The sequence below is a fragment of the Lissotriton vulgaris genome, chromosome 6 (assembly GCF_964263255.1).
Source record: "Lissotriton vulgaris chromosome 6, aLisVul1.2, whole genome shotgun sequence".
NCBI classification, from domain to species: Eukaryota; Metazoa; Chordata; class Amphibia; order Caudata; family Salamandridae; genus Lissotriton; species Lissotriton vulgaris.
Window position 1 is genome coordinate 457,861,335 of NC_141694.1, and position 72,089 is coordinate 457,933,423.

A 72,089-nucleotide genomic window follows, 5' to 3' on the forward strand; every position below is an offset into this window, starting at 1 on the left:
GGGATAGTGAGTGGTGCATGTGCCTAGTCTTTCTGTGGGTTGCCTTGAACTAAAACATCATGGAGGGGCTGGATGGCTTGGGATTGTGCTGATTTTTCTGTGATTTTCGTTTTTTTGGCCTGTTGTGGACAGGCCATGTGGTTGGGGGCCATTTTGAGAGCTGCTACAGGCCCTGGCCATGTGCTGTGATGGAGGGGGCCATTTTGAATGCAGGCAGTGTTCTCAGGCCTGCACCCATTTTACCTAGCTTTCATTTATTATGCCCAGGGGTAGTGAGTGGTGCATGGGCCTAGTCTTTCTGTGGGTTGTCTTGAATTTAAACATCATGGAGGGGCTGGATGGCATGGTATTGTGCTGATTTTTCTGTGATTTTCGTTGTTTTGGCCTGTTGTGGACAGGCCATGTGGTTGGGGGCCATTTTGAGTGCTGCTACAGGCCCTGGCCATGTGCTGTGATGGAGGGGGCCATTTTGAATGCAGGCAGTGTTCTCAGGCCTGCACCCATTTTGCCTAGCTTTCATCCATTATGCCCAGGGGTAGTGAGTGGTGCATGGGCCTAGTCTTTCTGTGGGTTGTCTTGAATTTAAACATCATGGAGGGGCTGGATGGCATGGGATTGTGCTGATTTTTCTGTGATTTTTGTTTTTTGGGCCTGTTGTGGACAGGCCATGTGGTTGGGGGTCATTTTGAGTGCTGCTACAGGCCCTGGCCATGTGCTGTGATGGAGGGGGCCATTTTGAATGCAGGCAGTGTTCTCAGGCCTGCACCCATTTTGCCTAGCTTTCATCCATTATGCCCAGGGGTAGTGAGTGGTGCATGTGCCTAGTCTTTCTGTGGAGTGTCTCGAATTTTAAACATCATGGAGGGGCTGGATGGCTTGGGATTGTGCTGATTTTTCTGCGATTTTTGTTTTTTTGGGCTGTTGTGGCCTTTTCACCAGGGGGTAGTGAGTGGTGCATGTGCCTAGACTTTCTGTGGGTTGTCTTGAATTTAAACATCATGGAGGTGCTGGATGGCTTGGGATTGTGCTGATTTTTCTGTGATTTTCGTTTTTTTGGCCTGTTGTTGTGGCCTTTTCACCAGGGGTAGTGACTAGTGAGTGTTGCATGTGCCTAGTCTTTCTGTGGGGTGTCTTGAATTTAAGCATCATGGAGGGCATGGGATTGTGCTGATTTTTCTGTTTTATTTCGATTTTTTTGGGGTGTATAACTGAACTGATGTTCCTCTGTCTTCCATTGCCTTTAGGTGCACAAGACTCAAGAGAACCACCAGTGCCAGGAAGAAGTCCTGCAGCGGTGTGTGTGTGCAGCATAACGTCACGCGACGTCACGTCTGGCCTCAGACAACTCTACAATTTGTGCAACTGCGGCCTGCTGTCTGACCTGCTCTGAAGAAGATGGCCCCAAAAAAAGGTTTCCGTAGCTCCTCTAGCAAGAAAGATGCTAGTAAGGAGCAGAAGAAGCAAGTTACCAAGGAGGCTGGTGTGCCGGCCGCCGCATTTTTTGGGAGCAAAAAAAAAAAGTACGCCTGCAGCAGCAGCAGGATCTGCTGGGGACCAAGCTGGGAGCAGCACCCCCGCTCTATTGGGTTCAGTGCCTCCACCACCACGCCAACTTAAGTCAAAGCCCTTGAGTGCTTCAGAGGCAGTCAGTGTACTTCTCCAATCACCATCGACCAGTGATGTTGGCTCATCGCAAGAAAGTAGCAGCAATGTCCCTGAATCAACACAGGTTGTTGTAACTCATCTGACAAGTGTTGAACAACCACAGCCGCAACAACAACACCATGTGCAAATACAAGCCCAAGTACATGTGGAAGGAGAGGCAGCGCAAGGAGATGCGCAAGCAGAGGTGCATGGAGGGTCACAAGTGCCCACAATAGTTGTTCCTCCCGAAGTAGGGGCACATCAGGAAATTGACAATCAAACCGAGGTATCATCTGAGGAAGCCACTCCTCCTGATGATCATTCATTGTCTTCCACATCCCTAGCAAGGAAAAGATCAAGGGGGTGTCTACATCTTCTTCAAACCCACCTCCTTCTGATGATCTTAATCTGGATGAAGATTGGGAACCATCATCACGGCAGTCTGAGAGTGAGGCACACCATGATCTGACAAAGATACCTAAGCGTAAAAGGAAGGTCGTCAAAAAACTCATAGCTATGGAGTGTGATGAGGCTCAACAAGAAGTGACGGATACTGCTGCTGATGAAGCCTCTCACTATGACGACGAGCCAGTCATCATAAAGGTCACTGCAGCTCCAGCGGGCATGCAGCAAAGAGACATTTTGACCCTATCCCGAGAAGCTGCTGAGCGTGATGATGATGTCGACGAGGAGGCAATGGAAACACAACAATCATTGGATTTGGAGTTAACTAGTACACCAACACCTACCGCTTCCATATTTCTTCCTCGCAAGAAGGGACCTCCATCCACCTCGACCTCAATTAGTGGTGGTGAAAGTGCAAAACGTACTGAAGTTCGGCAATCCTCATCCTCCACTTCATCTGGCATTAGCAGCAGGACCACCACCTCCAGTATCGGCTCCTCCTCCGGCCCCCAAAGACATTTCAAATCTCCAGTTTGGGACTTCTTTAGTGTTTGCCCAAAAAAGGAAAACGTAGCCATTTGTAGCATTTGTAAGCTTTGAGTTAGTCGTGGTAAGTTTGGTACCAACTATGGTACCGGAGGCCAGAGAGGTCATCTTAGGAGAGCGCACACTGTCCAATGGTTTGTGCACCTAGAGGCGATCAAGGAAGCCCGAATTGCACGTAATGAAAACGTTGATTTTTCATCTGCTGATGACGAGGAGGAAGAAGACGATTCAAACACTTCACTTACACCCAGCACCCCTGTCAGCAGCACACCCCATGTGAGCCACACTAAGAGTGTGGGAGAGAGTGAGACACCAATGTGAAAAAGTTCATCAGCGAGCGTAACTGGGTCAAAGAAATCATCATCATCCCGTAAATCCTTGGTCCAGGGCAACATTAAAAAGATGTTGTTTACAGAAGCGCAATATGAACGCAACCACCCACTGACGCGTCTGTATAACACTAAGCTGGCTAAAATGCTAGCTCTGGACCTTCTCCCTTTTTCTTTTGTAGAAGGGGTTGGTTTTCTAGAATTAGTGGCAGCGCTGTGCCCTAAATGGAAGGTTCCTAGCCGGCTCTATTTTGCCCGAGTTCTGGTTCCAGCACTACATGAAGATGTTCTGGAGGTGATTGGGGCAGCTTTGCAGAAGAGTGCTGTTCACACTATACATCTGACAACAGACATGTGGACCAGTGGCGCAGGCGCTGATTACATGTGCATCACTGCACACTGGGTCTCTTTTTCAGGGGTTAAAGCAAAGCTAAATGCAGGTGTTGACCCGGACATTGTTTTTAAAGCTGCTCGGAAACATGCAACACTAGCCATGTTTGGTTTAGAGAAACGTCACACAGCACAAAACATTTTGGATGAGTTTAACACAAAGGTCCTTGACTGGCTGTCCCCAAAAAAACACCAGGTTGGTTATGTTTCCATGGACAATGGCGCCAATATAGTTAAGGCCATGCAGCTGGGTGACTATTTCAGAGTGCCGTGTTTGGCGCACTGTATAAACCTGGTTGTCAAAAAATTCTTGAGTGATAAAGACAGTGCAGCGTACAGAGTAGTGGACACCTGCCGAAAAATGTGCAACCATTTCAGCCATTCTTTTAAGGCCCGGAAGCATCTGAGGAGCCTGCTATATGAACGTCAAATGCCAGTGAAAGCACTCATCCAGGAGGTGGTAACACGTTGGAACTCAACCTTCTACATGCTTGAGCGTCTGTATGAGCAGTATACGGTACTCGATCACTATTTCTTAACACAGGGTACAGCTCAGAAGGAGGACCTGAGGATGGGTGCGGCGCAATGGAACATAGTTAAAAGCCTGACATGCATGCTTCGTCCTTTTGAGTTCTTCACGCGTGCAGTCAGCAAGGAGGACTGTAATTTGGGAAAAGCTATCCCATTGTTGTACATGCTGGAGCACCAACTGAAGGAGGTGTGTTCTGTGTTTGAAAAAGATGAAGAAAACCAAGAGCCTTTTGTTCTGGCTGAGAAATTATTAGAGCACCTACAAGGTGATGAATGTCTTAAAATGATCCACTCAAACCAGCATTACATTTGTGCTACTATTCTGGATCCACGCTACAAAAAGGCGCTGGCAGGCCAAGCATTCTTTCCTTTTGCTGATGAAGATGTTACAAAGTACAAACAGTGGCTAGCCTCCTCAGCCAAGAGGTTTGAAAGAGAACGGCAGCAAATTGAAGGAAAAGGCAGTACATCAGCATCAGCAGGCCATCCCCAGTCACAACAATCCACTTCTGCACCTGTGGCTGTGGCACAAGTGACCTCTCAGCCGTTAAAGAGACCGGCAACCGGATCATCTGCACCACCAGACACAACAGTAACATTGGAGGCTGAAGAGGATTGGCTAGCTCGGCTTGGGTTTGGTTCTCAAAAGGTCACAGCAACAGCTAAGCAAAGTGGAGGAACCTTGGAGGAGAACCTTGAGTCGATGGTGAAGGACTATCTGAATGACTCAGAGGTCTATGTTAATGCTGACCCATTGGTGTATTGGCATGGGAAAAAAGAATTGTGGCCACAGCTCTCCAACCTGGCTTTAAACTACTTGTCTTGCCCACTCGCAAGCGTGTCTTCTGAACGTGTTTTCAGTGCTGCTGGTGGCATTGTAACTTCCAAACGGAGCCGCCTCTCGCCCAAAAATGTGGAGAGGTTAACAATGATCAAGATGAATCAGCACCTCATACCACCAGATTTCAGAGTACGAGAAAGCGCGCCGGATGAAGAGGAGGTGGCCAGCAACATAGATGAGGGAATTTCTTCTCTGTCAGGTGACACTGAGCTCACCCTGCCTGAATTCGCAGAGTCTGATGACGAAGCCTTATTCTTATTCATGGACCGTGATACCGAGCCCTGAAAATGAGACAACGAATCAATAACTTTCTTTTTCGTCCTTATTCACTTTTATTCCTGTGTGTCTGTCTTTCTTTGTTGTGCACAGTTAATATAATTCAAACTTTAATCACATAATCACAAAAACAGGCCCATCAGCAGAACTGTCTTCACTTGTTTGCTAATTGATTTGAAGGTGCCGCAGTCTGCATTCCTCAGGTTCACAAGTTCAGAAGAACATGCTCCTCTATCCTCCTCCTCCAGACTCCTATTTCCATCAAAGCAGAGGGCTGGTTTACGCCCAATGAAGAAAGACTCAGCACTTGTGGGGGTGTTATTCTACCTCTTTGCAGGTGAGTTGACGGCTCTGGGGCCATTGCTGGGAAGCTCTAATACCGGATAAAAGTGGTTTGGCCCAAATCCGAGGCGGAAATTTTTTGGTGTTTTTGCTGACTTGCTTGCCTTTGAGGTGCTTTTGGAGGGGTTCCGGCTGTTTGTGGGTGAGTTTCGGGGTCTGTGAGCACTGCTGGGACACTCTAATCTTGATTGCATTTGCTTTTCAGGAAATCCGTGGTGGTAAACCGGACCTATGGCCTAGCTACACAGCGCGTTTGGACTGAAGGCCGAGAAATATTGTAAGTATGAGATTTTGCTTTTGGCCTGTTTGGGGGTGTTATGCTTTTTTGGCTGGTGGGTTGGCGGGTCTTGGGGCATTCCTGGGAAGGTCTAATACCGGATAGAAGTGGTTGGGACAAAATCCACGCCGATTTTTTTGGTTGCTATTTCTGACATTTTGCTCAATGTAGCGTTTTCGGGGGCCTGTTTGGGGGCCTTCCTGTTGTTTGTGGGTGGGTTTCGGGGTCTGGGAGCACTGCTGGCTATGGATACTTTACTTTGCAAGAGGTTTGAAGCAAATCCATGGTGGCAGAGGGGAGGTAGGGCCTAGCTGCAGAGCGCGTGCGGAGTGATTTGGGAAATTTGCCAAAAAATGACTAATTCCCCATTTTTGTACTTTTGCTCTTTGGCTGTTTGGGGGTCTTCTACTCGTTTTCTCCTGGGTTGACGGCTCTGGGGCCATTGCTGGGAAGCTCTAATACCGGATAAAAGTTGTTTGGACCAAATCCGAGGCGGAAGTATTTTGGTGTTTTTGCTGATTTGCTTGCCTTTGAGGTGCTCTTTGAGGGGGTTCCGGCTGTTTGTGGGTGAGTTTCGGGGTCTGTGAGCACTGCTGGGACACTCTAATCTTGATTGCATTTGCTTTTCAGGAAATCCGTGGTGGTAAACCGGACTTATGGCCTAGCTACACAGCGCGTTTTGACCGAAGGCCGAGAAATATTGTAAGTATGAGATTTTGCTTTTGGCCTGTTTGGGGGTGTTATGCTTTTTGGCGGGTGGGTTGGCGGGTCTTGGGGCATTCCTGGGAAGGTCTAATACCGGATAGAAGTGGTTGGGACAAAATCCACGCGGAAAAGGCTTTTGGCACTTTTTGTAACTTAGGGTTCATTAGGGTTAGCCCTAGCAGCAGGATTGCATGTGTTTCGGGGTGTTCTAGATTTTTGCAACTGAGTTCTGGGGTCTTAGAGCACTCGTGAGAATGTGTAATTTTGGTTGCAAGTCATTTGAAGAAAATCCATGGTGGGAAAGGGGGGATTTGGCATAGTTAAAGAAAGCCTTTGCCACTATTCTTAACTTAGGGTTCGTTAGGGTTAGCAGTATTTCTATTGCATGTGTTTGGGTGGGGGGGTTTTCGAGTCTTGGAGCGATGCTGGCTATGGATACTTTTGCTTCGTTGCTTGCAAGTGGTTTGAATACAATCCACGGTGGATAAGGGGGTATTTGGGCCTACTTTTACTTTCAAAGTACGTTTTGTCACCACTTTTCTGCTAGGCCTCGTTTTTTGAGATTTGATTGGGGGTCTTCTACATTTTTGCGACTGGCTTTAGTAAGGGTCTGGGTGGGAGCACTGCTGGGAAGATCTAATTTTGTTCTAAAACACAGTTTACAGTACACCTAGCTTGAGGGGAAAGATCCGCTGCATTAATTTGCCCATATTTAGTTATCTTTCAAAAGGTGACTCAGACAGAGTACGCACTTTCAAAAATATTGTACTGTCTACTAGGAAAATCAACGTGTGACTTTTTGCACTCCACAGCCTACATAACTTATATTTATTTATCTGTGGTGTTGTAATATTATATCACTTCCTGTTTTTCGTTGAATAATTACAGGCCGGGTTTCAGTCTGTGCAATGGGGAAAAAAGGATGGAGTCAGGCTTCACCTTAGCGAGCCGCAATTCAGCATCCGCCAGGCAGGCAGTGGACAGGGTGTCTTCTGGTGACCAACATTGATGAACGAAGCGTCAGATGGAATGGAGGAGTGCCGCTAATAAGAGGAATTTTTTTCTGCATGCAACTTACTTACCAATTTCAACAGGACAACTACAACAACATACAGATACAGTATCCATTGTTTCTTTTTATGACTGTGACTGCATTTCTTGGATCTCTCTCTGCTTCTAAATTGATCCCTTAACACATCACTTAGTCCACTCCACTATCACATCTGCACCACACATAGTCATTTGTAAGTGCTCCTACGTAATTCGCAAGTCGCAGCACGCCCCAGCCCGTAGAGGACTGGGATGGCCCCAATGATGAAGCATGTCACCAAGGGGCAACCCTGGTGAGTGAGGGGACACCTAGAAAAAGAGCAATTTCTCCTTTTCTATCTACTATACCTTCCAGACCAACCCCATTGAGTGTTGTGAATGGACTTATAGTGACAAGCAAGGCTCTCAGGTATCTGGCAACAGAGACCTTATGTTGAATATAGTTATCAATATTTCCACACACGCCCTGTACTGTCGCATTCTTTCTTCCACAGTTGTCGAAAGTACTACTTACTTTTCACTGACATGCATGCAGTAGTGCATGCACTTTCAAAGATTGATGGATAGGTTTGTACCCAAAGATTTGTTTATGTTCACAATTGTTTGTCCATGCTGTGCTATTTTTTCTTGTCTCCCAAACCCTTTCCCAAAAACCCCTGTACCCATCCATTTTTCAAACCCTAACCCTCTTCCCCCCAGCTGTGTGGTTTTGATTGATGTGTGACTAAATTACAGCAATAAATCCACACACTTGCTGGGGAGGATAAGGTGATAGCAAGTTGCAACAGGCTGGTGAAGAAATCCGAGGATATATTCTTACTCTGCTTGACAAAGACCCATGGCTAATGTAAAAGAACGTCAACCGAATTAGTACTTATACTTTACCATTTGTTAGGCTACAATGTGGCACTGTTCTAGTGTACGGTCACCTGCTATATTCTCTATTGTACCGTTGTATTGCTCAGGAGGCAAACCAGATTTCATTTTCTTTTTTTTCATAGGCATGCAACTACCACTGTGTCACACCACTAGTACCACCACTATGAGGAAATTTTATCCGCCCAGGATCGCCAACCTTATTCGCTGTTTCCCGTGGAGCCAGCCCTGGGTCTAGCCCTACTTTCAAACACAAATTACAGGTAAGATAAGCGTTTGGTGGGAGGGAGTATAATGGAGTATTAGGAGAGACGAGAGACTGACGGTAGTACTACTAAAGTCCTAAGACTCTTGAATTCACTTCACTTACTCTGTGAGAGGCACTTAGTGTTGAAAACATTTGGGCATTTACACTTAAAGGAAGAAAATGGAACTAAACTTTCAGGAAAACAAAGTTACTGTTAAACCCCCACCCACCAGGCAAGCAGTAAATAACAGGTATGCTCAGATAAAGTTTGAAAAAGTATATTTATATCCCTAACAAAATAATCTCCCGCAAGACCCTCCCTAACCCCAACGGTTGTCCTTTAAAAGTCCCAAACCCAACTCCCGATTCCCACCCCCCAAAAGTCTCTAAAAAAGGGGCAAGGGACACTATGGGTGGATGCTGTTTACTTTTTGGGCCAGGGCATCGTACTCCTGGCGGAGCAAGGCGTGCTCCACGCGGAGCCCCTCCAACACGTTTGTAAAGTGGTGGAGCTCCTGCTGAAGGCGGGACACCCTCAGGGTACTGCGGCGCAGAAGTGCCTTGCAGTTACAATGGCTGTGAGAGGCAGCTGTTGTCCTTGCTGCTCGGCGGTGGCGTTTGGCTTTGGCAGCCTGGCTCAGTCTAGCTGGAGCACTGTGCTGGGTGGCAGCCCGTGGGGGCACGGATGCCGATGCAGACGACGTTGTTGTTGTGGTCGACTGCACACTTTCGTCGTCCTCCAGGGCCACCAGCCGCTGATATTCTGCAACAGTGGCAGCGATCCTCCGTTGCCAGGCCGCTCTAGCCAGCTCCTTCCTCCTTGTTTGTTTGGAAGGAGCATCTATATGAAGAAAGAAAGACATAGTCTGTAACCAATGCTCTTTAAGATTAACTCAATCATTCAGCAGAAATTTGTGTTGCAGTACAACTAGCAACTTGCAAGCGCATTACATAACTATTGAGGCCAGTATCTATCTAACCTTCCACTTCTTCATCCTTGCTCTAACATTAGTGGGAGTTTAAGGAACAAATTCTACGAGCACTATGGACTTCCATTGGAGTCGACTATGAAAGTACACCAGTCTTATTCTTCTTCTTGTCTCTTGTTTAGGAAAATTGGTACTTTATCTTCTGCAAGCCGGCATAATGCCAGCGCAGTGAACTTGCACCCGAGAAAAAGAGACGCACGCCATGATGAGTGACCTAGACTTGCGTTACTGTACCGGTCCAGTACATGCAGGTGGTGAAGCTCTTACTTTTCTATTACGGGTGGCACTGAGAATACTCTGTTACAAGGGCTACTGCTTAATTAATTTAACTTTCACCCTACAGTGCAAATGAGTACTAGAAATGGAAAAATGAAGAAGATAAATAATCTGATTATCTATCACTTCACATGGGATGTTTTTGCTTACATATGGGATGACTTTAGGTACTTTGCTTTTTATTGAGTGACCAGTGATACATCCACACATGAATGACTGAGTACTACTAAACTTATTAAGAGAGGTAGGGAGTGGGCACCGTAATAACCGGATCTATGCTGTGCTTGCAATACAAACTACTGCTACTATTGATGGTAGTATTTGGACAAAATTACAACTTCTTTTCCTTGCCTTTCCTACACTGGAACGGACGTGCGGGTGCTGTGTTACATGCTCTTCAAAGTTACACTTAGTTCATCCACTGACCGTCTACTCTCTCTAGATCATGGGTACTCACAAACTTTCTCTCAGGGGCTAAATTTACAGTGTAGTTTGTGTCCGAGGGCCACACTGGTGGGGGCGGAGTCAGAGGGGGCGGGGCTAAAGCAAAACGAAAACTTGTGACCATGAGGTTGCACACAGGTCCCTGCAGCAGATGCCTTAATCCACTGAGCCACCAGACCCAGCATTTACATACATCTCTCTCCCTCCTGCTCTCCCTCCTGCCCTCCCTCTCCATCTCCCTCTCCCTCCTGCCCTCCCTCTCCCTCCTCCTCTGTCATCTCACTGTGTGTGTGTCTGTCTGTGTCAGCCTTCAGCCCGGGCTGAGACAGCTTCCTCAACGCGCACACACAGACAGCCACACCAAAGTACTTAACAGGTCTTTAAAAGACCATTAACATATTATTGAGGCTTTGTTTGTTGTAGCGCCCCTGCATCTCCATCCTGACAATCACTGCTTGCCCGGCCCCACAGAGCAGAGGCTTTGTTCTATTTCACCTCTTTGTGGCCCTGCATCTCCACTCTGCTCTGTGAGGGCCGGGGGAGCAGTGATTGTCTGCAAGGTCTGCGCACCACCAAGGAAGGCTTGCCGGGCCGCCACCGGCCCGCGGGCCGTACTATGAGTACCCCTGCTCTAGATACACATATGCTATCTAAGAGTCAGATAGTAGCATGATCCAGGTATATTATGGACACATACAGTTTCTGTGTCACCCACCCAGGCTGTTGTCCTTACACCAATCATTGCTTCATCATTCACCCAGCCATGCATCTCATATTCTTTCCTTCCCAGCCACGTCTTCAATCTCAATAAGTAAGGAATGTATAAGAGCTTACCTCTGCCCGCCACCACCACCGTCTGAACTCTCACAGTCGGCACTGGAACCGCCGCCTCCTCCCCTGAGGAATTGCCCTCCGCCTCCATGTTGAGCACCACCACCTCCGCGTTGGCCCCGCCGCCAGATGTTCCACCTACAAAGTAGATTTAAGAATGTTAGAATAAACCACTCACTAGTATTTGGTGTAGGAATGAAGACATGTGAAAACAATGTAATTTGTGACTGTGTACTCTAAAGTAAAACAAAATGTCCCTTTTTCCAGGGAAGGGTGTTGTCTTGCTGCACTTTTTGGCACAACTGATGAAGGCTGGCTTTTTAACACGCACCATTTTTCTCCACACAGACAGAAGATGGACTTCTAACAACAAGATCAAGTTGAAACAACTAACCACTTTTCCATTCTCAGTTAAACGTTTAGTTTTTTTATTATGACTTCATTTTAATAAATGTGTTTACTTTTAATAAATCTTTTAAACTTAAATAGACTCTGTGTTTTTTGGTCCAGACTAGAGTGACTGAGCGAAAGGTTTTGCAATTTTTGCAAGCATGAGTCCGTGCCTCTGACACTTCTTGACTCTGACTCCGTACTCTTGAGCTACGTTGGATGATCATCATTGGAGATCAATCATCGATGAATTCGGGAGGTAAATGACTGTGCCACACTATGTAGTCAGTCAGTAAGGACATTGGGGGTTCAAAGTCTGTTATCACAGAGGTATGTGGAAACTCTAACAGCGCCTATTATAATTGATAAGCAATGCACTATTTATTGTCCATAGTTGTTTCTGCAGAAGAATTGTCCCCTCAACAGTAGTGGTATGGATTGTCCTCCTATCCAAACCAAAAGGTAGTGTCTTATTCTTTCTTGGTGGTCATTCACATTTTATAGTTGGGAATTTTCAAAGCAGATAGAACACTTCAAAAGACATTATGGACAATCCCAGAGGACTGCACTGCACTAAGTTGATAGAGCTATTGCTGACTAGAATGGGAGTTTCGCCAACCGTGCAATCTTAGTTAGCTACACAGACAGACTAATAAGAATATTCTAGTAATACCACAGGGAGTCATAGTAGAGGCAGGATAAGAATTTAGATACAGTCTACAAGAAGATCAAAGACGATTTTGAAAAAATCAAATGAGGAACGCTAGGAAAAATAGGTACTAGTCTAAAATGAAATCTTACTGGGGCCAGCAAAGGAGCCCTCGCCTGCCCGATCCTGGCCCTGTTCAACAGCATCCGCCGCCTGCTGCTCCTGTGTCCCCTCGCCCCTGGGAGAGCTGACGTACAACATGAAAGAAAGAACAGAAAACATGGATGATTGTTGCTTGTCAATGTCAACCAAATCAAACAATTCAAAACAACAATAACAAAATATTTCCGTGAAATTATATTGATTAGGGTTAGTTTTCATTGATTTGCGGACCTGCGACTTCGAAAGTCACGTAACTCACTAAACAAAGTACTGAAAGGTTCACATAGGACTGGCAGGCAGCAGTCCGCAGGCAAGACGCAAAGTGACATACAAACTCCATTGTGATTTCAGTCAGATCAGTGACAACACTAACAGTTGCCTGCTACATAACCAGTCATTTAAATAGTCAAACTATCAATCCACTGCCACTATTTTTCTTATTGTCAGGGGTACAAAGGAAGGGGCAGATTTAAACCACTTGCGTCTCTTTTGCTCCGTTCTTGCGTGACTTTTGTGACGCAGCAGCTAAACAAAAGAGGCGCCATGGTGTGGCGTATAATATTATAACAACATGACGCATTTGGGAGATGCATCCCGTTATAAAGCCTTGCGCCATCAGGGGGCGTTCCGGCGCAAGGGAGGGCATTCCTGCGCTGGAACACATCCTAAAAGTGGCTGAGGGAAATCTACAAAATTTCAATCAGTCACCTTTAGGACAATGATGCGTCACACAAACCCTGCACCTGCTTGAAGCAGACGTACGGCTTGACCCAGCATTGGGGAGATAGGGTACCCCAGAGCATTGCTGGAGCTGCGCCATCGTTGCGACGCAACTCCAGCAGTAAAGCTTCGGTGACGTTTTGGGCCCATGGTGCGCCGCATTGCAAATACGGCGCACCATGTTTGGTGGTGGTAGCGGGCCGCACAATTACTGCCGCATCCCTGCTACTTTGCAGGGATGCAACGGTAATTGCAATTCTGCCCCTTAGGGGCATACTTACTTACGCGTTCTGGCGCATTTCCAGAGATGCGCCAGATTAAATGCGTCACGCAAAACTACCCTTGCGACACAGCAGATGCGCCTCATTTACAATGCGGCGCGCCCTGGCGCAAGGGTAGGCACTTGCGTGACGTATCTCGTCACGTAAGAGCGGCGCATCGCTGGAGTCACGTCGCCAACGCAATGCAACTCCAGTAATGCTCAGGGCCAACCAATACTTAACATGCTGTGTCAGTCCTTACGCCTGCTTCAAGCAGGCATAAGGAATTGAATTGACGTAGCAGCGTCGCAGAAGTGCCTGCGTTAAATCTTGTAGATTTCACGCAGGCACTTTTGGGAGGCGCACAGCTGCAGGACCGCCCACCCTGCATACTAGGAACGCACCCATTGTGACGCAGGCCCGTGGCTTTATAACATGACGCATCTCCCTAGATGCGTCACGCTGTAAATGACTCGCAGGGATGCGCCACGTTCACGCCGCTGTTGCGTCACGCAAGGCAACGTAAACGTGGCGCAAGGGGCTTGTAAATGTAATCTGCCCCCTAGTGTCTAGCATTACGCAGTTCTGTAAAGTACACTCATACATAATTGTTACTCAGGCCAATGAGACCACCAAATAGAAAACAAATAAGCATAGTAGCAACGCCACTGAGAAGGAGAGCAGTGCACCTGAAATGCACAGAAGATTTTGAAATATAATTTAACTACAATGTAATCATCAGCAGCATTATTGGCTTGCTCCATGTAAAAAACAAATATTTGCAATACAACAACACAGAGCAGGGGAAAACATAGTAGTGAGTGATGAAATAGCTACTACTACTCACCAAGCCAGGGGATCTCCAAGCCGAGCTGGTCCAGCAGGTTGCGCTCCCTGTCCAGGACGTCCGTCCAGCGGTGGGTGACCTGGCTGTAGGTGCGCTGGACCCCGGAGAGTTGGGACCTGGCCCAGCACACCTTCTGCCACCGCTTCCGGCGCTCCCGATGTTGTAGCCGGCCGCGATCCTACCGCCTCCCGCGATGGTCCTGGGCAAGCGGCGCTGGACGAAGTAGACCAGCGCGCCCACTTCCTCCGGGCTGAAGATCTCCCGTCGTGTCACCTGCTCCCCCCTCAATCGCCCGCATGCTGTCCTGGCACGGGGTCCAGGACTCCTCCTCCCCGCCGCCGCTGCGTCCCTCAAGTGCCTGGGCAGCTTCACAGCGCCTGGCTTCACCATGGTCTGGGCAGGTAAGGTAGGAAGTAGAAAATTAAGAAGCAATAGGATAGGGAAGAAGAAAAGAAAAGAGTTCAAAAAGTAGTTTAAAAGTAAACAAAATTAGCAGAAAAGCCAAAAATAAACAGCTAGGAAAAGAGAGGGATAGATAAGAAGCAAAATCGTTTGAAAAAAAACTGAAAACAAGCAAAGGATGGCAAAGATAGCAAGAGGATAAACACCATGCCCAGACACAGGAAATGAATGAAAAACAAGATGGCCGCCCGTTCACGAGCGCGAAAGTAAGTTTGCATGCAATTTTCCTCGCGATCTCGTGCGAACTTGTACTCGCAATGCGCTTACCTCGCGAGATTATACATAGCGGGCGGAAACGGAAATACGTCACGCAAACAAAATGGCCGCAGCGTACTCGACCTTGGGGTAAATTTGCGTGTTGCGCTGCAAGCGGCTCGCGAATACTGCAAAAAAACTCGCGAAATAACACGCTGCAAAATAATATAAAGCTCATTCGCACGAATTGGCGGCTTCCGCGGTCGGTTTCGCACGACGCCGAGCCTCGCAAATAGCGCGAAATTACAGAAAAACGATTTTTGCAAAAGCAAAACAAATGAGCAGGTGCAAAAGGTCAATCTCATGATTTGTAACGATTCCCTGTTGTGCTTCCTGAGGGGGCCCTCCAGAATTCGGTTGCCTGCTTGCAACAATTGTGTGACCCTGCTATGACCTTAACTGTATGCCACAAACGTCCTGATTTACAGCTAAGGGAGCAGACAAGCAGGTGCCAGGCTGGAACTTCAAATTCAGTGACACATTAATTAGCCCCTAATTCATTATTGTCAGTTGGGGCAGGGCAGGTGTTGTTAATAAACTAACCCCAAATAATTCATGTCAGTTGAAGCAGGGCAGGTGTGCTTGCTTTTCCCCCCCATCTTCTACAGTGATGATGAACCAGAGGGTGGCATTGATGTAACAGAGGGTGGCATGGGTCAAAGAGAGGGTGGCAGTGGTGAAACAGAGGGTGCTGGGAGGCTGTGATGATGAACCAGACGTAGAAACAACATAGTTGCGACCGTTGTGAGCCGATAAGTAAGGTCGCAATTGCGAACTACTACCAAATCCTCGTGAACTGGCAGAAACACTTGGGAACACAAAAAAAAAAAATCTGCAAATTCGCGGATTTTGCGGATTGCGAGTTCGCAAATTCGCTAAATTCGCGAACGCCAGATTTGCAAAATTCGCCCACGCTGAATTTCCACTAAACTTGGCAAAATTGTAGGGACTGGTAGCCCGATGTGCCTTTGCTATGTCTCAAGATATGTGCTCCAGTGGATTTTGAGTAATTTAGGTTCAAATACATATATATATCTGTAAGCGCGCCCCGGTACGCGCACCGGGGCGCGAACCAGCGCGCTACGCGACTTGCGCACGGAAAGCTGATTGGCTCTCGGGTGTCGGTAAACATTCCAAACGGTCCGGAGCGGCCGCCATCTTGTGTCTCAGTAGGATCGAGACACAAGAGGTGGCCAAAACAATGGGGGAAAAGACCATTAGGGGGCAGAGTAGACCCCCTGACCCCCTAGGTTTCATGTGGGGCTATAAAAGGGCCCCGCGGGGCAAAAAAATATATATATTTTTTTCGATTTGCCCGGGGGGAGCGCCCGGTACGCGCACCGGGGAGCGCACCGGGGAGAAAAGAGAGTGGCAGAGTTTAAAAATGTAAGTCATTTTATATAAATGGGAGGTAGTTCTGAAAAGAACTGTTTTTTTTTCTTTTTGTTGTTTTATATTTTTTTATTGTTTTTTTGAACATTTTTTACTTTTTATGGCTTTTCTGAACAGTTTAATATTTTTTTTGTATTTTCTTGGGGGAGAAACAAAAAACAGGGAATTGTAAATGGCTCAACTGGAGCAAAAAAAATTCTGCAAAAAATTAGGGTTTTTTCGGGCACTTATGGTTATCCCCAGCACAGATGATAAGTTTAACACTTTGCTCACCATAGCAAATTAACTTACCACAATATTTGCACAGGATTTTAAAATCGTTAAATTTGGGTTGTATGATAGGCATTGTCTCTGTTGCCTGTTGCCTCTGAACCCAATGGAGTTGGTTCTTTTGATGTTGAGGGTCTAGATGATGATGGGGGTAGCTTACTGCAGAGGTCCCTTACCTCTGCAGCAGAATAGTTGATTGGGTGCCAACGAATCATATTTTTTGTTAGGGTTCCCCATGGACAGCTCTGCATCACAAATCAAACAAGTCACCTTAGCAGCGTTGACTTTTTTGAAACCCCTTGGGATTTTGTAGAACTGCCATACGAAGTGCTCTTTTGGTTTGTAGGTCTCATGAACTTCTTGCAGGAACTGCTTTGAGCCTTCCTCCTCTTCCTCCTCCTCCTCCTCTTCTTCTTCTTGACCACCAATGTGATCTTCTGGTGGTCTTTTTTATGGTGGTGGTGGTGGTGGTGGTGGGGCAGATGCTCCAGCTGCTGCTGCTAATGTAGCCATTTTTAAGTAGAATATATTAGAGGCAGATCTCAAAACAGGTCTTCCTCAGTCAAAGGACAAAGTCAGAATAAAAAAAAAAAAAGGAGGGGGCTTTCATCATTTTGAAAAAAAAACTGTTCTGAATCAATGAGAAGTGTTATTTTCAAGTCACATGACCAGGGCTTTCCTCATTTTGAAACCAAAAGTGTTGTCAACGAATTAAAAGTGTTATTTTCAGGTCACATGACCCGACGCGCTTACGCTACGCGACCCGGGGCGCGCCGCGCCTCGGGTCGCGTAGCGTAAGCGCGTCAGAACGTTTTGCGATCGTATGCGCATGCGTGCTTCCGGGTGCGCTTACGCTGTGCATCATATGACACATCACGCGGCTACGCGATACGTCAAAATGTTGTTTTCGTTCGCGGCAATACCGCTAACGGGACGCTCACCGGTACGCGCCCCGGGTCGCGTCATAGCAATGCGCTTACCGGTGAGCGCATCGGTACGTGCACCGGGGCAAACAAATAAAAAAATATATATATATTACATAATTATAAAATTTGTTCTAAAAAATATCACATTTCATACCTATAGAGATTTGAAATTTGAAATTCACTGAAAAAAAAATAGGTTTGAGGCCCTATATATAATTAGGAATTAGTAGTTAAAAAACCTTTGAAATTCACTGAAAAAACCATAGGTTTCACACCAGTTATAGTTAGGAATTAGCTTTTAAAAAACCTAGTAAATTCACTGAAAAAACATAGGTTTCACACTAGTTATAGTTAGCTGGGAATTTTACAGACATAAAACCATTGAAATTCCACGTTATAGGTAGTTGGACTCACTATAACTTGCGCGCCTGCAATGCACTGCTGATGATGTCACAGATTACATCACTCATGACATGGTCAGTGACATCACTCATGACATCACTGATGACACCATCCTTGTGACAGGGTGACAGCCCTCCTTTCACTGTAAAGTAACCCTTGAAACACATATTCAAAAATAGAAACTAACATTTTCAAAAAAGTGGAGAAACTCATACCAGTTACAACAACCAATTCAGTAATTCCACCTTCTATATACACATCCTCTCATTCAGCAACAGTTCTACATAGTCACTCATACATATACTCACTTCTCATATTTAGTGATACACCTATACATCCTGTTACACACCGACAGTCATCCAAAAGTTACTCACACACATACTCAGACATGCAAAAAAACTATTGAACACATTACCACCTTACTTCTAAGGAAACTTAAACATACTTACTCTCTTAAACAATCACTTATAGAAACACATACTTATTTAAACAGGAACTCTTACAATCTCACATATACTCACTTATATACATCAATACTCACATATACTAGATTAAAACATATGTCGTTAATGATAAAGACACTAGTGAGACAGTCATTCACTCACTAACACATACATATACATACTCATCCACCCATACAGTCCTGCACATATGCTGTCTTCAAAACACATACAAACAGTGAGTCAGTCATTGATGCATCTATGTGCTAAGTAATACCCCCTCTAAACCATACAGACACTCATACTGATACTAAAAAACATCTAATAACCCATATACAGACACATGTAGCTACTCACCAACCCATGCAGCCACTTGTACACAAAGTGAAACACTGATACAAACATTTAAATATTTAAACAATAGTCGCTAATATATGTATTCACTAAGATACACTTAATAAGCCAGTTAACCAATCCATTTTTTAAAAAAAAACATCCATTAAGACACTTATTTAAACATTTATTCTTCCATCGACCTTTACATATACATATATAAAACATATTTATTTTACAGAAAGACACACATTCACTGGATGGTGTCATCAGTGATGTCATGAGTGATGTCACTGACCATGTCATGAGTGATGTAATCTGTGACGTCATCAGCAGTACATTGCAGGCGCGCAAGTTATAGTGAGTCCAACTAACTATAACGTGGAATTTCAATGGTTTTATGTCTGTAAAATTTCCAGCTAACTATAACTGGTGTGAAACCTATGGTTTTTTCAATGAATATATATATATATATATATATATATATATATATATATATATATATATATATATATATATATATATATTACCTACTGGCGGTCGCCAGTAGGAATATATAGTTAGGATTTTTTCTCTATGGGATTTTTGAAAATTCTATGTCTAATAACTTTAGCGTTTGTGGACGGAATTGGCTGAAATTTTCAGGAAAATGGCACATTTTGTTTCTGAGCAGCCCCTGAAAATTTGGGGGGGGGGGTTCGTCAAGGGGGGGCCGAGAAAAAAGAGGGTCCCAAAACGCGTTTTTCCCAAGTTAATTTCCATAGGGCGGTTGCCCTCACTTTTAGCTCGAACGGCTGAATGGATTTGCATGAAACTTGGCAAAATAGTAGGGACTGTTAGCCCGATGTGCCTTTGCTAGGTCTCAATATATGTGCTCCAGTGGATTTTGATAAATAACGTTCAAAAAAATATATATATCTGTGACAGCGCTCCGGGTAGCGTTCCGGTTCGCGTACTTGACGCGTAACGGAACTTCGCGAAGCGAAGCTGATTGGCTCACCGGTGTCTGTCAACATTCTAAACAGTCCGGAGCGGCCGCCATCTTGTCTCTCGGTAGGATCGAGAGACAAGAGGAGGCCAAAACGAAGGGGGAAATGACCATAAGGTCGCATAGCAGATCCTCCCTGACCCCCTAGGTTTGATGTGGAGGATTTAAAAGGAAAAAAAAAAAAAACCCAAATTTTTTTTGGCGTGGGGAGCGCCCGGTACGCTTTTGTGCAATGGGCGGTGGTAATCTAAATGATGAGGAGGGGGGGGGCATCGTTCAAAGCACATCAGCGTGCATAAACACGAAAATGTTTTTATCTACCACGTACTTGACTTATCTCTCTGAGATGCATTCCCTTGTGTTCATTTCATAGATCGCCTGAGGGCGGTAGTACAGACCGCGCGTAGGAAAGGATCAAAAGCCAGGGGTATAGGAGTATGTAACAAGCGAGCCATTTAATTGAAAAAACTAAACGTGACAAACGGTTGCAGGATCAGTGAAGGTTGATTTTATAATTGAAAGTATAACAGGATCAGTTACAATAAAATCTTCCATACGCACACCATGGGCGAGTATCATGGGTAACATTATTTCGAAGCTTTATTAATACAATAATCAATAATGAAAAATCGACATCAATAGGGTTGTCTGTATTCACAGTCAGTACCCTTCCCCGCCCGCCATGTGCACAAAGACCGCATACATCCCCCATAACGTCAAGGCTAAGTAACTAGAACGTCATAAGGAGTTGCAAGTCGCTCCCATACTGGCGCCATTTTGGTGGAGGCCAGGCAGGTCCAGAGTATAGTTTAATGTCTCCAATAAGTAGTGACAGGACCAGAATTACATTTATGAAGAATGTTGAAGAGTAGTATGTTGAAAATCTGAAGCCATCGTTTTACAAACTCTCAACCAGCCTTGGATGGAAAAATCCTGAAGAATGTACAAACTGAAAACCAGTTTTTGTCTGCATAGCATCAGCAGCAACACTTGAGTCAGCTTTGTGTGAAGCCGCCATCTTGATCCAATCAATACCGTCCCCTTGCACACATTCAGGGACCAGGCCTCAGGACGTGTCTTCAGATCAAACGGATTGTGGGACAAGGTCCAGAATGGAAGAGTCACCAAAAGGCAAAAAGTTCCACCGGACCACGGGAGCCGGCAGCCTATGTCGGGGGTGATCTCAGGCCACACCAGAGCAACAAGACTTGGGGAGGGGGCAGGAGCCAAGTGCCCCCTCCCAGCCCGCGCTACCACACCGCCCCTCGGGGGCCTCCGTTAAGAGGTTCAGGGAGGCACCGCAGGCAGCGGTTCTTCAGATCAGTGGCTCTCACCGGCAAGGCTCCCCTCCGTTAGCAGCGATCGTTGGCGCTGTGGTTGCGGCCGGAGGCCCCGCCTAGTCAACGCCCCGGCCTCTCCATGTCATAGGCCGCAAGAGTGGCCGAAACTCAGCTGGCTGAGAGAGGAATACCGTCCCCCTGCACACATTCAGGGACCAGGCCGCATTGCGAGGGCACCGCAGGACGTGTCTTCAGGTCAAACGGATTGTGGGACAAGGTGCAGAATGGAAGAGTCACCAAAAGGCAAAAAGGTCCGCTGGACCCCGACAACGCCCCGGCCTCTCCATGTCGTAGGCCGCAAGAGTGGGCGCAACTCGGCTGGCCGAGCGAGACTTGGGGAGGGGGCAGGAGCTAAGCGCCCCCTCCAAGTCCGAGCCACCACACCGCCCCTGGGGGGCCTCCGTCAAGCGGTTCAGGGAGGCACCGCAGGCAGCCGTTCTTCAGATCAGTGGCTCTCACCGGCAAGGCTCCCCTTCGTCAGCAGCAATCGTTGGCGCTGTGGTTGCGGCCGGAGGCCCCGCCTAGTCAACGCCCCAGCGTCTCCATGTCGTAGGCCGCAAGAGTGGATGAAACTCAGCTGGCCGAGCGAGGAATACCGTCCCCCTGCACATATTCAGGGACCAGGCCGCATTGCGAGGGCACCGCAGGACGTGTCTTCAGGTCAAACGGATTGTGGGACAAGGTGCAGAATGGAAGAGTCACCAAAAGGCAAAAAGTTCCGCTGGACCCGCCACAACACCCCGGCCTCTCCATGTCGTAGGCCACAAGAGTGGGCGCAACTCGGCTGGCCGAGCGAGACCTGGGGAGGGGGCAGGAGCTAAGCGCCCCCTCCCAGTCCACGCCACCACACCGCCCCTGGGGGGCCTCCGTCAAGCGGTTCAGGGAGGCACCGCAGGCAGCCGTTCTTCAGATCAGTGGCTCTCACCGGCAAGGCTCCCCTTCGTCAGCAGCAATCGTTGGCGCTGTGGTTGGGGCCGGAGGCCCCGCCTAGTCAACGCCCCGGCCTCTCCATGTCCTAGGCCGCAAGAGTGGGCGCAACTCTGCTGGCCGAGCGAGAAATACCGTCCCCCTGCACACATTCAGGGACCAGGCCGCATTGCGAGGGCACCGCAGGCAGCGGTTCTTCAGGTCACAACAGAGTCTCATGCTCGATCGATTGAGCTGGCCGAATCAGGCAACAAGAAGGTGTGGGGGGGGCACCTCTTGCTCAACCACCACCTGAGGAGGTGGTACTCTCTTCCTAGGAGGTGGTGATGGTGGTGGGGATGCACCAGCTGAAGCTACAACACTTGCTATTGCTAAGTGATGAAAAAAGGTCTTCCTCTCACAAAGATGAAAGTCAGAGTGAGGAAACAAGGAGGGGTTTTCATCATCATTTGGGACAAAAAATAGTTCTTAACCAATGAAAAGTGTTATTTTTAGGTCACATGACCTAGCCTTACATCATTAGGAACCCATAAGTGAAATGAACCAATGAAAAGTTTTATTAACAAGTCACATGATCTTTTCCGGGAAGCTGCGCTTCGCGCCTCGCGCACCGGAGCACTTCCGGGTGCGCTAACACGGCGCGTCATATGACGCATTACGCGACAACGCGATACGTCGCGGTTACGCGACGCGTCACAATGTTGTTTTCTAACGCGGCAGTTGCGCAAACAGAACGTTTATCGGCCGGGCATATGGAATATATACACATTCATACCATACAATCAGGGCATGTACGCACAGTCACACCATACAATTTTTTACGTTCCCAGTGATGGTCTGCACTCCATGCAATATCTCACAGCGCTTGTCTATGTCTTTCCTTACATGGAGCACGGTGCTGTCCATGTCCACTCCATTCTTCAGTCGGAACTCCGATGTAACCTACAGAGGAGAAAAGAAAGGAGGGGGATACAGCATTCCGAGGATGTCAGCGCCCGCAAACACGAAAAAGCTTCTACGTACCATGTATCAGAGTAGCTGCAGGAACGTGTGATACAACAGATCTTGGCTATCCCTTTCGCATTATTTTTCTGTGTAACATATCCTCCCTTCTTATGATGCCAAAAAATGTTTCATTTTGTTTGTCTCTAAATTCGAGTTCCCTCTTCGTGTACTTGTTTCTCAATTAGTCTTATTTTATGGGACAAAATACCACACCGTACATTCGGCAGATACCTTAAGCTACGGTCGACCATTTTCTAACAATTCTGGAAAAAGGGCTGGTGTGACGGATTCAACTTTCAATCAATCCAAAATTCAGGCAAAGGGTCTGCATTATCTGTCTTCTATTGTTTGGGAATAATAGCCATTATTCTAAAACCCCACCAACCTAGACGATTGTTATGACGCTGATTCCATACTTCCTTCGAAAACTCTTTTTTTTTCAGTATACAAATACGGGCCTACAACCATGTGGGCCGGCCACGGAGCAAACTGGAATCTTATATGATGAGGGGACCTTTACACTGTAGAAAAACGTAACGGGCGGGCCATTAGGTTGCAGGAATTAAGGTGTCTAACAGTTACAATGAAATTATCTAGATATACATTTGCGGGCAAGTACCATGAGTAACGTTAATTCGAACATTCAATAGTACAGTAATGAATAATACATCAGAACTTAATATCAATAGGGATGTCCAAATGTTCAATCAGTACCCGTCCCCGCCCGCCATGTGCTCCAAAACTGCATACATATCTCGTGATATCAAGGTTGAGCAACCAGTACACATCAAGGAGTTGCGAGTCTCATTTATACAGACGCCATTTTGGGCGAGGCCGGGCAGGTCCAGAATATAGTCAAAATATCTCCACCAATCAGCGGTCAGGACAGAACCCCTTTCAGCAGTCCAAAAAGTTCCGTTAAATGACAACAGAATGGACAGGCAACAAGAACCATCATTCAAAGAGGGGAGGGCAAGTTCTTCTCTACCGGGTCACGATGGGGCTCCACCGGAACTGATCGAATTGGTAGTCTACAGTATTTCTGGATGTTTCAGACTGAAGCTGGCGTCAGCATGAGAGCATTCCGTGGCTACGTAGTGGCCATTCCGCGAACAATCATGGCAGTCGCTCCCCACCGGAAGTCTGCGGGAGTCGGGGGCCCCGGTGACTCTTGTAGAATCTTCAAGGCTGAAGGGACGCTTTTGGGAATGGGGCCCATGCCCTAGCAGTCAAGCGTCCGAGTTCCAGGTTTGCCCAGAGCCATCCTTGCAGGCCAGGCCCAAGTCTGTGGAGCCGACCGCCATTTCCTGAGCTCCGTGGCAGCCGCCTGTCGCTGTACCGCAAGAGTGGGTGCAATTCAGCCGGATGGCGGGTGAGACGCTGTAATAGCAAGAGCAGGCGCAATTCAGCTGGGTGAGTGAGGCTCTGTGCCGCAGGAGTGGGCGCAACTCAGGTGGCTGAGTGAAGCGCTGGGGTGTAGCTGAGAAACCTCCACCTGGGGAGGTGGGGGAGGCTCGTTCGCGCCGCCTCTCCCTTCCAGTGCACCCCACGCCGTCTCCTGGTGCAGGTATATGTGATGGTTGGACCAGGGCACCGCAGGACGTGTCTTCAGGTCAAACGGATTGTGGGACAAGGTCCAGAATGGAAGAGTCACCAAAAGGCAACAAGTTCCGCCTGACTCCGGGAGCCGACCGCCTATGTCGGGGGCGATCTCAGGCCACACCAGGGCAACAAGACTTGGGGAGGGGGCAGGAGCCAAGCGCCCCCTCCGAGTCTGCACCAGCACACCGCCCCTCGGGGGCCTCCGTCAAGCGGCTCAGGGAGGCACCGCAGGCAGCGGTTCTTCAGATCAGTGGCTCTCACTGGCAAGGCTCCCCTCCGTCAGCGGCGATCGTTGGCGCTGTGGTTGCGGCTGGACGCCCCGCCTAGTCAACGCCCCGGCCTCTCCATCTCGTAGGCTGCAGAGTAGTCGGGGAGAAATCCTGGGAACGGCGGCATGCATTTGGATCGATGTTGCAGCAGGCTGCCATGTAAATAGTTATTTAATAAATCGTTTTACCCTGTTACTTTGCTGGTGTGTTGTATATATTCATAATATTTGCATAGGGTTTGTCGTTGTTTTGGGCGGGGTAGGCGGCGGAGCCGAGCTGTCTTGCAGCCATCATGGCGTCGAGCTCAGTTCCTCTCACTAGTTTCATATTTCTCATGAGGGTTTGTTCCTAATGTTTCTATTTTAGCGAGGTCAAAAGAGATCCCATTAGTAGCCTACTGATTTTGCTTGATTCCTTTTGTTTTTTCTAACGATTTTTCACTATCTGCAAAGACTAAACAGAGTATTGCGACTGTGTGCTTGTTTGTAAATAGAGAATGAACCAAAGAGAACCAATTCCAAAACAGTAAATGCTTGGATAACAATCAATCAAATGGAGAGGGAAGCAGGCACGACGGATTACAACGGGGGCAAAGGCCTGCGTTACCTACCCGTCACTATCTGCAAAGAGAGAATACTCCTAAAAGAAAAGAGGGGGGGGCAGCGTTCAAAGCACATCAGCGTGCATAGACACGAAAATGTTTTTACCTACCACGTACTTGACATTTTAAAGCTTTTGATATTTGCTATTAAAAAACCATTGAAATTCACTGAAAAAACCATAGGTTATAGACCATATATAGTTAGGAATTAGCATTTACAAAACCTTGAAAATTCACTGAAAAAACCATGGGTTATAGACCATATATAGTTAGGAATTAGCATTTACAAAACTTTATTTTACTCACACAAAACCATTGAAATTCCATATATAGTTAGTTGCACTAACTATATATTGCGCACCCGCAATCCACTGCTGATGATGTCACATATTACATCATTCATGACATGGTCAGTGACATCACTGAGGACATCACTGATGACATCTCAAATGACATCACTGATAACATCTCAAATGACATCACTGATAACATCTCAAATGACATCACTGATGACATCACTGATGACATCTCAAATGACATCACTGATGACATCACTGATGACATCACTGATGAAATCTCATTTGACATCAATGGTCACATCACTGATGATATCATTCATGTGACAATACAATGCATCTCCTCACACTTTAATATAACCTCTGTTACATTCAGTGTAAAATATAGAATATCATTTTTTAAACCATTGACACACCAATACTAGTTACTACATACGCACTCACTGATTCCTATGTCTACACACACATTCACTCATTCACCCATACAATCATTCATACATACAATCACTAATCTTTACAACACTATCATATGCACTCATACACCTATACAGACACTCACACTCTACCACTCATCCATGGAGTTACTCACACACCTAGTCAGTCCTGTAAAGAATCAATCACACTTCCATTTTCTAATCAATACAGTTAAACATAGAGTACCTTACACTTTCAAACATATACTAACACATACTTACTCTCTTATACAATCATTGATACAAGAACACATTGATCTGCACAGAGTCACACATCTCCCAGTCAGCCACACACACACTCAGTCTCCCATACAAATACTTGGACAATCAATCAATAACCCATATAGTTACTCATATAGCTACTGATCAACACATGCAGCAGTTTACAGAACAACATACATAATGATGCACAAATTAAGACAGTTTAGTCACTAACCCATGCACTCAGTGAGACACATTTAATCACTCACTCATACAGTCAGTCAAGCACCTACTAAATCCTTCATCCAGACACTTCTACATCCACTCATTCTTCAATATGTAAAACATATTTAAACTTTACAGAAACACACAGTCAGTGGATGATGTCATCAGTGATGTCATCAGTGATGTCACTGACCATGTCAGTAGGTATATGAGTAACTATATGGGTTATTGATTGGTTGCCCAAGTATTTGTATGGGAGAGTGTGTGTGTGTGTGGGTGGCTGGGAGGTGTGTGACTCTGTGCATAGATGTGTCAACAGTTGATTCACTAGATGTATGGATTCAAAACAGCATGTGGAAACAACTGTATGGGTTGTTGACTGTGTTCATGAGTGTATTGGTGAGTGAATGTATATCTCAGTGCTACATGTCAAAGTAAGTACATATGTAAAACACAGTACATGTCATATATAAATTACTGTGCATATGAGCCAGTGAATGTGTGAGTGGCTGTATGGATCATTGTAAACTTGTATCAGGGATTGTATAAGAGAGTAAATATGTGTTAGTATATGTTTGAATAAGTAAGGTGTGTATAACTGTATAGTTGAAGAAATGGAGGTGTGATTGATTTTCTACATGAGTGACTAGGTGTGTGAGTAACTCCATGGACGAGTGACAGTCTGTGAGTGTCTGTTTACACTGATTGTATCTAAGGTTATATTAGAATCTGAAGAGGTTCATCGTATTATCACATGAATGATATCATGAGTGATGTGATGAGTAATGTCAAATGAGATGTCATCAGTGATGTCATTTAAGATGTCATTTGAGATGGCATCAGTAATGTCATAAGTGATGTCATTTGAGGTGTCATCAGTGATGTCATTTGAGATGTCATCAGTGATGTCATCAGTGATGTCACTGACCATGTCATGAATGATGTAATATGTGACATCATCAGCAGTGGGTTGCGGTTGTGCGATATATAGTTATTGCATCTAACTATATATGCGAATTTCTATGGTTTTGTGCGAGTAAATTAAGGTTTTGTAAATGCTAATCCCTAACTATATATGGGCTAAAACCTACGGTTTTTTCAGTGAATTTCAATGGTTTTTTAATAGCAAATATCAAAAGCTGTCAAATGTCAAGTACGTGATAGGTAAAAACTTTTTCGTGTTTATGCACGCTGATGTGCTTTGAACGCTGCCCCCCCCCCTCTTTTCTCTTAGTAGTACTCTCTCTTTGCAGATAGTGAAGGGTAGTTAACGCAGGCCTTTGCCCCCGTTGTAATCCGTCGTGCCTGCTTGTCTCTCCATTTGATTGATTGCTATCCAAGCATTTACTGTTTTAGAATTGATTCTCTTTGGTTCATTCTCTATTTACAAACAAGCAGAGAGTCGCAGTACTCTGTTTAGTCTTTGCAGATAGTGACTGCTTTATTTCACTTGCCTTTTACTGATTCGAAAACAGTGACTAAAAGTAAAAACTTTACCAATGTAAATACTACTACCATGTTTTGTTTTAAAAACCTTTATTGTGAAAATGTCAGTATACAAATACGGGCCTATAACCACGTGGGCCGGCCACGGAGCAAACTGAAATCTTATATGATGAGGAGACATTTACATTATAGAGGAACGTAACGAGCGAGCCATTAGGTTGCAAGAACTAAGATGTCTAACAGTTGCGGAATCGGTGGACGTACATTTTGTAATTAAAATACGACAGGGCCACTTACAAAAAAGTTATCTAGATATACATTTGCGTGCAAGTACCATGGGTGACGTTAATTCGAACTTTCAATAGTACAGTAATAAATAACACATCATAACTTAATATCAATAGGGATGTAGAAATATTCAATCAATTCTCGTCCCCGCCCGCCATGAGCATCAAAACTGCATTCATATCTCGTGATATCAAGGTTGTTCAACCAGTACACAACAAGGAGTTATGAGTCCCATTTATACCGGCGCCATTTTGGGCGAGGCCGGGCAGGTCCAAGATATAGTCAAAATGTCTCCACCAACAATCGGCCAGACCAGAACCCCTTTCGGCCCTTTATGCTACAAGATGGTGTCTTCCATTCAGAAAATATTGTTGCAGCATTTTGAAAGGAAAGATAAACAGCCGTTTTCCTAGTGAGTCTCACATTGTTACATTTAGGAAGAATGTTGAAGAGTAATATGTGGAAAATCTGAAGCCATTTTTCTACAAACTCTCAATCAGCCTTGGATGGAAAAAAAAATCCTGAAGAATGTACGAACTGAAAACCAAGTTTTGTCTGTATAGCATCAACAGCAACGCTTGAGTCAGCTTTGTGTCAAGCCGTCATTTTCATTCAATCAATAGCGTCCCCCTGCACACATTCAGGAACCTGGTCGTGTCTTCAGGTGAAACGGATTGTGGGACAAGAAGCAGAAAGGAAAAGGAAAAAAGTTCCGCCGGACCTCGGGAGCCGGCCGCCTATGTCATGGGCGATCTTTGGCCACACCAGGGCAATAGTGAAGCTGCAGCAGGTGCAAAAGAGCTTCAGACAGTCTTACAAGCACTGCTTTTCAAAACATTTTTTGATTTTTTTGTATTTTTGCACAGTTTTATATTTTTTTTTTGTTTTTGATGGAGGGGAAACAACAAAAAACAGGCATTGAAAAAGGCTCAACAGTGCAGGGCGCCTTGTGCTGGTTCCGACCTATTCACACATTGGTCCACTACTGACATCACCTCATAAGCCAACGGGGCACCCCACGCTGACTTTCGGCGCAGCATTGTAGGATGGCCACACCAGTGCGGCAACTTGCTGGACACCACCTCGGTGCCATCCGGATCTCGGCGCGTTCGAGTCACTGTACCGCAAAAGTGACTGGAACTCAGCTGGACACGCCGTCTTTTGGCACAGCATTGTAGGATAGCCACACCAGTGCAGCAACTTGCTGGACACCACCTCGGTGCCATCCGGATCTCGGCGCGTTGTGCTGCCTTCGGCCTATTCGCACACCGGTCCGCTACTGACGCCGCCTCACGTGCCAACGGATTTTCTACGCTTTTTGTAGCCCTATGCCGCATAACAGGTCATGTGACTTGTTTATAAAACTTTTCATTGGTTCATTTTACTTTTGGTTTCCTAAAGATGGAAGGCTTGGTCATATTACCTAAAAATAACACTTTTCATTGGTTTAGAACATTTTTTTTTCCCAAACGATGAAAGCCCCACCTTGTTTCTGGATGATTCAGACTGAAGCTGGCGTCACCATGAGAGCACCACCATCTCGTGGCTCCGTCGTGGTCATTCCGTGAGCAATCATGGCAGCCGCTTCCCACCGGAAGCCTGCAGGAGTCGAGGGCCCCCAAGACTTTTGTAGAATCTTCACGGCTGAGGGGACGCTTTCGAGAATGGAGCCCAAGCCCTAGCAGGCAAGCGTCCGAGTTCCAAGGTGTCCCAGGGCCATTTTAGTGGACCAGGCCCAAAACCGAAGAGCCGTCCGCCATTTTAAGAGTCCTGTGGCAGCCGCCTATCGCTGCACTGCAAGAGTGGGAGCAACTCAACTACATGGTGAGCGAGACGCTGTAGCCGCAAGAGCGGGCGCAACTCAGCTGGATGGCCGCCACCTGGGGAGGCCCGTTCACGCCGCCTCCCCCACGCCCCCCCCCCCGGGCCGCCCCACGCCAATTTTCGGAGCAGCATTGTAGGATACCAAAACCAGTGCGGCAGTTTACTGGACATCACCTGGGTGCCATCCACATCTCAGCGCGTTCCGCTACTGACGAGGCCTCCCCCCGCACCACCCGGGACGCCCCACGCTGTTTTTCTGAGCTGCATTGTAGGATCCCAAAAACCAGTGCGGCACCCAGGTGACATCACCTGGGTGCCGTCCAGAACTCAGCACGTTGTGCTGCCTTGGGACTATTCGCACAAAAGACAGCTTCTGACCATTGTTGCTTTTTTTGTCAAAAATGTTTAAATGTTTGTTACAGTTTTTGTTCCGTTCGTTATATTTAAAAGTTAATAAAGTTTTATAATCCCACTTAGTTGGAGTGCTATATATTTTTAAAAAATCGGGTGAATGGGGCCTTCAATCGGGTTATTGTCATGTGTGGGCTTTGCAAGTGTATTGCTACAGGATCGGACATTTCAAACTCAAATGCACGTTCTTTTTCTTACCTTTCCGAAGCATGGAGCGCAATAGCAGGCAGAGAAAGGGTGATGCAAGTGTCGAACACTGCCTGGCCTGGCAAGTTGCTGGCAGTGCCCCCCCCCCCCGCCCGCTCCTGAAAGAGGACACACACACACCGCCGCCCGAGTACTTCACAGATCTTTAAACAACCATGCGCTTGTTCATGAGGCTTAAATGGTTTATCACCCCTTCTAGAACCCCTGCATCGACCCTCTGACGTTTCCTGGAAAAATTACCACGTAACACAATACCAAGCCTTGTCAGCTGAAACCCCCGAGGAATCGTGGGGCATATTATCAAGGGGGTTTATCTCCGCTTTTTTGGCTTTAAAAGCCAAGAAAGCGGAGATAAAATTATCTCCCTATTACCAAGCTGTCGATAACACCAGTTAGTGACAGCTAAAAGGAGATAGCGACCATCTTGGGCCCCGCTTTGCATGTCAGTGATATTTATCACTAATGACATGCAAAGTGGGCGTGCCAAGATGTTAGCGACTGGAAACAGTCCCTAACATCACTATCTCCTATTACCAACTTTTGGAGATATTCGCGCTAAGCGCGAATATCTCCAAAAGCTAACACCTGACCTGAGCAGTTCTTAGCCATGTTATCCAATGGGAGGTGGATAACATGGCTAAGAGCATTTGCTCGATAATGCATGAATATCGCTGACTTTTCAGCAATATTCATGCTTTGCGGCCGTTTTTTATCGCATTTGCGATAAACCTTGCTAATAGCAAGGTTTATCTGCGATAAAAATCGCCGATGTGCAGCGATAATTTTTGTCTCTAAACAAGTTAGAGACAAAAATTATCGCTAGTTGTTGGTAATATGCCCCCGGGTTTTTGCTTGCAGAAATCGGGAGGCGGGAGACTAGCACTGAAATCAGTAGTCTCACGCCTGAATCGGGAGGGTTGGCATGTCTGGATTCTCTACAGCTGGGGCCATAAACTACATCCGCAGGGCTAGGTGATAGCCTGGGACCGGCCTGGCATCTAAAATGGCTGCCGTGCACGACAAAATTGTGGCATTGGAAAAAAGGCAAGATGGCGCAGACAATGTTTATCAATAAGGATTCATTTATAACAAAATATTTTATCGCACTGACAAATTGGCGGTCAACACTTCCTGATTTCCATCGAATCGAACGTTAACAGACGTCACGCAGCAAAAAAAAAAAAAAGCTCACGCACAGCCGCTGGAAGACATGTATCAACATATATGAGCCTCCTCAGCCACCCTCAGAAAACATAAGGGATTAGGATACGTCTCCCGCACCCCCTTATACCTAGTAATTTAATTAAAACGAAACACAAAATGGCGAATTCCCGTTTCGCTACCAGTTTGCGACCCGGTTCGTGGCCCGTGAAGCGCTTCTACCGTGAAAATTTTTTTTTTTTTTTATTTTCCCCACGGGACCCTTTAATAACCCCAACAACATTCCTAGGGGGTCAAGAGGGGTATACCTTTCCCCCTTTCATTAAATTCCCCCTTCGTTTTTCACCTCTTCTTCTCTCTCGATCCTACCGAGAGATAAGATGGCGGCCGCTCCGGACTGTTTAGAATGTTGACAGACACCGGGGAGCCAATCAGCTTCGCATCGCAAAGTTCCGTTTCGCGAAAAAGTAAGCGGACCGAAGCGCAGCCCGGAGCGCTGTTACAGATATATATCTTGTTTTGAACGTTTTTTCTCAAAATCCACTGGAGCACATATATTGAGACCTAGCAAAGGCACATCGGGCTAACAGTCCCTACAATTTTGCCAAGTTTCGTGCAAATCCATTCAGCCGTTCGAGCTAAAAGTGAGGCCAAAGGCCCTATGGAAATTAACATGGGAAAAACGTGTTTAGGGACCCCCCTTTTTTCTCGGCCCCCCCTTGACGAAACCCCCCCCAAATTTTCAGGGGCTGCTCAGAAACAAAATGTGCCATTTTCCTGAAAATTTCAGCCGATTCCGTCCACAAACGCCAAAGTTATTAGACATACAATTTTCAAAAGTTCCATAGACAAATAATCCTAACTATATATACCTACTGGCGAACGCCAGTAGGTTATATATATATATATATATATATATATATATATATATATATATATATATATATATATATATATATATATATGTATATTATATATGCACACACACACACAAATGCACATGTCATAGTCATTGTCATATTTATTGTACAGTTAATAAGAACATGTACAAAAGAGACAAATATTTAAAGTGCTGAGTACTTTCAAGTTCAAGTTCAAAGAATCTTTATTCGAATTATATTAATTCATAAAAGTACATCATAATACACATTCTATAAAAACACAGTTATACATTAAAATACATAATATAATTAGGCAGGTTTTTACGCATTTTCCATCATTCTGCGCGCCCTAACAGCAATTTTTAAAAAGGTACTGGTACAACAGATTATTTCCTCATTGTCAAGAGATAACAGTGCCTGATAGGATTTATTCAACGTAATGGGTCTGTGTTTTTTAAAAAACGGAGTTAAAAGCCATTTTATATATTTCAGATAACATTTGCAAAAAAAGAGAAAGCACTGATCGTTTTCAGTGCTTTGTGCATCACAAGGGCAACTAATTTGAACTGTTCTTTGCTTGTATCCCAGCGGAAAGTTTAACAAATGCCTAATGGTACCAGCCCTTAAGCGGAACAACAAACTTCTTTCCCAATTTGACAGTAGTAACGTTAAATATAGTGAAAAAAAGTGTCTAGGTGGCTCTATATTCAGATACCTAACAACTGTATTTTTCCCTGATTCAGTTTTTAATCTTCGCAAAGAATAAAGTGCTTTTAGTGCTTCTTTCAGTTTGGATTTCTGTACTGTGCTGGCGTGATTGGGATTAAGGAAGATATCTTCAAAACCTAATTCTCGCAGATGGGTGTGCACATATGAAAGCCACGGAATCTTCATCCCCCTTTCACAGTTTAAACAGTCTGTTATTATATCTTGTGTAAATGTCGCTGACTGATTCATCCAAACAGAGTGCCAAAATAACACTGGGCGTATACTGACAAAATCAGAGATAAATTGTAAATTGTAAATTAAGTTTGTTATGTGCAATTAAATTAGAAGTATGGATTGGAACACTTAACACTTTCCTGCAGAACCTATTCTCTTCTTGCTGGATAGCGGTGCTTTGCCCAATGCCCCAAACTTCTGCCCCGTAGGTCTCTACTGGGACACATTGTAGTTCAAAAATGTTAACAATCGCTTTGGTAACGTCAGATCTCTTAGGTCTCGGGATACTTAAAATCGAATTAGTGGCCTTCGAGAATTTGACCGTGGCCTGGGCCAAATGCCCAGTCCACGAGCCATTCGCAGCAAAGGTCACTCCCAAATATGGGAGATTATAGGTTGCAGTAAGTTTTCCTTCACCCACCCGTATGGAGTTCATCTGTCGCTTACCTGGCCCACAAGACATTATAAAACACTTTCTAAAATTTACACGCATGTCTAAATTATCCATGAATTCTGTGAAATTTAAAACCAGAGTGCGTAGTGAGTTCGGTGTACGACCCAATAGCACCGCATCGTCTGCGTACAGAAGGGCGGGTATCAGCTTGCCATTTATTAGCGGGACGTCCGGGTCGTCTTTAAAAGGTGGTTGCTGACGCCGTTGATATAAATTATAAACAACAAGGGTGCTAAAACGCACCCCTGCCTTACTCCTCTTCCTATTTTAATCATCCCGACAGCTCTCCACCAATTCCTATTCTCACTCTGGACTTTAAATCTGTGTGTAAAAAAGCCAAGAAGTGGACCAGGGGAGCGTCAAGACCATACTCCAACAAAATTAGACCAAAGTTTGGACCTGTTAACAAAATCAAAAGCTGATGACAGGTCCATAAATGCTAAATAAAGAGGGACTGTCCGTGCGATGTTATATTTATCAATATTTAATTTGAGATTGAGGCATTGTTCGACAGTGCCAACCCTGCTTTTAAATCCTAGTTGACACGGAGATAAAATCCCGCTATCTTCTGTCCACGTAATCAACCTGTTATAAATTACACGACCCAAAATTTTTAACGAGTTATCTAGCAGTGAGATTGGTTTGTAATTCACAGGATCAGACCTATCTCCTTTCTTGTATATGGGCACTATTATACTAGTACCCCAAGTTTCCGGCATTTTAGCTTGGGGTAGGCTGTTGAAGACATTCACCAGTATTGGGGCCCAAAGATCCGGCTGCCATTTAATTAAATCTATATGTAGCCCATCTGGGCCGGGGACTTTATTTCCTAAACTCTGAGCAAATGCCTCTTCCACTTCACCCAAGTTTATGTCTAGGTTACAGGATGCCTTAAATGTGTTTGGGGGCAAATCGCTAAAGGGTGTAGCATAGATTTTAGAAAAGTCTGCTTCCCAGGAACTACTGGCAATTGTACAGCTAATTGGGGTAAGTTGTTGGCCCGGATTCCGAAGATCTTTTACTGCAGGCCAGAATAAGTTACCTAATTTCCCTCCTGCACTTTTGGCCAGGGCCTCCCAATGTTCTCCCAAAAGTGTAGCTTTCCTCTTATCTAGAGCTAATTTATAAGCTTTCCTTGCCGCACTAACATTTGCCTTGACTCTAGGGATCTCTGAAATGGCCTTGCATAGATTCCTGTTCGCCACAGAACAACTGTTGTCAAACCACCTCGGCTCTTTAGCACCCTGGCCTACTGGTGCTGACAGCAGAGTTCTAACTGTGGAACATATTTTACTGAAACAGGAGATAATTGCCTGGCCATTAGTTTAAGAAGCAGAGCACCGATCTATCAATGTCTGTTCATCCCTTAACAAAGACATTGTAATTCCGGCTTTGTCTATGTTTTTCCATTTCAGCCTTAACTTGTCTGTGGATACAGTTAGATCCCTTGCACCTTGCACCCTGCTGAAGACAGGTCGATGTTCAAGCTTCAGGTTTGCAGTTACGGGATTAAGGTCCCCATAATCTAATGCTAGAACATCAGTTACTGTTATACGATCTGCCATACCAGGAGAGACAAAAATAAAATCGATAATTGAGGTCCTAGCCAAGCCTCTGTGCGAGGGGACTTGCTGTGATAATGGCTTTTAACCAAAATCCATTATATTAGTCAAGATATGTTTATCTAGCAAATTTTCCAGTTCTTGGCCCCTTTGGCTGGCTAGATCCCCCTTCCTTAGTTTTGCCTGCCATTTATTTCTTAAGAGCTGAGCATTGAAATCCCCACCTAATATGATTTCTAGTCCTTCAGTTTTACCCCAGGTGTCCTCTAATTTGGTAATGAATTTCAATAGCGCTAAATAATTCCGATTTGGAATAGAAATAAAATCATTGTTATAAAAATGTATCTAAACAAAAGAGACCTTCCGAGTATATTCAATGGTTTGTATATTCCCATTTTCAGTATTAATGATTCTGTGTTTCCCCCCGGCCTTTATGCTAAATCCAACTAACAGTCCCCCAGCTGCTCGTCCATAATTTGATTTGCGAGCTGCTATATTATAGCAGTGGAACCCATTCACATGAAGGTCATAGGGTGCCCAGGTTTCCTGAAACATTATTATATTATACCTTGAAATTAACTCGACCCAGTCTTTATCCGCTAGTCTAGGTTCAAGGTTATTCTGCGTAATTTCCAGTGACATTATCGGTTGGCATGTTTGTACGGGCGGGACTGTAACTAAATTATTTTTACTCAGTAATACAGTATCTACCACCAATTGCCCCCAATGTTTCTCATGCACTTCCCTTAACCCCGGAGTAATTATTGGGACTGATTCTACGCTGTCCAAATGGATTTGTTCCTTATTTACCGCGCTGCTACCTAATCCGGGTAAATCACAAGTTACTGGTGGGCCAGTCTGGTTAAGGACTCAATCTACTCCCTCAAGACCTTCCTGAAGGTGAAGGACATTAAATCGATTGGAAGTAGGTATTCTGTATTGATTAGTGTAGTGATCATAATACGTACTTCCTTGTGTAAAGTTGGGGTATGTATTATTATCTCGCCCCCTGGGGACTGGTGAGTAAAGGTCCTGACGAAAAAAGGGCCTCTCTGTATACCTATAGGCCGGGTGAATCGGTCTTTGATGATTATTATATATAGGATGGGAATTATACATGGAGTATTTGGATTTGAAATGGAAACTAGCCAATCCTCGTTTATGTAGTAATGGTTCCGGATAGAAATAAGTCAGGGGCCTAGTTACTATACCGCTGCCTCCTTGCTCTTGGTACCAATCAAGAATATGTGTTACCGCCCTGTGGTCTCTGAAATTGATTACAATTACGTCCCTTATGAGACCTTTAGGTCTTGGGCCCACCCACGCAAGTCTACGCACATGTGCTATTACCCCGTCTATGTTGCCGGGGAGTGGTCTATTGTGCCTGAGCCAATAGACAACTTTATTTTTTAGCTCAGTGTAGCTCTCTCTCTTCCCCTCTTTGAGTTCAGAGACCCCTGTGAGGACTGTAACATATGGGGCCGCCTCCGGGGGGAGATCAATGTGGCTTCCTATCCTTTTTAAATCCCTATCAGGGGGGTCAGCCTTGACCAAATTTGGATCTCTGGGTGGTATCAAAGGAGGTGAGCATGTTTTGCTATTAGGATCTCTATCCTTTGCCTTGTTTAGTGTTGCTGCTGTTTCCTCGACTATCTTACCAGTTTTTTTAAGTCAAGACAATTTGTCACTCTTGTTCTTGATCCCAGGAGCAGTTGGCTCAGCCAACTTCGTATTACTAAGGGTTAGAGCACCAGATGGAGTGTTCCCAATGGTGCAAATTGTGGTAGCTTTGTCCCCATCATTTACGGCGTTCTGCCTATAGGCTACCAATCCTTTCAGCAGTACCGTATTCGATGTTGCCTCGTCCACAAGAGCACTAACCCAGGCGTCCAGCCTTTTTACCCTTTCAAGAAGTGGGAGAAGGAGTGATCTAACAAGGTGCTCTATATTCTGGATCGTACATGGATGTTGTTGTTGTGACCCCGGGATCTCACATTGTATAGGCGGACATTTCTTATTGTCCTGAGAGATAGATGCGTGAGAGGGAATTTGTTTCTGAAAAACAGGCATGATTTTGTCAGGGGGGACTAGTGTCAGGAGGTTTATAATACTTTTATTGATTTATAAAAATCATAAAAGGGTGGAACTTACCACCATGCGGTCAACATTTTCATCTTTAAAACAATAGAAAGTAAGCAACAAGTCGAAATTAAAAGTAGTAACGTAAAAGTACACACACTTTGCAGAGTTAGTCTAAGGGGAAAAGTAAATCCTAAAAGTGTTGTGTAAGTTGGATCGCATTACACTTTTTAACTCAAAAGGGTACTTGTATTATACTAGTGTTTGGAGGAAAGAATATCCATTGAGCAAAATGAAGGAGGGTCCGTGACCAACTATGGCCAAGCCTATAATCCTAAGTCCACTTCGGTTGGTGCCTTGTTTTCCAGCTCTTGGGCGGTGTACTCCAGAAATGTTATGGTATTACAGGATAATTGGATCCAAGACCCACTAAGGCATTTAATTACGTCCGCCCTGCAGGTTCTCACCTGAGCGTCTCTTTAAAGTGGTAGGAAGAGCGTTTTCCTTAGTTCCTGAAGTGCCGGACATATGCATATTAAGTGCAGTAGTGACTCCGCACCGTTTCCACAAAGGCGACAGTCGTGTGTTGGCCACAACCGTAGCCATTTGGGGGTAAGGTCTTTACTCAAAAAGCAACCCAGCCTTATCAGGCTTAATTTCCTTTTGTAATAGTCCCTGAAGCAATCTTGCAAATATGGATGGGGTTTCAGATAGATGTATGATGGCAAGACTATCCAGGCGTGGCTTTTGCCAGCCACTGCAGCTTTGTCCATTAGTAGTGACGCTTGTTTAATTGCTTTGTTGGTTAACTGTTTGAAAGCGGTGTAAGTCATGGGTAAAAGCCAGGATTCTTCCAATGCTAACGCGTGAAGCGCTTCCCTAAGGGACTTGTATATGGAGTTGGGGAGCCCTGCCTTTTATTCGACTTCTAGCCAGCACAGATGAGCCAGGGAGTGATCTTCTGCTTCCCTCATTCGCCAGTGGAATTTGACAAGGGCTTCTTGTCTTGCCGGAAACTGATTTGTGAGACCGTATTCCAAACGTATTTGGGCTTGGGAAATATGACGCAGAATTGAAAAAAGATTTTTGAACAGGCTAGATTGGGCGAGATTTAAGACTATGGAGCCCCGGGTTGCCATCAACTCAGAGCCGTATTTGAGCGATGGCAGGAATTGGCAGCTACAATCTTTAAAATGTGGCCAGTGGAATTTCCCCGTAAATGTTTTTGGACGGTTTAAAAGGCAAATTGGAGTTGTTTGACTTTTGATTTCCCTTGTTCCAAGTGCTGTTTATACTTTAACTTATGGTCCAGTAAAATGCCCAAATATTTGTATTGGTCTACCTGAGTTAATGTGGTGGAGTTTATCTTCCAGACAAATTTTTGTCTTTTCTTGCGAGACCCGGAGAAGCATAGGATGTTTTTTTTTTTTAAGGTTTATTGCTAATTGTGCATTTGAGAGATACGAGGCAAGTTTGGAAATCATGCGTTGTAGGCCGAGAGGAGTTTGTGACAGGAGCACAATGTCGTCTGCGTTTGGAGACTCATTATGGGTAAATTACCCAGTTTTGGTGGATCTCCCTGGATAGAACGTAAGTCGCTTTCTAGGTCCACGGTGTAGATGTTGAAAAGGCAGGGAGCCAATACGCAGCCTTGCTTTAAGCCGTTAAGCGTGCAAAATTTCTTTGTCAGGCATCGGATGTCTCCTTTTTTCACTTGGACCCAAGTGTGTGAATAAAGCGCTATAATTGCTCCCATTAGTTTTAGAGATTCAGAAAAGGGGGTGGTGATGAACAGAGTGTCTGAATTAAGCAGACCACTCTTACCCAGTCCAAAGATCAGGGCTTGATCCATCACCGTTATTTGTCTCACTGCACCATCCCAGCTCAGAACCTGGCTATATGCAAATCAGTCTGTCCCTGGCCCAGGGCATCATGGGAACAGGGCAGACTAAACTACCAAGCCAATTCTTCACCAGAAAGGAGACAAGCTACCGGGGACCGGTTTCTGGCATTTCAGCCTTCTTCGGCCCGGCTTGCTTGAATCCTGATGGTGCAGTGAGAAAGGGACTCATGTCTGAGTATACCCTGCCACACCTATAGTGGCCAAAATCGATTCTGAAAAGGGGGTGGTGATGAACAGAGTGTCTGAATTAAGCAGACCACTCTTACCCAGTCCAAAGATCAGGGCTTGATCCATCACCGTTATTTATCTCACTGCACCATCCCAGCTCAGAACCTGGCTATATGCAAATCAGTCTGTCCCTGGCCCAGGGCATCATGGGAACAGGGCAGACTAAACTGCCAAGCCAATTCTTCACCAGAAAGGAGACAAGCTACCGGGGACCGGTTTCTGGCATTTCAGCCTTCTTCGGCCTGGCTTGCTTGAATCCTGATGGTGCAGTGAGAAAGGGACTCATGTCTGAGTATACCCTGCCACACCTATAGTGGCCAAAATCGATTCAGAAAAGGGGGTGGTGATGAACAGAGTGTCTGAATGAAGCAGACCACTCTTACCCAGTCCAAAGATCAGGGCTTGATCCATCACCGTTATGTATCTCACAGAATTGGCTTGGTAGTTTGGTCTGCCCTGTTCCCATGATGCACTGGGCCAGGGTCAGACTCATTTGCATATAGCCAAGTTCTGAGCTGGGATGGTGCAGTGAGCTGAAAAACGGTGATGGATCAAGCCCTGATCTTTGGACTGGGTAAGAGTGGTCTGCTTAATTCAGACACTGTTCATCACCACCCCCTTTTCTGAATCATTTTTGTCCACCATAAGCGTGGAAGGGTATACTCAGATGTGAGTCCCTAGCTCATTGCATCATCAGGATTCAAGCAAGCCGGGCCGAAGACGGCTGAAATGCCAGAAACAGGTCCCTGTAGCTTGTTTCCTTCACAGTATGAGAATTGGCTTGGTAGTTTGGTCTGCCCTGTTCCCATGATGCACTGGGCCAGGGTCAGACTAATTTGCATATAGCCAAGTTCCGAGCTGGGATGGTGCAGTGAGCTGAAAAACGGTGATGGATCAAGCCCTGATCTTTGGACTGGGTAAGAGTGGTCTGCTTAATTCAGACACTCTGTTCCTCACCACCCCCTTTTCTGAATACTTTTTGTCCACCATAAGCGTGGAAGGGTATACTCAGATGTGAGTCCCTAGCTCATTGCACCATCAGGATTCAAGCAAGCCGGGCCGAAGACGGCTGAAATGCCAGAAACCGGTCCCCGGTAGCTTGTTTCCTTCCCAGTATAAGAATTGGCTTGGTATTTTGGTTTGCCCTGTTCCCATGATGCACTGGGCCAGGGTCAGACTAATTTGCATATAGCCAAGTTCTGAGCTGGGATGGTGCAGTTTGCTGAAAAACGGTGATGGATCAAGCCCTGATCTTTGGACTGGGTAAGAGTGGTCTGCTTAATTCAGACACTCTGTTCATCACCACCCCCTTTTCTGAATCATCCCATTAGCTTTAGCGGCGCACCCCTGGCTTTCATTTTAGCCCAAAGTTGTGTCAGGATGTGTTCTTGTGGCTGTTCTGGATATCTTGGGTCTCCTACCCCGATGGAAAAGACCCACCCTCTTCCTTTTCCGTGGTGCTCCTTTCCCTGACCCCATGTTCAAGATTTTGTTCTTTTTAGTCACTACGGGAGGATCAAGTGATCTTTGCAGGATAGAATCTATTGAAGGCTCTAAATCAACGAGATCGACAATAGTATCTACCCGTCTCATAGTTGATGGTTGGGGTGGGGATAATGATATGTCCTGGAGCAGAAGTGGAATGCTGTTGTGTGAGATTTCATGGTCCAAATTAGTAACAGCCTTAACGAGGTAATCGTCCAAAGTCCCTTTCATAGTCCTCCTCCCCTGCGGTTCGTTCCATTTGCCCAATTTCCTAGACATTTTTGTGTGTATGTTATAACATAAACAGTACACCACCAATATACTCAAAAAGAAAGATGGGTCAGAAACTATGTTCAACCTCTAACAGTGACCCCCTTACTGTAGTGTTAGTCCTGGCGGTCCTGGATGGTGGATCCAAGAAGGATGGCCCAGCCCAACCTTGGTCTGTCTTGGACAGGCTTAGACGGGCCCGCCCTTGGCCCCTGCTTCGCCCGGCGTCCCGCGATGCGGGCTGATGCTTCTCTTAAGCGCCTCCTGGTAAATTGTTGCGGGGCGCTAGAGCTGCTGGGTGTTATAGTTCACCCCAGCCCACTCTCCTCTCGGCAGCCCGACTCCAAGGTGGCAAGAAGGAGTCGGGTAGCGGGATGCAGGCGGGTGAATCCGCGATAGCCCCCCTCTGCTCCTACGAAACTCTCCAGCGGCAACTGGGCTCTCCGGTAAGCAGGACTGGCAGGTGAAATTAGGCATGTTCCCCCACTCGGCCGGGCTGACGCTTCTCTTAAGCGCCTCCTGGCGCGGTAAACTGTCGCGGGGCACCGCTAGGGCTGCTGGGTGTTGTAGTTCACCCCAGCCCACTCTCCACTCAGCAGCCCGACTCCAAGGTGGCAAGAAGGAGTCAGGCAGGCGGGTGAATCCGCAATGGCTCCCCCTCTCCTCCAATGAAACTCTCCAGCGGCAACTGGGCTCTCCGGACAGCAGGACTGGCAGGTGAAATTAGGCAGGTTCTATAAAAAGCCATTTCAGAATAAAACAGGTGTGAAGATGCTGAGTACTCCTAAAAATGTTGTACTTCAGCTATGATAAAGCTTATTAAAACCAGCCTTCTTTGCATCACTTGGAGTCCTAAAGCTTAAAAACCATGTACAGATTTGCACAATTTGCTTGTAAGTCTGTTAGATGGTTTCGAACTGTTCAGTTCCAGAGAGTGAGTTATGGGGCTAAATGACTGGTACTGTTACTCCCGCCTTCCCCTTCGCGTTCACTTTGTATATTTTTGAGGTAGTTGTGCATATGTCAGTCTCAGTCTGGGTGAAAGCTAGGCGGAAGCTCATGCTTGCAACATAATGAAGATTACTTTTCCCACCCAACAGGCTCCACACTGCCCTTCCTTTACCCACATTTCAATACTGGCATCCTCAATGTCTTTTGTATGTATGCAAGCAATCAAGAGACATAAATGCATGTAGCTTCAAATTCAGCAGCACTCATATCACAGTGTGCCTCACAAACAGATAGCAATACACTTCACTAAGTTTATTTGCTACTATACATATTGTACTAGCTCCGATCATTCCATCTAATTCACTCAACTGATTAAATATCTACTCCTGTAGGATGTTTCCATTTTACTGGTGCCCCATTTATTGCAGGGCAGGCGAAGTTTAGAAGTGTTACATAATAACTAAATGACTAAAGCACAAATAGTATATATCATCATTTATACCTGTTGTAATCAAAGCTTGGAGAGAGTTCCCTAGTTTTGGGGAGCTCAACATCTTGTCAGGAGTAAAAGAGCCATAGAAATAACCACTTCTGTACATGCCATAGCACCATTTTGTTACAAGCACTGCTCCGGCCTGTATATAAGAGCAGAGATTAAGGGGATACAACACAGTGGCTACTTCATTATGCTCTTTTGAATATCCTGAAGCAAGTTACCAACACTGTAGAAATTATGTTCGATGGTGAAAGTAAAAAGAATATGTATTCTGTCATAATTTATTCACTCAATAATATTCAAAGTTTCATGTATGTATAATTATACGAATAATGGCAATCTATAACTCAAATAACGCAAACTGAATCACAACTCAACTCAATAACATTCATTTCAAGAATGTCCAAATAAAAATGTTCTTAGAGAATTTCTAACAAGTACCACTCACTTGTGCCTCACAGAGAGCCAAATGCTTTTGAATGACCGAAACCTGCAGCAATTCTATTAACTCATTTTAAAGGCATATTATTATTGCCACTAAACTATAAAATGGATAACAAGATTAATGTAAAATAACAAGTCAAATCTGTGCATGAGAAGCACTATCAATCAGATCTAAGGCTGTAGAGGCAGTACCATGGGCTTTAGTGACTGGAAGGGTAAAGCTGATGGCCTATGAAAGGGGATGGGAGTCTGAGTGCCAGCTGGATGTCTATGATGGCCAGCAAGGGATGTTGTGATCGATGCAATAAGAAATGTGAAGTAAAACTAAGGGCAAAGTGTTATTTGGTGCTGGCTAAGTGTATTTGGTTCTCTGCACTTGCAGAGTGGGGCATGAGTTCAACTGAGAATGACTGAAGGCCAGTGAATGTAGAGTGCCAAAAGTATGTGATGGTCAATTAAAAACCCAAGATGGATTGAGGTTGCCTCAGCACTGGCAGAGTGTCTCCCATCATAACCGCGGAGTAGCTTATAGTAGGCTGAGATCTAGCTTGGGATCACTTTCTCTTAGAGCCAGACACAGATCTCTGAAGACTGGTTATATTAATGTGAGGACCATCTAAGTACCATCGACAGCCAGACGATCAACTGTATTATCAACATAAGGCTTCTTCTAATGGCCAATGAAGATGTCTGAATGCAGGCTGAGGAACTTTCAAGTAGAAAGAAGAAATATGGTTATGCGCTGCACAGATTTACCTGGGTCCAGGGACATGATGAATGGTTATTGTAGAATTACAGAGGATATTTCAAAAGGACCCAGTGCTCACCATCGCTCTAGTGCACTTTTTTTGGGCAAAAGAACCTTTGAGTTGGCCCTTGCCTCTACCCTCTCGTTCTGGTGTACACTTCTAGGAACAAAAATGGCCTCTACCGCAACCCCTATCAAACCAGCCTGAATAAATGGTTCATGTCTGGAGTCACTCATAGAAGGCCCTGCCCCTAGGCTTGCCTTCCTTCTTTGTATGCTGTATCTGTTCTGTGTATGAAGTGATTTTGATTTGCAGCTGCCCAACTTTTGGTGTGCGAGGAAGCCGATTTTTGTTGTTAACTCTGCTGTACACATGATGGGGGTAGCCTGATGCCGATGGGATAGGACAGGAGCTGCAGTGTTCCCGGCCAAAAACCACCATTTTGGAATATCAGGTCTTTCTCCTGAGCGGCAAGCCCTGACATTGGGTGTGGGGGTCTTCGCCCTATGCGGGCACCTTGCTATGGGCTGTACAAAAGCCACTTCTACACAGAAATTGCCCATGGGGGTAGGAGAACTGCTGCGCCACTTTTCCACTTCAGACAATGGCAGTGTCTTTGCGAGCCTAATAAGCATTGTTTGTTGCAGCAGTGAGTGGATCAAGAGCTGCTGTGGCGGTGGACCCCTAAGTGCCTACAATCTCATGGATGATCTGGGCCCCCCTCGAGGTGAGGAGTGCTTGTCCACCAATCTGCGATTCATGAGGGGAGGCAGCAGTTAATGAAAGCTGCAGGGGCCCACAACCGCAAAGAAGTGAAATAGTGATAGCTGGCCATTGTGGTTTCTGGACTGGATCAGGCCAATAGAGGTGAGCTCTATGGAGATGCACAGGCCGGAGGGGATTATGAAACCAATGTGATGTGGGGATCCATTGACCTGGTGAGGATTTAGGCAGCTGGGCCTGCAGGATGGCGGATCAATTGTTGGACATGCTCAATATTGTTCCCTGCAGGGCGGAGATGCTGCTTGGGGTCCACTGATCCAGTGGCTCTGGGACAATGTGAGAAATTGTGGCTGATTACCTCCGGTGGCCCCCTGACTTCTGCCTGAGTTCCTCTGGGTGGCACCCTATGCCTGGAAGTGCTTCTGATGATGATGATGATAAAAGAATTTATTTAGCGCACGTACACCAACAGCTTCTTGGCGCATTCGGGAAACTGCCAGTTGACAACCTAAACAGAACAATGACTAATCGAAGGCTTGAGAAAATAACCAGGTTTTCAGCGCCTTCCTACAGGTGAGATAGGAAGGAATACGACGGAGGCCTGGGGGCAGAGAGTTCCAAAAGAGGAGAGCCTGGGAAGCAAATCTCAATCCACCCAATCTTTCCCGTTTGAACGGGCATGACAGCAGCAGATTGAAGCTCGAGGAGCGGAGGGCTCGAGAAGGGATATATCGATGAAGACGAGAGTCCTGTGGTGGTCAAACTTCTCCACTACAAAGGCCCCAATCATATTTTGAGGCAAGCCAGACTGAGTGGGGAACTATTGGTTGATAACCATAGATTTATGATATTCCCTGACTTCAAGGGAGATTTTCAAAAGCAGCAGAACACATTCTTGGAGGATAAGAAGTACCTCCACCAAATAGGAGTACAAGATGCCATGCTTTTTTTCTGACAAGACTGCATGTTGTAACTGGGTATGGAATGCAATTATTTTACATTGCTGCAGAACCAATGGAACTGGATAGAACGCCATCCGCAATCGACAAATATTCCCATTGAATCTAGTCATACACCTCCAACCTATTGGCCAGACATTAGTGGCAGAATGGTGGAAGGGTAATCCTCTCTAAAAGCAAGGCCCATCATGAGCAATAGCAGGCAGTGGTGTTGGCAGCCAGTCTGAGTGTGGCAGGAATGACACATCATACAATTATAGGAGACAATGGAGTAAAGGACAAAGTCTCTGACTGGGCCTTGGTCTCCACGCAAGATTCAGGTGCTGGTTTGCCTCAGTTTATACCCCACATTGCTGATGATTTTCTCTGAATGAGATGTGTTACTGCCACAGAGAGATGGGGTATGGGGAGAGTTTGCGGCCTTAATGACCCTGTATGTGAGTCGGACTGCTGAATATGTAGACAATCAATAGTTTTTTTTGACTGGATGATGTGCTGCGATGCTGGGATGCACCCTTGTGGGTGTCCAACCTACTGTTGTTCTACATGTGATGTTTGCATACAAGTTTGTTGTTGAACTGCTATTTTGAATGGGGGGAGGTTTCCTTCTTGCCCTTGGGTTGGGGAGTTGGGTGTGTTGTTGGATTGGCTGTGCCTGCTGCTCTGTTGTCCCTGAGACATTGTACAGGGTGAGGCCTGGTGGTGGATGTGCTCCTCTGATCTGCCTTTGGGCTCTATGTTATCAGTACACCAATGGTTACTTCCATGACATATACGTTTTTATCCTGAAATGTTCCGGGTTTAATAACATGTCCAAATGCTACAATGTGTATGCCTATCTCAGGACAATGGGGGTCCATATTGCCCTTCCGCAAGAAACCCATTTGAGTGCTGCTGAGGGTCTGGTAATCCATAAGTGCTGGTGGGATCAGACATACGCTTCTGTGTACTCAGCCTTTGTGAAAGGGGTACTTCTATGGATACGGCCTGGGGTTCCCTTTCAAAAGACTGGGGAGCTGGTGGACCTGGCTAAGGCAGGTTTGCTGATGAAGACCTGGCTGTAGTCAATGTATATGCCCCTAATGCAGACTAGATGAGGTTCCTGGATGAGTTATCTAGGGTTCCGGAGCTATACATGCTGCAAGCTATGCTCCTGAGGGGGGATTTTTATAGTGCGGCAAACTCTGTACTAGATAGATCCCCTCCACCTCTGGGCAACTTCCTGATTGCCCCATTAGCATGGATATTTGCCAGGTGGCATCTCCAGTGAGGACTGGTTGATTCGTGGATGAACGCTCACCCAATGTTCAGGGACTATTTTTTCTTTTCCAGTATGCATGAGCTACGTGTCCACATCAACACGTTCCTTTGGCACCCCAGGGTGCACATGGCGGTGCAACATGTTGAAAACTTGACTAGGACGTTTTGCAATCATAACCTGGTTTCTCTCTCCCTGAAAAGGAATTACATGTCCCTGTTTCCCCTTGGCGATTGAAGGTTGAGGCAGTGGAGGACCCAGTATTCCAATAGTCAATTGGGGAAGAGATAAGGCACTACTTTGAGGGTAATGCAGACACTGAATCAATGTACTTTATTTTTTTTGTATAAACCCATAAAGGTCAAATAAAACAATGAAAACAAAAAATGTCTCTTGATAAACAAGTAAATATAGTGTTGCCAGATAACATTTGTAGAAAAGTAAAGGCACTTGCCTGAACTTGAGCTTTTTCAAAATGGGGATAATGAAAGTCTTCTGGAGTATCTCAAAATAACTACGGAACATTATTAAGTGGAGCATGTCCTGTGGAGACTTACCGTCACAGCCACAGGACACTAGGCTCTGACCCCTACTACACCTGTGTGGCTGTGTGGAACAATTGATTTAAGGTTCTACCCTGACTCAGCCACGTGTTTAACCACAAAAACAGAGGGCCAAAGGCCAGCAGATTGGAGAGGTAAGATGGACACAGTCTCCTCATTGTAGGTTGAGTGAGAAGCTTTTAAAAATGCGATTCAGGGACATTGTATTGTGGAGGCGGTAGTCAGTAAGCAAACATTGTTGTGTGAGGTAGAGACCTGGAAGGCGGCTCTGTGAGACATAAAGAGTGCTAGGCTGGAGAACCCAGCTTTATAGCAGATGTTGCTGGTAGTTAAGGAGGCGCTGGTCGAGCATGTTGAAAAACTCAGTTGTTTTGACTACCAAGAGTATATGGTCAGGGTGCATGCTGAGAAGGACGAGGAGGGGTCACTATCCCCACTAAGAAAGGCTCCATGATACAAGAACATGAATCAGAGCGTGGGGAGTGAATGTATGGGCAGGATGGGATAAACGAGGGGTTTGGAGAGTATTATATCTCTCTGTACGTGGTGGCCCTGGACCTAGAGCTGCAGTAGGTGGACAATCTTTGCTCTGCTGGCCCTTCAGGCGATTACTGGTGGAAGGCTGAGACATTGGGAGGAGATAATATGCTTTAGGCAATAAGAGCCACAGTGCAGAGTCTGACCCGGGACCCAATGGAAGGTGCCAGTAGTTGATGGGCTTCTGGTAGAGTTTAAGCAGCATACCTTGATGTCCTCACCCCAAAGTTGGTGAAGGTTTATAAGGTGGCACGACCCCTTGGCTGCTTGACAGTCTACACCTTTGAGGCGTTAGTGAGTCTGCTTTTGAAGCCTGGCCGCCCACCCCATGAAATAAAGGCTTATCGAGCATTATTAATCCTTAATGTTTATTATAAGATTCTTAGTTGAATTCCGGCCAAAAGACTGCTATCCTACATGCCTCCGTTGATTCACATAGATCAGGCGGGATATATCCCAGGGCACAACACCATGCTCAACATTCATACACTGTTGGCTTTGATGGTTGGTGACACTTATGATAAAAGAGCTGCATTGCTCATGGCAGTCGATATCAAGAAGGTCTTTGATAGCCTGGAATGGGGGTTCGTGTATTGTGTAAAAGAGAGGCTAGGGTTAAGGACCAGTTTTGTGAGATAGATTAAGCTTCTTTACTTGAGCCCCACAGCCCAAATGAAGATGGGTAGAGTGATTTTGGTGGCATACAGAGTAGGACTGGGGTGTCCATTACTTCTGTTATTTTCAACAGGGGCTTCGAGGTCTGAGGATCGATGCATCACATTGCCTTGTATGCTGATGATATGCATTTGTTCTTAAATGATGCGGATACGGACCTGACTGGGGACATAGGATTATGTGATTACTTTGGGGGAATATTAGAACTTATAATTTGGCCAAAGTTTAGCTTGTTCTCTATCTGTTTAGATCCGAGCACTGGATCTTGGGGGATTGTTGTGGGAGTCCATTTGCTTGCAAGTATTTGGGGGTCGAGGTCCATCATGACCCGCACGACCACCTGAAGGGCGATGTAGGGGCTGTTGTTCATGCTCTGCACTCCAGCGTGGACTTGTGGAAGTAGTTGCCCCTATCAGTGACTGGCCGGGTGGCTGTTGCTAAGATGGTGGCCCCTTTCCAGACTGCTCTGCTTTTTAGTTCTATTTCTGGTAGTCCCATGGAGTATATTCTGGGACATTGAATTGCTGTGGATTGATTTTAAATGGGGATCTGGCAAGCGTTGGGGGGCAAAGACTACACTCTTTCTGGTGATGGAGGCTGGATTTGTGGCCATGGAGTTTGAGTTCTTTTATTTGTTGGCACAAATAGAGTAATTTACCCAGTGGGTATGCTGTCATCACACTACGGGGTGTTTAGAGGGCCTGTTTGTCCCCGTGTCCCAGAGTTGTTTCCGCTGCTTTTGAATCACTAGGGAGTGCCTTCATAAGCTGGTGATTCCGGGTCATTATTGAGTGCAGTGCTTGCAAAAAAATCACATACTCACTCCCAATTCTCTATTGACTTACCTTTACAATGGGTGGGGTTGGTATTGCATAAGCGGCCACTGCTCTCTGAGTGAGCAGCTGCTGGTATTACCTGGGTGGTTGATCTCTTTCATGTGGGAGGGCTGCACAGGGCTGTATTTGCACCAATCAAAGGACATTGGGGGGCTGGGATGGCTGAGCCGATCACGCATATGCATGGGCAGAATTCGCGAATTTGCGATACGTGAATTCGTAATTGCGATACCCAACAATCTGCCAAATTCCGCAAGCTTGTGAAATTTGTGTTTTTGCAAGTTCGCAAGATTTTTTTGCAAGTTCGGGAACAAGAACTTGTGCATGCGGTCACAACGGTCGCAAACATGTTGTTTCCACTTAACCAGCCTGCACGCTTTACCTTTTTCCTGTTTCGGGTCGCAATGACGTGTTCGCGTTCACAATTTCCTGTTTTGGGTCGCAATGAAGTGTTCGCAATCGTGGCATCGCTCGGCCAGCTACCAAAATCACGCGAACATGGAGGAAAACTCATCAGCGAACGCAGAATCATAGTAAGTCAATGCCGCGCACTTGAGATTGTATTTTTGAAGCACGAACAAGAAAAAAAAATCCGACAACTAGCGAATTGCGGATTTTTGGGCAATTTTGCGTGTATCGCGGATCGCGAAATTGCCAAAAATTCGCAAATTCCGCGAGCTGAACGAGTTTTCTGTCCATACTTAACCACGCATCAGAGCCATCATCTATTTGAAACTCCTCAAGGTCACATAAAGCTGTTACATGCTTTTACCAGTCCCTTACCTTAGGGTAGACATTGCTACCTTCCTTAATGAGCTTTGGGAGAAAAGGGAGTTAGATCTGGGGTTGCCAATTACAAGGTTGACTTGTCAAAAATTCTAGAGCAAATCCCAAAGGTGTCTAGGAATGGTAGGTTCAATTTAGAGTTTGTGGAATTCGGCAACTCTGAGTTCAGCGAACACAGAGTTACAGATAAACTCTGCAACAGAGGGGAGTTTCCTTTTTTTTGGCATGCTTGAAATAACAGTTCTGAGTGTGGAAGTAACTTGCCAGGTGTTCACAAGCACCCATGAGATTTTCTAGCCATTCACGAGTGCCTAGAGATATGCAAGCCTCCTGTGAAATTTTGAGTCTGCTAACAGTGCCTTACGCCATGGCAGTAACTTCCGGTGGTTCCTTTTTGACAAACATGATTGGGAGTGAGCACGAGTGACAACGGCTGCAACCTGGGGAAGAACAGAAAAACAGCTAAATCTCATCAAAAAGACATTTGGAGTTAAAAACCTTCTTTAAATGACCGTTTGCATTGCTTTTTTGAACAAATCCTTTTTTGTTTTTACTTTTTGTTCCAACAGGAAGCCTCAGAGTCTCCAACTTCCTGTTCATGTCCTGCGAGGCTCCTCCCAGTGATTTGTCCATCTTCTGGTCAATTCTCATTTGGATATGAGCTAGAACTCTGTGTCTCCTGCAGATATATTAATGGATTTAAGGATTTTGTATTTGAGATTTCACAAGAAAGTTAAAAAAAACTGTTGTTTAAGGCTTTTGTTCGATAGAGGGAATGCGCCGGGTCTGGTGGCTCAATGGACCAATGCATCCATTGCAGGGGCCTTTGTTCAACCTCATGGTCACAGTTTCAAATCCCGGTGTGTCCACTCAGCCTTTCATCCATCTGAGGTCGATAAAACGAGTACCATTGAGGTGGGTACCAATGAATATCTGTTATTCAGCGCCAAGAAACCTCTGGGTGAATGTGCTCTTTACAAAATACACATGTTATGTTATGTTATTTATATATTTGTTTGATTTTTAAAATACATTGTGGCGGTTGTGGCCTGCAATTTCAGTAGTGGCCTGGCCTAGTTATTTTTTGGCATGTAATTCTTCTTCTTCTGTAAAGGAAAAATGTTGCATACTTTAAGACATTTTCTCTATGTTTAAAAAAATGTTTTTGCAATATTCTTTTAATTCACTATTTGGCCATGTTGGCCAATGAGCCTTCCAGCCAGTCGGGCCAGTACTAATCATGGATGCATGAAATGACTGGTGTTTTGGTGCCTGTTGAATTGAAACATCATTGAGGCCATGGATGGCATTTGATTAAAAAACAAAATGTGTTTTTTGGGGTATTTCATGTTTTTTCTGCAAAAAGTGTATAGGTGGGGTAATGACGATAGAGGATTTGCATTGTAAAATAATTTAGCCCTGTTTATTATCGTTTTTGGCATTGCTGAATTAATGTTGTGTTCTCTGCATTGCATGATTTCTTTGTATTGCCAGTGTGTGAGTGTGCTTGCCATAGGCCACCAATTGTCTTTGTTCCCCATGCCATGTTGCCAGGGGCCATTTTGTATAGTCAGCGTGCAGAGGCCTTCATCAGTTCTTTATTGATCATGTGGTTGGTGTACATTTTGTATAGGCAGCCTGGGTACTTTTGCCATAGAACTGCATGTGTTCTTTGTTTTCCCGGACTGCTGTTTGTTTTTGTGACCATGTTGGTGGTGGCCATTTTGATAGGCAGTCAGTGTGCTTTTGCCCTAGGCCTGCATGTGTTCTTCTTCTTTGTTTGTGGCCATGCCTCCTTGCTTGCTGTTTGACCATGTGGTTTATTACCATTGTGTGTAGCCCAACCAGTATGGTTTTGCTATAGGCCTGCATGTGTTCTTTGTTTGTAGCCATGACTCATTGCTTGCTTTTTGACAATGTGGCTGGTGGCCACTTTGTGTGTTATGCTTGAGGCTTTGTAGCTCAAAGCTCATACTAATGTACTGCATAAAAAGTGTTTTATATATTATTACATAATGTTATTTGTATTTTTTATCTGCACCACTCCTTGCCTCCCAAATCCCAGTGGGATCCAAATTTAAATTGTCATGGTAGCAAGTAGTAGTCCCCTTCCTCTAGTACATCAGCAATAGGATTATTTAACAAACTTTTGTATTTAAATTTGTTTTATAATTTTTCAATTTTTACTTGGTAATTTTTACTATTTCTTTCTACTTTCTTCATTTATATCAATTGCATTTTTTCATGGTTTTCATTTTTTTCAAATTCTTCTGTTTTCTCAAATGTAATCCCTTCTGTGAGCTGGACGGCCGGGGGCCCTCCAATGCACCAGTGCTCATGTGCATAGGACGGCCTCTGGCACAGGGAATCCATCTTATGCAGGCACCAGCGGGATTGCCTTCACCGCCAACAGCCCCTGGGGGGCAGAAAGCCCACTAGACACCAGTTTTTTCCCCCTGATGAATTTAGGGGTGAGGGTTGCCCAAGATGGGCATTCCAATGCCCCCATCCCTACCCCCACAAAATTCAGTCTTTCTGCCCCCCGGAGGGACAGAAAGCACCCTAGATGCCTCTGATTATTTTCTTTATCGGTCCAGGGTGGGAGCTGCCCAGAATAGGCATGCAAATGAACCCACCTTACCGCCAAAGAAAACAAAAGAACTTCTGCCCCCCAGGAGACAGATGGTGGCAATAGCCCATGATCTTCCCATTAAGCACCACGGATTTTCTTTATATAGGTAGGGGTTAGGGTGGCCCAGAATGGGCATGTCAATGCCTTCATCCAAAAAAAAATGCTACAGTGTTTCTGCCCCCCCCCCCCCCCCCCCCAGAGACAGATGGGGTAATAGCACCTTATCTGCACCGCCCGCGGGGCAGAAAGCCCACTAGCCACCAAGGATTTTTTTCCCAAAGTTCAGAGTGGGGGCTGTCAAGAATGGGCATGCCAATGCCTCCACCCACCTCAATAGAAATGACACAGTCTTTCTTCCCCTCCCAGGAGGCAGAAGCCCACTATGCATCAGTGAATATGCTGCCTTTTTTATACGCAGGGGCTGACCAGAATGGGCATCCCAATGCCCCCGACCGCCCCAAAAGAATAGCCACAGTCTTTCTGGGTTCTGGGTAGGGAAACAATGGGAAATCCACGCAAGCCATACCTCATTGTACTCCCCAGGGTATCTAATTTTCAGAAATGTGTGGGTTTGGTAGATACCCCTAGATGGCAGCGAGCCTGGGTCCAAAAAACCAGGTGACCCCCCAAAACCATGTAGTTTTGTTATGGGAAGCACCCACAGCATCGGAGTCAAAACATTGCGGTGCTATAGCACCGCGATTTTGACATCGCATCATCGTTCATATCACATGCAACGACGGCGCGATGTCATTAACATCGCATGCAACTACAATGCATGCGATGTTAGAGGTGCGATGCGATGTTAGCGTTTTTTACAAATGTGGCAATGCTAATTATGGGCGCAAATGTTTAGAAACATGACAAACGTGGGAATGTTTAGAAACATGACAAACGTGGAAATGGCAAAGCATGGATGGGTGAACGGATGGGTGATGGTGGATGTTGATGAATGGATGGGTGATGGTGGATGAATGTATGGGTGGGTGGTTGCTAGGGGACGGGTGGATGGGTGGGTTTATGGCTGGATTGATGCGTGCATGAAGGATGGATGAATGGATAGATAATGGTGGGTGAATGGATGGATGGGCGGGTGCGTAGGGATGGGTGGGTGGATGGCATACTGCAAGCATGGATGGGTGAATGGATGGGTGATGAATGTTGCTGAATGGATGGGTGATGGTGGATGAATGGATAGATGGGTGGGTGCTAGGGGATGGGTGGGTTTATGGCTGGATGGATGCGTGCATGAAGGATGGATGAATGGATAGATATAACATACTGCAAGCATGGATGGATGAACTATGTGAGGAAATTGTGGCCGCAAATGTAGAAAAACATGACAAATTGGGAAATGTGTACAAAAATGTTTCATAAATGAGAAACGTGGAAATGGCAAAGCATGGATGGCTGAACGGATGGGTGATGGTGGATGAATGCATTAATATGTGCGGAAATTGTGGCCGCAAATGTTGAAAAACATTACGAATTGGGAAATGTGTACAAAAATGTTTAATAAATGAGGCACATCAGTATGGGCCGAAATAGTTACCTAAACATTGTTATGGGTGGAAATGAGTCACATTAATATATGCGGAAAATATGGGCGCAAATGTTGAAAAACATGACAAATTGGGAAATGGCTGGATGGATGCGTGCATGAAGGATGGATGAATGGATAGATATGGCATACTGCAAGCATGAATGGGTGAACGGATGGGTGATGGTGGATGTTGCTGAATGTGCTAACAAGGTATTGTAAGATGACACATATATTGGCTGCAACACATGGTAAGGCCTGGGAGAATGTCTTGCTGAAATACACTTGTCCTTTGTTTAAACAAAATCAGAGACTTTGTGGTCTGCTGATCCACTCCAATTTGGAAGTTTGGGAACCAACCTATTCAGATCAGTTCACACAAATACTGGTTGCAAATTGCAACATTCTTTTGCAACCAATGTTATAGTACATCTGGCCATATTTCCCTATGGATTTCGGGGTGAGAATTGATTGGCCTGGTCTTAGTAATACCAACTCAATCTGCATTTGATAGCAATCACCACATTGCTTTTTCAAAGGGTCGTTCACTCACTCTGCTGTACGACTATATCTGCTCATACAAGATGTCCAGGGCTGGGACTGATGGGCGAGAGTTCTGCCAAGCGGAACGTTTGCTGAAATATGAATGTGAATGGGGGGGCGGTTGTAAAATGGAATTGATGTTGCTTCTTTGTGCTTGCACGGACTGATTTGCATTATAAAATGCTGCCACGGAAGAATACTCATGTTGCAGTCGCCTGCTTTAGCGTTCCGGTACACTGAGGTGATTACGAGGTAGGCTTCCTTTGAGTGGACATATTCTTACTGCTCAGCAAGTGTGCTGTCAGGACTCGCGGCTCAATGCAAATCACTGCAAGGTCTAACATCAAAGCTGCTTTCAGACTCAGGGTTTGACATAACTGAACAGGAACCGAAAGGAGATAAACCGAGCTGCTCTCAGGCGTGTCTACGGAGGGAGTGTTATCTGACGTAATAAGAGGCTCTGGCTGATTTTACAGACTTCGAGATTAAACTGTTAAATAGAGTGGGATAGACTTGTAAATCTGCTTTACATTTGTTGTAAGTCTCTGCTTGCACCAAGATACATATTTAGCCTATTTACTTCTCGTTCTTTAACACCATGCGCGCTACGTTTTTTCCCGCTGTGTGCTGACTTTTGCGAAAACCCACGGTTCATGACGAGCTCAGCTCGTCATGAGAGTACGACAGGCATAACTCATGACGAGCTGAGCGTCAAAGGGGTTAAAAGGGCCCATGCATTGCATATCATTACATCAACATGTAGAAATTATTTAGCAAACTCTGTAAAAGGAACATACTACACAGAACATAGACAAATGGTTCTTAGACTACCCCGACCAAGTATGCACTCTTTCTAGAAGTGGTCCCAGCCCACAACACCTCAACGGTTTTAAATAGAAACACATTTCGTTGTTTTATTGTTTTGTGTGTGTATATTCGTGCTGGGCTGTGGTGTGTGGGCTCAAACATTGCGTTGTCATGTCGCGCGATGTAAAGTTACTGATGTGACACTCTCACAAATTAAATGCCCGCATTTGCATCGCAACAACGTGCAATGAGAAATTTGCCAATGCGACTGCCGTTGCGATGTTATGACCGCGATGAAAACTCCTGCGCGGTCTTTGTTTCCGATGGATCATCATACAACCTTTTGTAATAGGTAATTTTGAAGTCTCCGCAGTATGATTTGGGCCATTTCCTGTTGCAGCCACTATGCCTACCCACACAAATGCGGTACCATTTTTATCGGGAGACCTGGGGGAACGCTGGGTGGCAGGAAATTTGTGTCTGCCCTGTTATCCTACAACTTTTCCACACAGAAATATGTGTAAAATTTGATTTTTTCAGCAACATTTGAGGTTTGCAGGAGATTCTGGGTAGGGAAACTTTGTGGTACCCACGCAAGCCATACCTTGCTGGACTCCCCAGGGTGTCTATTTTTCAGAAATGTATAGGTTTAGTAGGTTTCCCTAGGTGGCCGCCGAGCCCGGGGCCAAAATCTCATGCAACCCCCTTTGCAAAGCCATGTTGTTTTGTGATAGATAATTTTGATGTTGCCTCGATAGGTTTTGGGCCCTTGCCTGTCATGATTACTTGACCCACCCATGCGAGTGAGGTACCATTTATATCAGGAGACCTTGGAAAATGCTGGGTAGTAGGAAATGTGTGGATCCACACAGATTCCAGAACTTTCCCACACAGAAATTTGAGAAAAAATTGATTTTTTTCATCTAAATTTTAGGTTTGCAGGGGATTCTGGGTAGGAAAATGTTGGGGAACCCATGCAAGGTATACCTCACTGGAATCCCCTGGGTGTCTTGTTTTCAGAAATATGTGGGTTTGGTAGGTTTCCCAAGGTGGCCGCCGAGCCCAGGACCAAAAACTCATGTGATGCCCCTTGCAAAACCAGGTTGTTTTGGGATAGGAAATTTTGATGTTGCCTCAATAGGTTTTGGGCCCTTGCCTGTCGCTGGTACCTAACCCACCCACACAAGTGAGGTACTATTTTTCTTGTTAGACTGTCCAAAATACGGGGTGGGTGGAATTTTGTGGATCTACGTAGATTTCAGTACTTTCCACCACGAAAATGTTTATTTTTATTTCTTTTTTTTACAAATTTCGAGGTTTACAAGGCATTCTGGGTAACAGAACTTGGTGATACCCAGACAAGTCACCTCATCCAGGATTTCCCTGGTTGCCTAGTTTGCAAACATGTATAGGTTTGCTAGGTTTCCCTAGGTGCCAGCGGAGCTAGGGTTCAAAATCTACAGCTCAGCACTTTGCAAAAAAAGGGTCAGTATTCACTGTGAAAATGTGGTGTGTCCATGTTGCATTTTGGGCCATTTGCTGTCACGGGCATGAGGTCTACTCACGCCAAGTGAGGTACCATCTTTCTCAAAAGACTTTGGGACATGCGGGTGGGTGGAAATTTGTGGATCCATGCAGATTCCAGAACTTTCCACCACAGAAATGTGGGAAAATGTGTTTTTTTGTTTTTACAAATGTTGTGGTTTGCAAGGGGATCTCGGTAACAGAACCTGGTGAGAGCCAGGCAAGTCACCCCATCCTTGATTTACCTGAGTGTCTAGTTTGCAAACATGGGTAGATTTTTGAGATTTCCCAAGGTGCCGGCAGAATTAGGGTTCAAAATCTACAGCTAGGCACATTGCAAATAAAGGGTCAGTTTTCACTGTGAAAATGTGGTGTGTCCACGTTGCATTTTGGGCCATTTCGTTTTTGCGGGCACGAGGTCTACCCAAACAAGTGTGGTACAATTTTTCTCTGAAGACTTTGGGAAATGCGGGGTGTGAGGAATTTTGTGGATCCACGCAGATTCCAGGACTTTCCACCACAGAAATGTGAGGAAAATGTGTTTTTTTGACAAATATTGAGAATTTCAAGGGGTTCTGGGTAACAGAACCTGGTGAGAGCCAGAAAATGTACCCAATCCTAGATCCCCCCCTGGGTGTATAGTTTTCAAAAATGTATAGGTTTGCTAGGTTTTCCTAGGTGCCGGCAGAGCTGGGGTTCGAAATCTACGGCTAGGCACTTTGCAATAAAAGAGTCTGTTTTCACTGTGAAAATGTGGTGTGCCCATGTTGTGTTTTGGACAGTTTTCTGTCGCAGGCACTAGGCCTACCCACACAAGTGAGGTACCATTTTTCTCAAAAAAATATGAGGAATGTTGGATGGATGGAGTTTTGTAAAATATGAGGAATGTTGGATGGATGGAGTTTTGTGGATCCATGCAGATTCCAGAACTTTCCACCACAGAAATTTTAGGAAAATGTATGTTTTTGGACAATTTTTGAGGTTTGTAAGGGATTCTGCATAACAGAACCTGGTGAGTGCTAGACAAATTACTCCATCCTGAATTCCCCTGGGTGTCTAGTTTTTAAAAATGTATAGGTTTGCTAGGTTTCCCTAGGTGCCGGCAGAGCTAGGGTTCAAAATCTACAGATAGGCACTTTGCAAAAAAAGGGGCAGTTTTCACAGTAAAAATAAAGTGTGTCCATGTTGCGGTTTGAGCCATTTCCTGTCCCGGGAACTAGGCCTACCCACATAAGTGAGGTACCATATTTATCAGGAGACTGAGGGTAACACAGAATTGTAGAGTAACTGTTATTACCTATTGACTTTCAATGCATTTATTCCTTCCAAATGAAAGACAATGTTTAAAAAAGAAGTCACTTTGAAAAATGTCCTATAATTCTCATGCTAGTATGGGTACTCACAACTTTGGAAATGTGCAAATATCTACTGTTTCTAAACTCTATATGTTCCAATTTCAGAAATACATGGGTGTCTTTCATACCGATTTCTCCATGTATATGTTTTCCCAAATGAATTGCAATTTACCCGGTACATAATAGAAAAACATTGCAAGACCCCTACGCCTCACAATCAGAAAGGTCCAACGGATGTAACGGTATATTGCTTTCCAAGAGTTGTCATAATTAGAAAAAGTTGCAGGTAAAAACATTGGCACGAATGGCTGTTATTTTCAACTAATTTTCAATTGTTTTCTATATTCAACTATTAGTTTCTATAAAGAAACCTTGAAGGATCTACACAAATGATCCCTTGTTAAATTCATAATTATGTCTACTTTTTAAAAATGTATAACTTTCCAGGATTCATTATTGCTTTCATACCCATTTCTACCATTAACTGAAAGAAGGTTAAAAGCACAAAAATAGCAAAAATAGGCTATGTCCCAGCAAAATGCCAAAACTGTGTAAAAAAATGTTGGTTTTCTGACAAAAGTCTGTTAGTCCCTAAAAGATGGGGAAATTGTGATTTCATCCCTACAAACACTTTGTTGATACCATTTGTAGCGAAAAAAACAGATGATTTCGTTTACAGCACTTTTTTCCAATTTTCCCCCAAAATTTGCTGTATGTTGGGTAATTTCTGGGTCCCCTCCAGGGTCATCCACAAATTCTGGGTGCCTTTAGAATCCCCATGATGTTGGAAGAAAAGGACGCAAATTTGGTGTGGATACCTTATGTGGTCAACATGTTACATAGGCCTAAGCACAAACTACCCTAAATAGCCAAAAAAGGCTTAGCACAGGGGGGAAAAGGCATAGCAGCTAAGGGGTTAAATACATAAATAATTCTTTCACATTTTCCTAACAATGGTATCAATCCCATGTGGTATCTGCAACACACAGCTGCTCAACAGCATTCATTTTCTAAGGATTATTCTATTGTCATTTTTTTTTTGTCATCAGCACCTCCCCGAGTGCCACATCCCATTCCTGACTTGCTGCACATAAAGCAAATAGTTGCATCTATATGTTGTAGTTGCTCTTTTTCTTATCCTTCTTGAGTGTATATGAAAATGTATGTCGGTGTAGTTTTATGAATGGATACACTGTATTATTAATTATTTATTACTTCAGTTACCATACTAACTGATAATACTAATTTATCTACAGCAATGCCATGTATCACTGATGTTCTTCTTGCTTGTTTGCTTTTAGGTGCACAAGAGGCATCACCCACAGTACTGCCAGACACAAGACCTGTGAACAACATGATGCATGACCACACAACACAGACGTCTCTTTAGCTTGTGAAGCTCATTGCCACTGCCTACTGACAGCTTTAACATGGCCACAAAGAATTGAGCTGCCAAGAAAGTCGCCAGTGGGGAGAAGAAGGAGTTGATTTACAGCACTGGTGTGCCAGCCAGGACCTTTTTCAGCAAACACACTCCTGCCACACTGGTCTCCAGGGTATAAGCTGGGAGCAGCACCCCGGCATCAGAAGACCCACCCCAACCTAGGCCCAAGCCCATGTCTGGTACAGAGACTACCAGTCAAATCACAGCAATGTGGACAAGCAGTTACGTTGAAATGGACTTCTCTTTCACAAAGCAGTACCTAATTATTGCTGGAAACTCAGATAAATGGACAACAACAGCTGCAGACAGCAATATGGTTCCTCCTGAGGAAATAGCCGTTCAGGAGATTGAGCTTCATGCTGAGGAAGAAGAAGAAGCCACTATTTTAGAAGATCCATTGTCTTCCAGATTTACAGCAAGAAAAAGGAGGGTTACTCCACCATCTGCCTCTCCAAGCCCCCCTTCTGATGATAAAGACTCCACTTGGATCCAGCCTTGGTCTGAGATAGAGACACACCAGGCAAGGCTCGGGAAAAGGAAGGTTCCTGAAAGCCTTGGAGTTATGGATGTAGATGAGGAGGATAGTGACAAACCAGTCATGGATGTTAGCCCCGCCCCAGTGGAGACAAGCGTTACCCCATCTCAACCTGCTCTGAGGGATGTGGCACAGATGCCACCACCATCGCCAGCTACCATACTTGCACAGCCCCAGCAGCAAACTAAATCCACAACCATCTCAGTAGAAGTATGAACTGCAGAGAGGCAACCTTCAAATTGATCACGTACCCCCAGTGCATCAGACATTGGCAGTGGCACCAGCATCAGAAAGTGGATCACCCCAGTTTGGGACTTCTTTACGGTTAGCAAGATGGAGAGCAACATTGCCATATGCTCCATTTGCAGAGCAAGTGTTAGCCAGGGTAAACTTGGTACAAACTATAGTACTGGTGGCCAAACAACCCATTCGAGTAAACACCACACAGTCCCGTTGGAGGATCACTTTAGCGGCCAAAAAACGGCAAGTGGCGTTGATGAAGGGGGTGGAAGACTGGGCATGGAATCTAATCCGATCAAAGTGGAAGGTGAAGAGAAAGACATTTATGTTACACAAATCAGCCCTGTCCACAGCAGTGCTGTAGTACCACCCACACAAGTAACATTGCACAGGCAAAAGACTCGGGGAAAAGACACAATTTTTCACGTATTATACAGTGACTGCACCGCTGAGAAGCACATTGAACCAACCACCTTCTGCTCTCAAGAAGTCATCTGCATTAGTGGTAACAGAAAAGAAAAAATCCAGACTACTCTTCCTGGCATATTTAGGCAGGAGGGACAGTACGAACGCAACCACCCAATGGCACGTTTTTACAATGTCAAGATGGCCTATCTTCTTTTTTGGAAGCGGTGGGTCTTCTAGAATTTATGGCAGTCATCTGGCTGAAATGGAAGTTTTCCAGTTAGGCCTATTTTGCCAGAGTTCCTGTTCCAGCACTACATCACAATGTGCTGGACTTTGTTGGACAAGCTTCGCAGCAGAGTGCTGTTCACACTATCCACATCACAACAGGCATGTGGCCCAGTTGCCAAGCCATTGATTACATGTGCATTGCTGCACACTGGATCTCTTTTGTGGAGTTAACGAGGTTTTTTCTGCAGTTATTGACACTGCTTAGATTTTTAAAGCCGCTCAGAAGCCTGCAAAAGCAGTCATGTACGCCATGGAAAAATCCCATACTGATGCAAATGTCTTGGAAGTCTTTAACAACCAGTTCTTTGAAGGGCTGTGACCAAGAGGGCTAAACATTGGATTTACAACCACGGACAGTGGCAGTAATATAGTTAAGGTCATAGCAGAAGGTGGCTACATCAAGGTCCTGGGTTTGGCGCACTCCATCAACATAATTGTACAGGACTTTCTCAAAAACGAAGATAAAGTCAGCAACCTACTGTCCACCTGCACTAGAATCTGCACTCATTTCAGCCATTTTTTAAAGCTAGGAAGAAGCTGAGGTTCATTCAGCGTGATAATAGAATACCAGCTAAAGCACTCATACAGGAGGTGCCAACACATTGGAACTCAACATATTACACATGGCAACATCTGTTTGAGCATTACAGACTGATCAGTGAATATGTCATGCAAAGAGGGGGTGCAACTGTGAAAAGCATAAACATTGAGATAGACCAATTGTGCCTCGTCAAATGCCTGACAGAGATGCTGTTTCCTTTTGAGATTTTCACACAGGAAGTCAGCAAGGAGGACAATACCACGGGCCACGCTATTCCGTTGTGTCATATGCTACAGGAACAGCTAAGAGGGGGCTGACATGTACGTACGTATGGGTAAAATAAATGTGCATAAGTTGGGGGAAAGCTTAATCCTTTGCTTATCTGGTAATTCCTGGGCCATCAACCATAGAACTTTCTTATTTCTAACACCAAACTGCTTTAATGACAAAAAACGAATCTAAAGGAACATTATATTATTTTGTTTGTTTGTAGCTGACTGATTGATTAATGCAGCCCCACCATTTTAGACACATAGGTGCCTATTAGGATGGCGGGCGGACTTATGTCTGCCCGCCACCCTAGCGGTGCTGGGACTAGCCACCAGTGGTGTGGCGGTCCCGCACCATAATTAGGATGCCACCGCCAGGGTAGCGGTTGCATCCTGCATACATTGCATTGTGAAGCACCCGCCACAATGCAATATATGCATGTCTTGCATTTGCATGCACAACGTGGCAGGCACCGTGTGGTACCTGCCACCTTGTGCATGCTAATGCAGGAGGATACCATAGGTACCCCCCCATGTGTACCCCTCCATGTCCCCAACACCCTGGGGGGCCGCAAGAGGCACCCAAAGAAAAAAAATGCATGCCTTGCCATGGCTGAGTCACCCCCATGGAAAGGCACTTCTCGGCCATCATAGTAATATGGATGGCAGTAGGCAATCGGGTGGATTGCCTACCGGTGAAAAACTGGCGGACGGTCTTCACGTCCACTGGGGTCCCCCCGCCATCGTAATGTGGTAGTGGAAAAGTCATGGGGCATTGACTTTTGGCAGGCGGATGGCCACCCCCATACGGGTGGTGCCAATCCACCTGCTTTACTAATCACCCCCATTGTTTTTTATCCTTCAATTGCTTAGAGTTAGGGACTGAAAACCACAATTACAGTTCCTTCATCAGATCACCATCTTGTGGCGTTTTCTATTCCATTAGCTAAATTTCCTCCTACAACTAGAATAGGATTAAGTACCTCACACAGGAGATCAACCAGATTCAATTCTGAGAGCTTTACTCAAGCTCAGCAGAGAAGTCCGTACTGGGAAATGATATTAATGTGGCTAGCAGACTAGTGGATGAGTGGATTACTGAAACACTGGATGTAGGGGCTCCATGGACTTCCAATGTCCCCCGTAGACATACTAAATCAGAGCCATGGTTCAATGGAGCTCTATTGGCAGCTAAAATATCCTGTAAGCACTTGGAGTGTCAATGGATGAAAGATTTTTCGGATAGCAACAAGGCTGCTTATAAGTCAGAATTAAAGAACTACCATTCTCTTTTTAAGAAAACCTGAGCTGCCTATTACAATGGCAAGATAGAGAAGGCAGATAACTCCTCTAGAGAACTATTTGTCATTCTTAAAGACTTATCCTCTCTTGAGAGAACTTTGATGCGTGCCATCAGTTCTCAAGAGTTATGTAACCAGTTTGCCGACTTTTTAGGTACAAAGGTATTTAAAATATATGATGCCTTTCCTGACAAGCTCATAATGGTAAGTTTTGTCAATCTGAGGGGATCTCTGTGTTTTGGGCCAATTCCTTCTCAGAGTTCCCCCACCCCCTACTGGAAGATTTGAAAGGGGTAGCTTTAAGCATTAAATCCGGCTCATTAGGGAAGGCTTGGATATAATATTGCCTTACATACAGCAGTTTCTGGAACTTTCCTACCAGAGTGGTGTGGTCCCGAATAAGTGGAAGAAAGCAATTGTTCTCAGACTCGAGTCTGGTGGGGATCTTGCGCCCTATCTCAGTCCTGCCCTACTTCTCTAAAATAGCTGAAAAGGTGGTGAACACAAATTTGATTTTGTACATCAATCAGCACAATCTACTTCATCCCATGCAATCAAGCTTTTGAGCTGCGTACTATATGGAGTCCGCATTACTCCTTGCCAAGGAGACAATGCATAGGCGTGCAGACGCAGGTCAGACTCTTGCTTTGGTCCTGTTGAACCTCAGTGCAGCATTTGATACAGTATCCCTCAAACTGCTCCTACAGCGTCTTAGGACAGGTGGGCTCGATGGAGTTGTTCTAATGTGGATGACTTCCTTCCTTCAAGATCACAGTTTCCAAGTTACACAACGTCCACATATTTCTAAAAGCATTGCACTCTCACAAAGGATCCCACAAGACTCAATTTTGAGCCCTACTCTTTTTAATCTTTACATCGGACCCTCAGGAGATTGTGGAAAGGCAAAATGTCACCATTGTATCTTATACAGATGACTCCCAGCTTGTTGTCACCTTGTACCATAATTCAAATGAAGCAGCCATCCAGTTTTTCTCCTATCTAAAGGACCTTGCTTTCTGGAATATTTGCCTCAAACTGAATGGTTGCACCTGGGGGCACTTCGGAACACTTACCTGTGGCGGCAGGGAGCCGCGGGGGGAGCAGCCAGGAAGGACCCTTTGCCTGCCCAGCCGTGAGGGAAACGGCCAACGTGACCAGGGACGCTCCGTGAGCGCCAGGAACTACAGTTCCCAGCAGCCCCGGCACCCGGCGCGCTCGTGACGCTCCCGCTGCGCCTGGAGGCGCCACAAGAACGCGGAGCACCGAGCGCGCCTGGGGGCACTTCGGAACACTTACCTGTGGCGGCAGGGAGCCGCGGGGGGAGCAGCCAGGAAGGACCCTTTGCCTGCCCAGCCGTGAGGGAAACGGCCAACGTGACCAGGGACGCTCCGTGAGCGCCAGGAACTACAGTTCCCAGCAGCCCCGGCACCCGGCGCGCTCGTGACGCTCCCGCTGCGCCTGGAGGCGCCACAAGAACGCGGAGCACCGAGCGCGCCTGGGGGCACTTCGGAACACTTACCTGTGGCGGCAGGGAGCCGCGGGGGGAGCAGCCAGGAAGGACCCTTTGCCTGCCCAGCCGTGAGGGAAACGGCCAACGTGACCAGGGACGCTCCGTGAGCGCCAGGAACTACAGTTCCCAGCAGCCCCGGCACCCGGCGCGCTCGTGACGCTCCCGCTGCGCCTGGAGGCGCCACAAGAACGCGAAGCACCGAGCGCGCCTGGGGGCACTTCGGAACACTTACCTGTGGCGGCAGGGAGCCGCGGGGGAGCAGCCAGGAAGGACCCTTTGTCTGCCCAGCCGTGAGGGAAACGGCCAACGTGACCAGGGACGCTCCGTGAGCGCCAGGAATTACAGTTCCCAGCAGCCCCGGCACCCGGCGCGCTCGTGACGCTCCCGCTGCGCCTGGAGGCGCCACAAGAACGCGGAACACCTCCCGTCCCGCGGGACGCGCGCGGGCCGGCGCCGGGCTAAGCCCGGGCAAAGGGCGGGCCCTCTGTGGCCCTCAGAGGCACAAAGAGGCCGGGACGGGCCACCACCCTTATTACCCTGTTACAGCAAAGAGGTACTGTGCCCCCCCTTATCATCTTCATTTAGCCCACTGTTTGCTATTCAGCATTATACCATGTCTATCTGGGACGAGCTTAATGCCATGTGTGGAACTCAATATACCCCCGACCTTTTATCCCCCATAAGCACAGACAACAACCCACATCTCGCTTACGACACCCTGCAGATGTCACCTCTGTCTGTTAATAAACTCCAATCTCCACTTATAGCACTACCGGGTGGGCAGAACACCAAAAGAAAGACCGATGATGCCATCAACAACGGAAAGCCACCCAAAACTCCTAAACTATGCCCCAGTCCCTTTCAGCACCACTCAAATGTTACCTCTGTGTCGGGGGATATGGAGCTTGGAAAAAAGGAAAACTCCCCATCATCTCCGCAACCAACTTTATTGGCCCAGCTCGAGCATTTATTAATCTCCCTTATTTCTCCATTGGTGGAAAAAATCAACGATCTGGGGGATAGGATATCTAACATTGAACTGATAGTTAAAACACATATCCCACCAGGAACTAAACCAGCATCATCTAACCCTCCGATCCCCCTCCCTGTCCGGGAAAAACCAAATCTGAACCCCCGCAGGAATGCGCACTCTCAAACTTTATCGTTGGCCCAAACAAACCACATTGAGGTGAAAAATGAACCTATTAGAATGCCACGAATAAATTTACCTCCTGAAGCCGCCCCCTATGTGACTGTTGTCTCCGGGATTCCACCTCTAACCCACGGAAAAGTTGAAACACGCCAAGACTTACTACACAAGGCCATGCATTGGTTACAGACTAATAGACCTCTGCCACCTGACCTAGATGGGGGGATCTTAAGCGTTAGGAGGGTGGGGTGGTTGGGCACTCTGCCAAAAGACATTCCAGGGGACTTGGTCCTAATTAGGTTCAAGCAAAGGAAAACAACCACTTATTTACGTTCCTGCAAGTATAAACAGGGGGATGGCCCAATTCGTATCTGGGATTTACATGACTTTTATCCGAGCTTTCCACCCACCCAGATATCAAGAACACAAGGGCCTAGGAAAACTTTAGATCGATATGGGACATAACAATTATTGCTGTTTTTAACTTGTTGTTTTTAAATGTCGTTTCTAAATAGTTCCCTTATCAGTGATTTTTAACCTCCTACTGAGTATTGGATGACTTCTTTTAACTGAAATCGTTTCTTGTCCTTCATTATAATGCTTTTTAAATTTTCTATAATGCTTTTTAAATTTTCTATAATAATGTATGCTTATGCTTATATGATATTTTTTCAATTCTAAATATCGAATAAAGCTTATTTTGAACCTTTGAATGGTTGCAAAACAGAGATCCTGGTTGTGGGGAAATCACCCTCCATCTGGTACTCAGCGTGATGGCCGCAGGCTCTGGGTCCTACACCTAACTTTAAGGAGGAAGTAAACAATCTAGGAGTCTGGCTGGACTCTACTCTCTTTCTCGAGACATACAGTAGGGAGGTTACAGGGAAATGTTTTGGAATTCTTAAAGCATTGAGTAAAACCTTGGATATCCTCCCTACTTCAGCCAAAGAAAATCCTGGTCCACGCCCTTGTAACATCCCAGTTGAACTATGCCAATGTCCTCTATCAAGGAGCAACAAAAAATGTCCTCATAGGCTGCAATTTATTCAGAACACGGCAGCCCATTTAGTTTTTAATCTACCTAGGAAAGCTTCAAACGTGAAAACTCTTAACTTCCTACATTGGCTGCCTATTAACAAAAGAATCCTTTTCAAAGCCCTGTGCTTTTTTCATTGGAACTTCAAATTTGGAAGGAGAAACCCTTAGTGAAAAGGGAGAGGGTTAAGAGTCGCAAAACAATACAAGTTCCCTTTTCATCAAATCAGAACGAGAGACTTACGTCTCTAAGAGATTTACAGAGGGCGCTTAGGGTGAGCCAAAACAAGTATCACAAAGTTGTGCTAGGATCACTGAATTTACACTCTATTTCGTACCCCTTACTTAACATCATTATGACAGAGTTAGCATTGTGAAAAAATATAAACTCTTCAACTGTGACATGTATAAAAAAGAAAATTTATTATAAATTATTTTCTGTTCAAGCCGACTTTCGGAACATACATTTATTCATAAAAAATATTTTTGTTAAAAACACATGATGTGGCAATAATCACAAAAAAGTTAAAAACAAGGTGCACTTTGCTGCACAACAAATTTATCACACAAACAGAAAATTGTCGACGCGGCGTTTCGGTGATATTATGTCGTCACCTTCTTCAGGACAGTGTGTTATTTAAAATCACTGGAATTTAAAAGAAGAATAAAGATACTATATTAGCATTTTATATATTATCTTTGCGGCTGAACAGTATTCATCATTTTCTGACTACACATCGTATCCTAATGTCACAGTAACTCTATTCCTTAAATCAAAGACACTGCATTTGTTCCACAATCTTCACATAGTGTAACAAGACTAGCTCTTCTACATTATTTTTCACATAACCATTCCCTTCTGTATTCGTGAATCCCACAACTTCTGTTTGTTCTCACCCTTTTTTTTGCGTCCTATAATGCCAGACAGTATCTAGGCAATCATATGGGGGTCCCACTAACTTGGAGACCCTCCCATAGTCTTTTCCTTACATCTAATGTCTTTTATTTCTTAGCGACTGGTATATCAGCATTCTACATACCTTAGATGTTTGTAGGTCAATCGCTTTTTTGTAAAATTGGCGATGTATAACCATATCAGGATTTTTTCAATTTCTGTAAAGTTCATTAGAGAGATAATAAGCTAAATCATTAATTCGCCCTTTGATAAATCTTTTTATACGCGAATTCATCATGGGTTTGTTAGCTTTATTGTTTACCTTTCTTTAGTCAAAAGCTGTTTCTTAGTTGGAGAGGGTCAATGTTGATCCGCTGCTCCGTGAGGATAAATTAGTTGTCTGCCTATTAGACAAATCATTGGATTAGGTGATGATCACTCCTTTTTTTTGGGGCATGTCATCGTTTTATTTTTCTATTATTTTTAAGAAAGTCATAATGGTACCTGAAGTCTCTGGCAGTTGAATCTTATGCAGAGGACGGTATACCTTTCCACAACCCGGTATTTCGTTCACATTTCCTATTAACCTGAGGCTGGATGACAAAAAATCCGAAGGGGGTGTTTTTAGGTTTTTGCCTCAGTATAGTACTGTTTTGTGGGTGACCTATACTTCAGATTGTAATTCTTACCTCCCAACTTGTCTTTATGGTGCCCGCTATTGGTTTCTAGGAATCGGGATTTCCTGGCGCATTCAAGGTGGAAGTGTCCTTTTGCTATAAAGTAAATGGGAGGGTTTCGGGACATCACTAGTTAAATTCCGTTCCAGTTAAACAATTCTTATTGAGAGAGTCTTACTGAGAGAGTCTTACTGTCTTACTGTTTTTAACCAAATGTCTTACAGGATGTTGGTCTTACCTCCCACTCTGCCTTTGTGGTGCCCGCTCTTTTTTTCTTTAGAGTGGAAAATATCTGGTGCACTCAGGTTGAGAATGTCACTTTACTCTAGAGTAAATAGAGTGAAAAACGGAAGTGACTATTTTAAATACTTTCCGTTAGGGAATAAATCCTTATTAAAGCTTTAGTTATTTAGGGGGTCGGGCTTAGTACTTACATTTCGGTAAATCTCGTCGGGTTTTCCGGGTGTTCTCCTCTGCCGTCTTGCGAGTGGTCTCTGATTTCCACTGCGCTCTGTCTGCATTTATATAGGTCGCGCAGAGAACTTAATTGGGCTAGAGTTATTTCACCTGTCTCTTGTTACATTCATTTAAAATGCTGTTTTGTTGGGCGGCCATCTTGGCATGTGTTTACCTAATAGTGATCTATCCTTATTCTACCCTAGAATGTTAATTTACTCTCCTTATGTCCTGCGATTAAGTTCGAGATGTTTATTTTTCTATTTTTGGTTAGTTAACCTGTTATTAGGTAACTTACTATTTATTTGGTTCGCGTGTTTTATCCCGCTGTTGGTGATCGCGTGGATTGGCGCGAAGGGACAAAAACGTGGCGGCCATCTTTAAAGGTGTTTTTACTGTACCGCTTACTCTCTTATCGGTAGATTAAATTTATTTTAAGTTTGGCTTTCGTTATGCTTGCTATTTATTGGTATCCCCTTATTCTCGTAACATCCTGCATTAAATTAGATATTTTTGTATTTTGATTATTTAATTAGTAAACTTGATGTCGCGATGTTTATTAGGTTCGCATATGTTAATTCCTCTATTTATTAGTCACGTGGATATGTGCAAGGGGTAATGACCTTGTGGGAAAAGCGGGGCGGCCATCTTTAAAGATGTTTTGATAGTTCCGCTTTACCTCATTAGTGCTCAAAATTCTTTTGAGTCTGTCTTTCATTATGTTAACCCTTTACTAATCCGTCCCCCTATTTGTGATTTATTGGGGGTACTTAAAGGGGGCGGTGTTTACCTCTTGACGCGTTCAACAGCCCCTTAGTGTGATGTCACAGGGCGGCCATATTTGAGTGGTATATGGAGTTGGGCCTTTTTTCATTGGAGCCTGCAGGGTAGATCTGCTTGCCCCCTATAATCCGATTTGACATCTTAGATGGACCGGAATCTGACATGGTCAAAGTTCCCAAAGTCCAAGGAGCAAGAATGAGTGCACGCTCTTTCCGCTATTTGGCAGCCAAAAATTGGAATGCACTGCCTCCCTCACTCTGTTCTCCCAAAAAGATTGGAAACGTGGCTTTTCATCTCTGAAGCTTGTGCCCACTCTTCCGCTGATCTCTGTGTCTCAGCTTTTCTTCTTTTTAAAGAGTTGTCTTATCGCGGGGACACACCAGTTGGTGTAACCAGGCGCTTTATAAGTGGTATTGTTATTATTATTATTTATTGCATTGTATTGCCAGATTGGAGTTGGACAAGTGTGCAGTGAAGAAGTCTACACCCCCCCATCCCCCCATTCCCCTCAAGGGCATTGGAGAGACAATATGCCTGCCTTCGTCCCTTGCCTATCTATCCTTTCTTTACTACCCTAACTAGACTGACCCACATGATTTGATTTACAAGACTAGCCAATGTGTGTTTCGTGAAACAAAGAGGATTGGCAGTGGACAACCATCACCATGCTTGAATTAGAACAGGTAAATGGTGGCATGCACGGCCCAAATGTTGATATGAATGATTCTTGTTTGTAAATGTGTAGAGATGATTCATGTGGTGGGAGGCAGTGAGGTGTTTAACTATAACTATTGTTTTTGAATTACTTGTATTGAGTTTCAAGGAAAACTACATTATAAATGATAACAATAATAATAGCAATAATACTGACAAATAAAACAAAGTAGAAAGCAAGGAAGAATGACAAAAGAAGAAGAAAATGTCAGGAGGTTACCAATTATGTTGCAGTTGGAGTTGCAATTATGTTAGAGAGATATACAGGTGGTCTATATATAACACAGTCTTCAGTCATTCTAAGATAAAGTTACATTGCAGGCGTACCATAGATGGTAGTCATCAAGAGGTTCAGTTGAGTGTATGTGTTAGTTTGTTGAGGCTTATGAGTTTCACAGTGGGTCATATAAAAAGGAAAAGGCATCAAGGGACCTCCATAACTTCCTATGTGAGGGGCGCCAGGAAGAAGAGTGTAGAGAGCTATTGTCAGCCCCTCTGAGAAAGGACAACCATCCTTGCCACATTCTGAAGGGGACTTCTTTGGAGTTCTTCCATTTATTAACTCCTTGGGTGCTTGAGATATTTTCCTCCTGTGCAGCATTCCCTGAATTCCCATTGTTCATGAGGAGCTGAGCTCGTCATGAGCATCGAAGGGGTTAAGTACTATTTGTCTCTGTTCTAGCTTAATAGAAGAGGAGAAACTTCCACCTGGTCTAACTTTGGTGGAAGGTTTAAAATGCATCGCCATTATCATTCGGATAAAATTGTCACCCAGATTGAATTTTTTGTGTGTTGCTTTTATGGTGGGACCAGTCAATTTTGTCGAAAGCTTTTCGGCATCCAACGTGATTGCCACTGTTGGGGAATCTGTTAGTTTGGCTTTCTCCAAA